The following is a 60,948-nucleotide window of genomic DNA, read 5'->3' as shown; positions in this document are numbered from 1 at the left end:
GGGGATGAGAAGCAATGAGCCGAATTTAGGCCTGGGCAACAGCCATGTGTTGACAATAAACAGTAGTGTAGCGCGTCGGTATCACAAAAACCCTGGTTCCCTTGACTCCGGTGCGGGAATAATTTTCTGCGAGGTAGCCTACTCCAGTGGCCACAGTCGTTTCACAGTGTGCGTAAAATTGGATTACATTACGTTAAAAGTACTTTCACAAACATGTTACTTTTTTCTTTTTTCAATTTATCTGCAGTAACAAAATTAGGGCGACAGCCTTCGTATTACATTCGCATGTTCTGCGCGGGGTCCTGGAAGCGCTGCCCCCTGTGAGGCCCCCGTAGCAGGCTGCAGTTGGTACCTGCCGGCCTCGCAGCCGTTGGCAGCACTGACTGCGTGCCACAGCCCTGCCGCTTCAGGCGTCTGTCGCATTTGTAGCCAGTCGTGTCCTGTGCGACGTTCTGTGTTGGGATTTCGTGCTGCTCTTACTGCACCGAGAATTTCTTCTGCTACACCCACACCCTTAATAAGGTAAGGACGACTGTTTTCATGCGTTCCCGCAGTTTTGAATTATTTTCTTTGTTTTCTTTTGGTTTGTTTTTGCAAAGCCACGGTAACTGTAAGGTCTCATTCAGGTTCACTATGGAGACTATCGCGAGTAAAGCAAACCGCTTTCGGTTATTACACTCTCAGAATATTAGCGAATTTCGTATTACAAATTCTGGTACCGACATTCCTATTAGTTCTGCAGTTTTACGGACTTTAGGCATGAGTGAAAAGCATAGTGTCTCGGACGAGATTTCTCCTCGTATGCGCGCAATTTTTTGAATTTTTTTTCTCGAAATATAGGCTTGTATTTATACACATGTGATCCGTAAAAGGATTATTCTGCGTGTTAGGAATAACACAACAGAATGATGGAACACTGCATGTGCAAGTAGATAAGATGCTATGGCAACTTCCACTATTGAGGAATTAAACAATTACTTTCTGTGACGATACTGCGTAGACCTTGGGACAGTCTGATCCTATTCCTAATGGTTTGAAATCAAACCAAGCTAGACGCATTTTGACAGTTCGATAGCGTAGCACTGAATCCGGTATTTCCCGAAGCAGTCAGCTCCACGAAAGCTGCCGAATTTAGCACAACTAATCTGTTAGCGTCTTTCCCCAAGTCCTGCATTAGCAATCGTCAGCACGTTAAGTCACGCAAATGTGTTTTAGTACAGAACGCTGTTCCATTGAATTTAGATATTTTCACTTTTCTAAAGTAATGTTTTTGGTGACAAGGTAGTCTGTCGGGTAGTCAGTAAGACAGATAATGTTATCGTCCATTTCGTCTTTGTTCTATATGTGTAAGTGCTGAAATGAATGAATTCTTACGTTGACCTAAAATTGATCCTCTTGCTAGAAAAGTTGTCAAAATTCCCGGCGTTAGGGGCTTAGTCTTCACTTCTGTTAATAATCGTGCATCTCCAGGCAGTGACTGTGCCGTACAGTTACCAAAAAAGTAGTCGGTTTTCTGCTAAGCGGGTATCTGGATGCGTGAAGCAGTGCCCCACGTAAAGGACCAGCACTGAAACACTTTGGCAGTAAAACCAGCCATCCTCAGAATCCTTTCTGACAAGTGTTTGTCATTGCTCAGAACGATATCAAAGTACAGAGTATCAGCTACAAATCTCGCTGCAGAACTCGACTATTATACATATTCTTGATGGAACAGTCCATAGCAGTACTTTCGGTTCATAGCGTGCACGTCGAACACTACGAACAGGCAGGTCACCTGTGGACTGTTCCATCAAAAAATAAGTTGGGAGAAACTGAAGGTTCACACACGTGTTCTTGTCAAACCAAACGGGTGCTGCTGAGTAATACTTTATTACGACAAATAAAGAATTATTCAACTGTTGTGGCTTTAAGAACGCATTGTTAAATCTGTAGTTGCCTACAGTATAAAGTGTGTTGCTGTTGCGTAGAGAAAGGAATACACAGTTTATATCACAGCAAGCGGATCTCTTGACATTAATACGTTGGGAGTAATTTCATCGTCTTTTGTGTAAGTAAATGAAAAATAGCAATGCAGATGGTTGTAGACAAACTTCCACAAAGAAGGGCTGATACGATAGCCACCTCCTCACCTCCCTGAAATATGGGTTGTGTTGACAAATTGGTCTGCATACATACATACATACATTGATCCTTGTTGCATAGAGGATTAATACATTTCGTAATGATGTGGGATGTGTCACTTTAACATAAGTTTTCTTTATACAAAATAGTAAAAATTTTTGTAGGTAATACTTCATGTCTAAAGATTCATCTATTCAGTAGGAGCTGTCATTCAGGAATACTTTTATTTTCTTTTAAATCTTGTTTAGATATCTGCCGGATTTTTAATGCTATTTGGCAAATGACCAAATATTTTTGTGGCAGCATAATTCACACCCTTTTGTGACAAAGTGAGATTTAATCCAGAGTAGTGAAGATCTTCGTTTCTTCTAGTGTTGTAGCTATGCACTTTGCTGTTATTTTTGAACTGGGGTGGGTCATTGACAAATGTCATAAATGAATATATGTACTGCGAAGGTACTGTGAATATCGCGAGTTCGTTAGATAAATGTTCACAAGGTGATCTTCGGTGGGCTCCAGCTGTTAGCCTGATCACACCCCTCTGTGCTATGAATACTTTTCCTCTTAGTGACGAATTGCCGCCAAATATGATACCATGTATAAGCAGCGAATGAAAATAGGCATAGTAGGCTAATTTAATAATGTTCATCACCAATATTTTGCAATAACCGCAGTAGCGTAAGTAGCTCAACCTAATCATTTCAGCAGATCATTAATGTTTCTTCAAATTCAATTTCTCATAAGTGTACACATCCACAAATTTTGAATACCCTGCCCTAGCAACAGACTTGCGTTCATAGCCTATATTTATCAGTGTTGTTATGCCATTTACTGCACAGAATTATATTCACTGTTTTTCCTCAAAATTTAATAAGTGTCCACTTGCAGAGAAGCACTTATTAATTTAGTGAACGACATTATTTACAATTTCCTTGTGTGTGATTACTGTACTTGTATCATTAGCAAAAAGAACTAGCTTTGCATCTTCATGAATATAGTGGCGAGTCATTAATGTATATTAAGACCAATAAGGAAACAGACTGAACTCTGTGGGACACCGTTCTTGATAACTCCCCAGTTAAAGGACTCCGCTGGTTTTCGCAGACTCTTTGTGTTGTTAATTTCAGCCTTCTGATATCTTCCAGTTAAATATGAATTAAACCATTTGTGCAGTGTCCCACTTATGCCACAATACTTAAGCTTGTCTAGAAGAAATTCATGATTCACACCATCAAAAGCCTTTGAGAGGTCACAAAATATTCCAATGGATTAAGTTCGGATATTCAGTGCATTTAATATTCGATCAGTGAAAGCACATATATAGCATCTTCTGTTGAAAAGTCTTTCTGAAAACCAAATTGACATTTAATTAGTACGTCATTTTTACAGATAGGAGATTCTGCTCCTGAATACATGAGTTTTCAAGAATTTTGGATAAAGATGTCAGAACTAAGACTGGGTGGTAGTTGTTAGCATCAGACCTATCCCCCTTTGTTATGCCGTTGTTGAACAACAGCGTATTTCAGTCTATGTGGAAAAATTAATATGTGGCTGAGAATCCTACTTATTTGTTGGAACAAGCTTTCAGTACTCCGTAGCACAGCAAGAGGTGTAGGTTGGTGTGCAATAAGCAGATACGGTTGAGAGACGGACAAGAGAATAAAAGTGAATGCGAAATAAAGGGTGGGGCTACGGGGTTCGTATGTAGCATGTACTTCATCATAAGAGCAAACCAGATGTAAACAAACGCAAGCGCGCTGACTGGTCAGCAGCCGTAGCTCTCTAACCATTGGTGGTGCTCCGCTCTTGGAAGGAGGTCCAACTTAAGTGTTCGATAGCTTATTACTATGTCAGTGTGGAAGAAACTTTCAGAGATTCTGACGTATTAACAGCCATCAACGTCTATCTTAATCGTACTTTACCTACGTAACTTTTATCTTAAAAATTGTGTACAGTCAGTGTCTCTGTAACCAGTACTTGTGCTCTGATTGTCTCGCTGTTCATACGTACCGCGAAAACGGACCACACTGCTTCCTGCTTCGTAGTGAAACAGGCGCGTGGAACACCGTTAATGGCGAGAAACAAGTAGTTAGTGTTCTTCAGAAGATTACAGACAAGAATCAGCTTTCGACTTTTTCGAGTAGGACTATGTATCAGAAATAAGGGAGGTGTGAACTGTATGCGTGGCGTGATAGACACGGTCGTAGACTGACCATCGTGTGTGCCGGCGGGCGGTGGTTCTACGCTCCACGTGGTGCGTGATTTTCTTTGTTCGGTTTGAATACCTAAAGCATATAAATATGAAACTCATCACATCTACATATACATCTATATGGTTACTCCGCAATTCACATTTAAGTGCCTGGCAGAGGATTCATCGACCCATTTTCATACTACTCTACCATTCCGCCCCGAATGGCGCGTGGGAAAAAGGAACATCTATATCTTTCCGTTCGGGCTCTGATTTCTCTTATTTTATTATCATGATCATTTCTTCCTACGTAGTTGGGTGTCGACAAAATATTTAAACATTTGGGAGAGAAAGTTGGAGATTGAAATTTCGTAAATAGATCTCTCCTCAATGAAGACTGCCTTTGATTCAGTGACTCTCAGCCCAACTCGCGTCTCATATCAGTTACACTCTCACCCCTATTTCGCGATAACACGAAATGAGCTGCCCTTCCTTGAACTTTTTCGATGTCCTCCGTCAATCCTACCTGGTAAGGATCCCATACCGCGCAGCAATATTCCAGCAGAGGATGGACAAGTGTGATGTAGGCTGTCTCTTTAGTGTTCTGCCAACAAAGCGCAGTCTTTGTTTCGCCTTTTCCACAATATTATCTATGAGGTCATTCCAATTTAAGTTGCTCGTAATTGTGAGTCCTATGTATTTAGTCGAGTTGACAGCCCTAAGATTTGTGCGATTTATCGTATATCCAAAATTACTCGGATTTCTTTTAGTACCCATGTGGATGACCTCGCACTTTTCTTTTGCTTAGTGCCAATTGCCACTTTTCGCACCATACAGAAATTCTCCCTAGGTCATTTTGTAGTTGGAATTGATCGTCTAATGACTTTACTAGACTGTAAATTACAGCGTCATCTGCAAACAATCTAAGGGGACTGCTCAGATATCTCCTAGATCGTGTAGGTAAATCAGGAACAGCAGAGGGCCTATGACACTACCTTGCGAACGCCTTATATCACTTCTGTTCTAGTCGATGATTTACCGTCTATCGCCACGAACTGTGACCTCTCTCGAAGAGGAAATCACGAATCCAATCGCACAACTGAGACGATACTCCATATGCACGCAATTTGATTAATACTCGCTTGTGAGGAACGGTATCAAGCCTTCTGGAAATCTAGGAATGTGGAATCGATCTGACATCCCTTGTCGACAGCACTCATTACTTCATCGGAATAAAGAGCCAGCTGTGTTGCACAAGAACGATATTTTCTGAAGCCGTGTTGGTTATGTATCAATAAGTCATTTTCTTCAAGGTGATTTATAATGTTACAGTACATTGTGTGCTCCAGAATCCTCCTGCAAATTGAGGTCAGTGATATGGGTTGGTAATTAAATGGATTACTTCTATTTCATTTCTTGAATATTGGTGTGACGTGTGCTGCTTTCCAGTCTTCAGGAACAGACCTTTCGTCAAGTGAGCAGTTGTATGTGATTGCCAAGAAAGGCGGTATTGTATCTGCATACTCTGAAAGGAACCTGATTGGTATACCATCTGGACCGGAAGAATTGCCTTTCTTAAGTGATTTGAGTTGTGTCGCAACACCTAAGATACCTACTTTTATGCCACTCATGCTAACAGCTGCTGTGGTTTTTCAGTGGCACCATCGTCGGTAACTTCTCCATCGCTATCGCGCAGTGACGGTGTTGACTGTTTTCTGCCACTGGTGTACTTTACACACGACCAGAATCTCTTTGGGTTTTCTACCATATTTTGAGACAATATTTCATTGTGGAAACTATTAAAAGCATCTCGCATAGACGTCCGCACTAAATTTCGAGCTTCCGTGAAACTTAGCCAGTTTTGGGATTTTGCGTTCTTCTGAATTTGGCATGCGTTTTTCGTTGTTTCTGCAACAGTGTCCTGATGTGTTTTGTGTACCGTGATGGATCAGTCCCTCTCTTATTAACTTGGATGGTATGAATCTATTGCTGTCGATACTGTGTTTTTGAATTTGAGCCATATCTGGTCTACACTTACATAATTAGCTTGGGAGGAATGGAGACTCTCTTAGGAAGGCATCAAGCGAATTTTATCTGCTGTTTTAAATAGATATATTTTGCGTTTATTTTTAGTGGTTTTGGTTGATATGGGTTTGAGCCATATATGGCAATTAACTTGTGCATCACCAATTTTAAGAAAAATGCACATGCCGTAGTTTACAATTACGTATCACGCGAAAATTTCTGGTGATCATTGCAAGTATACATTCTTAATTACAGATATATTATAAAAGATTGCAAAAGATGGTTGAAGATAAAACATTACGTGATTAAATTTTTTGGAGAAAAATTAAAAAGTACTGTTTGAATATGCCCATTGTTTTGTAGGACAGATGTGGTATCACATGAGCCAGAGTGATAAATGTCGCAGAAAGATGGAAGACAATTTTGATGGCGTCGAGCACGCTGTACAAATGGATTATTTTTAGAGTTGTGGTCGTAACACTGCAGTCTGAACCCGACAGAATTGATATGGAGCAGAGTTAAGGGATTTGTCGCGAGGAATAACAAGACACTACGCTGTCAAACGTACTGCAACTAATGCGCGAAGCTTTGTGACGCGCCACTGCCTAACGATGGCGAACTGCAGAACAGCACGTCACGACAGAGGAGGAGGAGGAGGAAATGTGGACATTTGCACACCACGAAACTCTGTGATACATTTTAGGGTACATAGGTATTGCGAAACGGAGACGTCCTTCGCAACTGTGCAGTCCAGGCATGCAGTAAGAGCATTGGACAGTCTCCAGTACTTGGAGCTGGAAGAACGGTTCTGCTCGCTTGGTCGGCTGTGTTCCTGTGAAGACAAAAAAGGAAATGGCGGAAGACCAGACTTCATGTGGGCCGTCAAGACTGGTTAAAAAAAAAGAAACTTATCACACTGTTACCCCGTGAGTTGACGACATTTGCCCGTGACCGTTATAATTGTTTATGCATCAAAAAAAGTAATCATTTGTCATTGCCGCTACTGGATATGAGGCCCTAAATTCCGTATTATGAAACAGCACCGTTTCAAGGCAACGGTATATGGAAGATTTGTAAAAACGTCACTTTCTTTCCGATGTTTTATAATCAGACGTCATGTAAGGAAGTATCGGCTGCTAAATCCTTCATTACATTCAGTTTAAGGTGCGGGGGCTGATCTTCCAGCGGTTGATTGTGAGGCAGCGATTGTAAGCGTTGAGTTACAGAGCAGAGGGTAGCTATGGAGGTGACTTCGCGTCCTACCATCTCACCTTCACGTTTGTAAAGGTTCTGGGACTTCTTTATTACGTTAATTGCAGTTAGTTTTTAAATATTCGATATTGTGTACATATAGTAGTTCCCTTTCTCTGGAGGTGTGCGTATCATTTCTGGGTTGTCATTGTCAATTTACAAATCTACGTATTAAGTGTGAAACTCGCAAATGGTAATAAATATTCACACGTTTATCATCTGGCAAAGCAAATTGCCATTCAAAATAAAAAGCATAGAACTGACTGACACATTTGCAACAGAATAAAAAGGTGGCGTAGTCTCAGCTATACATAAAATGTAGCCGTATGTGAAGTGTACAAAAGACAATTTACGGGCTAGTTTTTCTAGGCCACTTCTTTCCCAGACAAAAATCTCCCATTAAAGTACCTCTTCAACCACTTATATTACGCTTTTCTTCATTTTATTATACCAAATGCTGCAGATAGTGACGTGTTTTCGAGAGATGCTAGCTGTGTTGTTTCGAAACGGCTTTACTTACTGGACGCAAGGTGAGTGAGCTGATGGTTTACCTCACTTGTTAGAATGGCTGCCCCCCCCTTTTTTTTCTGACTCCAGCTCTACACGTCAGTTTTCAGATTTTTTTTAAAAAAGTAACTTTTCTTGAGAAACGTTAATAAGCGGGTTATTGGATTCTGTGCTGGCTGGCTTAAGATTCTTTTTGCTTGTAAGTCAGTAAGTGGTCTCACTTTTGATGTTAACGAAGGCGTATTAGCAAAAGCAGTTGGCACAACTTTTTCAGTATGTTTCAGAGCTAATTCTTGCCAACGTTTTAATCCCTCACTTATCCACAGCCTGGTCCACATGAATGCAAAACTTCTGGCGTCAGAATGACGTCACGTTTTCAGAAACTCCTGAGAACTGTAGGTTGCCCTTAACACAGCTGCAAGATCACACCACATCGCTATGTCTGCGGAAGACGAAATATTAATACTAACCTCATAGTTTTTTCAGATGATCCTGTTATCTATGATGTATTGTCTGAAAGAAGCTGCATATTCACTCAGATGTTGATAAGATTTCAAAGCGGTTGAAAGACTGCAACTTGATTTAAATGTTCATAAATGTAAAACTGTGCCTCCAGAAAATTAAAAATAGTACTCTAAGACTATATCATGGAGTCACTGTTGGAATCGGCAGACACATAAAAAGTATCTGGTATGAAATGGAATTTATGGGTAAAGCAGGTGACAGACTTCAGTTTACTGGTAGAATACTGGTGGAGAGCAGTCAGCCTACAAAGGACTTTGCTTACAAATCACTCGTACCATCGGTTCTAGAATATTGCTCAAGTGTGTGGGACCAGTACCAAATACGACTAACAAGGGATACTGAACATATACAGAGAAGGGCAGCACGAATTGTCATGGATTTGTTTGACGCGTAGGAGTGTAACGGAAGTACGCAAGGAACTGAACTTCCAGACTGTTTAAAGACACACCCAGACTATCCCAAGGAAGTCTATTAACAAAGTTTCAAGGACCGGCTTTAGATGGTGATGCTACGAATATACTTACAACCCTCTACGTACCGCTCACATAGGGATCGTGAGGATAAGATTACAATAAGTACTAAGCGTACAAACGCATTCAGTCATTCTTCCCGCGCTCCATACGTGAATGTAACAGGAACAAACCCTGACAACTGGTACTGTGGGACGTACTCTCTGCCACGGTCGTTTGCAGAGCATATAGACGTAGATGCAGATGCAAATGTAGAAGATGCTGTTTAGCATCGAATTATCACAGCGTCTTCCGTAGTTTCGGGCAATTCTCGTTGTCATTTTCTTTTTTCATCGCAGTGTATCTTAATTTTCGTTTCATCACAGGCACAGGAATTCTGCTGTAGATTTCTTCTGCACTTTCTCGACCTGGCCTATTCATCCACAGTTGTTCCTACGTGTACTTCGGTCGATTCCAAGTTGAGCTCCCATTTTCTCTTTCAAAATTACCTAATGTTGTTCTCATTTCAGCTCGCAAGTACTGTGGATTCCTATAAAATGTTAAAGATTCCAGTTTAAGTGGACTGCCTGTAGGTATTTGTTATGATTTGCCTAAGGCTTCTGTGCATGTACTGTATTTGCAACATCGAGCGTTTCCTTACCTGTACTTTCCAGTTCCAAAACTCCTGCTGTTTATTCGCTCCCAAGTGTCTCGATAATGTCCGTACTTGGCTTACATACAGGATGGCGCACGAAATGTGTTACCATTTTGTTTTTGAATATAAACTTTATTGTCAATACAATCGGAAAGGAACATATACTACAATGAGGAGCCGTCCATGGAGATTTGTTCTAAATGAGCACATGCTCAATATGTCTGCCATTGGGGGGCCAATTTTGTCCGTGATTGAAGCGAGCTGGAAACCTGAGTGAAATGATCCGCACGTCGAAATGCCCGTGTAAAAACTCCAATAGTCCAGACCTCAATCCATGTGACTCTTTTCTTTGGGGGTTCCTAAAGAAAAAAATTTCCCCGAAACGTCCACTTGATTTAATGGAGCTCAGAAGACTTATTCTTCAAGCTTGCAGTGAAATTACGGAAGACATGTGCCGTAGGGTAATCACTAACTTCAGTATTCGTTTGAAGGAAGGTCGGAAACGAAATGGTGGACATATTGAGTATGCGCTGAGTTAGAACAAATCTCCATGGACGACTCTTGATTATAGTATATGTTCCTTTCAGATCGTATTGACAGTAAAGTTCATATTCAAAAACAAAATGGTAACACATTTCGTGCGCCACCCTGTACGTTGCCAGTGAACATGGGCATTTGTTTTAGTAGATTAAAGAATTCCCTATGATCACAATCAGTCACATCCCCCATGCTCCTGTTCTAGCCACCTGGCAACCAGCCTTTCCCGCTCACTCTTTTCTGTTCGCCTTCTATCCCATTTAACCGGTTTCCTACCTCTCCAAGTGCCGCGAGGTTTGAGGCGCCGTGTCACGGATTGCGCGGCCCCTCCCGCCGGAGGTTCGAGTCCCCCCACGGGCTTGGGTGTGTGTGTGTGTGTGTGTGTGTGTGTGTGTGTGTGTGTGTGTGTGTGTGTGTGTGTTGTTCTTTGCATAAGTTAGTTTACATTAGTTTAAGTAGTGTGTAAGTCTAGAGACCGATGACCTAGTAGCTTCTTCAAATTGCGCAGTGTCGTCCTTCATTTTGATTGCTAAGTTCTGAACGTTTCTTCCATATCATCAATTTCTGAGCTCAGTGATTCTACTGTAGTCGTTAAGGTGCCATATTCGGTAACTAAATCTCAGTTTAGCTCCTCCTGTGACGCCAGCAAGTGTGCCTTCAACTCTTCGCTGTGTGCTTATTCTTTTTATCAGCGTGGCCAAATTGGCCAGTCATGTTCTGCTCAGAGCTACATGCTCTGCTGCCCTCTGTTCACTTATCGTTGCTTCAGCCTCGCTCGCACTCACACTTAGTAAATTGTGCACTCGACCTGAAACACTGCTAGCTGTGAGTGGAACAGGCTGTGCACATCTTTTAAATCTAAACATCTCCGCTGCACCACTGAAGTCTGGCTCACTCATTTGCCTCGCATCGGAGGAACCTACTGTTTCATTTTGCACATTTTCGTCGCTAAAAGTGGGGAGAATATGTCCCTACACTTCTCTGTACCTTCGAAGTCTCTTTTCTGGGCATTTCGTCTACTCACCACCTTTTTTCTTTTCTCCTCGTACTGTTTTTGGAGCGACTACACATAATTATTTTCGAATAACACAAATGAAAATCTTATACAGAAAAAACACTATCTGAAACAGATTCACTTAAATAACATGCTAAATTTTTACTAAGTTCATCACACTGGCTAAACAAGAGTATTCATCACAAGCAACCTAATAGAATGACCATGAGCTTCACACGCAATTCCCAGCGCAAAATTATCGTCACACGAGCATTAATTACATTTAAAAAACTCCCCAATAAAAAGGATTACGACGAAAAGCTCCCAAAGTACCGTAAACACACTTCACACAAAATTCAAAACAGACATCAAAGACGACACTTTCATAAAGCAAGCAACAACGCTGATCAACCACAATGAAGTAATTGTGAGAGATCTGTAGAAAATAAAATTTACGTGTTAGTACACCCTAACAATGTCACAGCATCAACATAAGATCCCTGGGGTGACCGAAATCCTGTGCAAAAGGGTCTCGCCATTATGAAGGCTACCTGTTCTCCGCAAAATTCAGATTTAATGGCAAAGTCGGTGTTCCGAATGAAACCTGTTCCTGACTTCAAATACCAACAGACACCAGGCAAACAGAGGTTATTTTCGTTTCATTGAGCACACACCAGACACACAAACTTAGATTTGGCTGAAATTCGTTCATGTACTGGAAAAATAGCAGAGAAAACCACCACCTGTCAGGCTGTTGTATGAGCTAAGGAATGAAATATCCTCGTACTGGATACACAAGGCAACATATTACAATTTTATTGATTAATCGCTATTAAGGGAAGATAAGAACTGAAAGATTTTAAGGAGCTTGACTAGGAAGCAGAGTGGTTCTATGACGTGGTACGTAAAGAGCCACTCGACATTTATGTCTGAATTAAAACACACGAAAATATTAAATGGTGCTTAAACTTCTACATACGGTACGTGTCTCTCGAATGCAGCCTCCAAATGCGGAACCCAATCTGCTAAATATGGGGTAGGATTTACTTGATGCAGACACTGACCATCCATACATTATATAGTTTTGAAGAATGTTTGCTTGTTCTGCTTTTAAGTACACTGGGACAGAGAGCAACTACTTTCGACAGTCAACTTCTGAGGACAAAGGCCCATTGCAAGAATTCACTATAAATCCAATAATTAGACAGTAGTTACCGAATAAGAACACCTCTACTCTGTACTTGTCAAAGAATTTTATGCTCGGTGTTGGCCTCTAATATGAGACACACTAACACCTGTGGGAATGAAGTGGTTCTGGTACTACAGATTCCACCCTCCAAAGGGAACTCACAATTGAAAATATTCTTTCCACGACAATATTTGTCTGGTATAACAGGAGCAAATCTCACAAGCGTGTCTATATTTTTACATGAAATACCTGTACTTTTAAGTGTATTGAATACATCGCATAGTCTCTCATCTGTTTCCAAATTAGCTTTTTCCAATTCAAGTTTCTGGGATACAATGCTGTTCACGCATCCTTCTCGTCTGAAATGTTGCACATGAGTCTACTACCTTAAGAATTATCAGAAAATTTAGTTCAGCCCAAGAAACAGTATTTTTTTTTTGGTATTATCCAATGAAATGATTTCAGAGGTTGAAGTGGAGAACTCTACTTTTCCAAACAAGTCACAAAAGTGTCGAAGTGTCTTAGAATTGGTAAAAGGCTCGTATTTTGACCGAGTGTAAGTACCTTCCTTTTCCAAGTTAATTAAAATGGTATTGATTATTTCTTGAAGCAAGCGGAAACCGTGGTTATTTCCAACTTTTGGATTGAATTTAAAAACATTTTCAATGGGCATTGTGTGAAATGAAGCCAAAGAAGTGACTGTTGGTTTCCGAAAATTTGTTTCAGCAACGTGGGACACCTATTCTGAGATAGAAAAAAAGATTTCAAAGGTTCAATAACTTTCGTAACTCCTGGCAACAATGACAACCATCTAGTTTTAATACTACCTAGAACTTTCCCATATCCATTATCAACGAAATCACAGAATGATTTCAGTTGGTCCACACGTTGAGGGTAAATGTGTGTCGTGCTCAGTGTAACTTGTTTTAAGTTAAAGTAGTACGTGAGCCCAGGCACCGATGACCTCAGCATTGATATCCCTGTAACCTTCTTTAACGAAAACTTGTCACACTCGTCCGTCGTTTCTGGAGAAGCTAATGAGCGATACGAATTGCGAAGCTCGCGCGTAAGTCACTGGCACTCAGCACGATGATGGAAGATGTTGTGTTGACACCTCTCCTCATCCCGTGACCAAAATGCAGCGTCTTTGTTCCATCTTTGCGTTCACCAAAAACGGTACTGGGGAATCGGTTTACGAAATCCGGTTTTTGGAGCGCCAGGCGAAGGGGGGGGGGGGGGGGTGTTGCCAGCTGTATAGCACGGTTCGAGGTAACTGACTGTGGCGTGGATGGGACGCAGGCGGTCCGGCAGTGCCGACACAGACGTAGACGCCTTGCTGCAGCCGTTCCCTCGCCTGCCGCGCGAGCTGGCAACGCCGCCCCGTGACGTCAGCGCTGGGGGGGGGGGGGGGGCAGCCGGCTGTCTGTGCGGTCCAGTTGTGACGCAGCAGCCTGGAGGGAAGCAGCGTGCGACGTTGTCCTGCCTGCCCAGACAGAGCTCGTGTATCTTGTATCTCCACGGGAATACCTCAGAAAGGTAAGGCAGGAATTTATGGGAGCGGCGGATGTTCTGCACGCTTTTGTGTGGTTTTTGTCGCGTAACTCACTTACTGGTCTTGTCTAATACTTTGTCTTACTTTGAAAAATTACGACCGCTACGAACAAAGGGGGTGGCTAACAGTGTGTTAAATTACCGTTTTAAGTGTTCAGTGATTTATTGGTCGTTACTTATGGCCTTGCTCCAGTCTATGAAAACTTGACCGAGAATAACGTGGAACGAATGGAAAATAACGCCACATTCAGTCGGCTAGTGTTTCGATGTGCCAGTGTAGATTTCCACGGAATTCACGTACAACAGGCATTTAAAATGAAAACCTCGCGTTCTTAAGTTCGCAGGACGCAATTTTACGAAAACCATCAAACGCAGAACTTTTTGGAGTAAGCGAGTTTTAGTGCGACAAGGCGTGTAGCGGTTTGCAGGCGTGGCAGAAATTTATTTTTTAATGTTTCGCGTAATGTGGCCGAATTCAGACATCTGAAATGTTGTCAAGATGTACTCATTCAGAGGTATAATCTTAAATTGCGGTCGTCACACAGTAAGAGAAGTACCGCAGTTGGAAACATTGCGCGTCGCGAGGTAACGTGACTAAGGGCGCCGAAATACGCGAACGTTAGTCAGAAAGTATTTCAGAATGAGGGCAGTTACCGACTTCCAAGAAACTGCTCGCAAGACTACGAAAACGGGAGAGATTTTTCCGCTACCCCCCCCCCCCCCCCTACCCCGGCCACGTTGTCGCTGTTCATGGAGTCAACTTAGACATCAGACGTATCGTTGTAGTTTGTCGGTACCTAGCTATTCGCGACGCAGTTTGCAGACAGTATCCCCACACCCCGTAGGGTATCTGCAAAAATTACATCGTCGTACGGCCCACACATCAGTAGACATGACGTGTCAAAAATTTAGACGCGCGATAGACGGGCTTTTCTTTAAAAAGGAGCGCAAATTAGCCAGATTGTATTCACCCAGTATTTCAGAATGAGCACTTGCTTCCGAACACACGTTAAGAACAATTTAAAACCGTTTGTAAACTTTCTCGCTTAGATGCTTGACGTCACATGTTACTCATCTGCAAAATAATCAGACGTAGGAAGCTGTCTCGTGCGCGAGCGTTGCGGATCCTGAAATCCATTCGCGAATCACAACTCGTGGCGTCACGCCGACACGCTTGTGGCGAGGAGACGCAGCACTCGCGTTCATTTCCGTATTTTCACAATGTTCTGGAATTAAGGTTATGGTCAACGAGCAATCTGTAGCTTTCCCCAACACCCTCATTACACAGAGGCGACCATTTGCGTAGTAGTTGGCGAATTCTTGAGAATTTATCGTAATGTTTGTGCTTCACGAAATAAACATTTCGTATTTTTTATCGCTCTGTCACGTCTCCTCGTTTGTGATTTGCTGATGAAACTTTTTTTAGCACTCTACAACGCTGCATCGCTTTGTTTGGCTGTTCTCCTGTTACTATTTGTCTGATGAGAGCCCGGTGTGTCGACAAAGCAACGCGTCAGCCATCTGTGAGGCGCGCCGTGTTTTGTGCGGCCTGCGCTTCAGTCGTGTATTATGTGAGGGAGGAATGAATGTCGGTGATTCTGACGCCGTCACTTACCAGCTTCTTTATTTGACGTTGAAATGACACGATTAAAGTGCAGTGTAGATTTCTATGTGCAGCCTGTAACGGCGGCAGAATCTAGATTTAATTTGTGCCATTTCCAGTGCAACAATTGCGAGAGTCGAGGTAGATTTGTTCTCAGTTTCCGTCAGAGGGCTGAATCACGTCAAAATTATAACATTTGTGGGGGCATTTGGTAATTATGTTTGACAGAAACCTACAGTAAACATTATTTCGTTTAGCCAGATACTGTTACAGAAGCCTTACCCGTTATTGATGGTAAGTCACAGTTTCGGAATCGTGGGAGGCCACTGACGTCGCATTTACCGACACTTGGGCATGACAAAGTACAGAAGACGACCCGTCTTGAAGAGTTCAAAAATGGCATGTGTCAGTTAGACTGCACATCGTCGTAAAACGCATATTTGAATACCAAAACCATAAAATTGACAATTTTATCTTCGGAAACAGGTAGATCAACACGACGACTGTTCAGTGTGCTCCCCTCATCCACTGCCAGCAAAGAACGCGTGACGTCACGGAAAAGTGACTGTCGTCACACGTGAGGGACACGATGATTTGATAAAAGTTGCGCGATTTTATGTATAATAAGTAACCCGGAATCGGTGCTGTAAATGCCCTTCACTTTCGTGACGTGGAACTATGTGTGGTGTTTTTCGTATTTATACTCGCCTATCACAAAATGTACAACGCAATTCATGCACGCCGTATTAAAGACCTGTTTGAAACGTGTCGTGTGTAGCGAGATAAGATTTGCTGAATTGTAGAAAAGTGTGGCGTTCACGGATGAACAGTAGCGGCAGCCAAAAGTTTCCTAAAAAGGCCTCCATTTAATCGCGATTGTGTGGAATCAGCTCTTTAGGTCACACATAGATATCCAATAATAAGGGAGTAAGGTCACTCGTGGCTTAGGAATGTGTACAGTGTTTCCGGGTGATTTTAATTCATTAGGTGTTCCGTCCACCAGTAAAATATGTGATAGTTGCATAAAATTTCACACTGTGGTGTCTCACATGATACTTGGACCGGCAGTAAACGTGACTCAACGTGGAGACGGTGGCGACGTGTCGCCCTGACACCTGGCTGAGGGTAGCCTGCGTGCAGGAGGAACCGTGCTGTGCCGGTGTGCGGACATTCGCCACGATTTTAGCTGCTCCGAAGGGTTGGGTCCCTTGTCTCCCCCTCCCCCTCCCCCCCCTCACCCGCCGCGTAGTAAAGCTACTTACTGAGCCTTTCCGCTGGTTTACTTAACATAGGACCAGAATCTCTTTGGATTTTCCGCCACATGTATGGGGTATCAGTTCCGTCTCTTATTAATTTATTTGGTACGAATCTCTCGAGTGCTGTTGATAACATTTCTTTGACCTTTAAGCCTCATATGGCCTTCACTTACATGGTTTGGAAGGATTGGGGAGTGTCTCTTAGAAAGAAGTCTACCGAATTTTTAGCAGCTTTTATAAATAGATATATTTCGCCTTTAGTTTTGGTGAATTTCTTTTTTACGGAATTGATCCTCGCTATGACTGTGTGTTCAGTAACCCTCTATCCGTCGTGATGCTCGTGATTATTTGTGGCGAAGAGGTCAAGTGTGTTTCCGTAACCATTTACAATTTGCACGGCCTCGTGCACTAATTCTTAAAAATTTTTTTAAAAAAGCATTTAGAACAATTACGCAAGTTGTTTTCTATCTACAATAGGGTGTGAAAATGTATTTTTCTCAACATACGGAAGGTAGATTGAAGTCACTGCCAACTATAACTGTATGAGTAGGGTACCTGTTTGTAATGAGGCTCAAGTTTTCTTTCAACTGTCCAGCAACTGTTTCGTCTGATACCGGGGGTCGGCAAAAGGAGCCAGTTATTAATTTATTCAGCTTGTCGAATATAACCTCTGCCCACACTGTCACAGGAACTATCTGCTTCAATGTCACTTATGAGTTGGAACACACATTACATTATTTTTCCTTACGTTGTGCTTCTTGTTTCTGTTCTAGTGTAGATCATTACAATTACGGTTTTTCCCTCCAAAACCTAGCATGTTTTCTCTGTGACTCTGTAAATACCAGAGCTAAACAATGTAGAACAACGTACGTTACAAGCATAGCATTCTGTATTACCACAGTTCCTTATCTCTAACATTTTAAAATTGTACGTAGACTTTAGATGACACGTCAATCATAGAAGTTCTTATCTCTATTTAGTAGCGTATTTTCAGTCATGTTTTGAACATTGTCCCGCTACACTTTATTAACTAATGTTTCGCCGCAAGAGATACCGGATTTTAGAGAGTAAATTAATATGGAGTATGTCGTTCTTCTTTTCAAACGTTCACTTACCCAATTCTTCTTCCCTTATTGTCTTTTGGGCATGCAGTTGTAGTAATTAAAGTAGGCACATTGCAGTGATCAAAACGAAATGATTAGCGTACATTCGCACTCTTTTACATCTTTCCGTTCTTGTTGTTCCCATGGCAATACTGTTTCTATCTCAATAAGTAAGCGTGAAAAGAAGCTACCGTACAGACAAAAAAAATGGTTCAAATGGCTCTGAGCACTATGGGACTTAACATTTGTGGTCATCAGTCCACTAGAACTTAGAACTAATTAAACCTAACTAACCTAAGGACATCCATAGCCGAGGCAGGATTCGAACCTGCGACCGTAGCAGTCACGCGGTTCCAGACTGGAGCGCCTTTAACGGATAACAAGGCCGCCCAGCAGTGTTAGTGACGTCACACTAAGCGGCCCACAGCCGACGCAGCAGTCCACGGACTCCTCCGTACAGACGCGCCTGATGCTAACGATCTTCTGTCCGTCATACAGAAAGGAGCGAACTATAACTCGAACCAAAGACCGAATTATATATATTCTTGTAAACAGCATAAAGGTTCATAACGAAATACCGATTACATGTACGGGCAGGAATAAGTTTAATCGATTGAGGAACTTTGCCACTATTTTATAATTGTCAGAACACTATTTAGCTTTAAAACTCGCATACAGGTGGTGACAAATGCCAACTGACAGCAGGACATAACATTTTCAAGCTATTACATTGAAAGTAAATTATCTTAAACACTGTCATACATAGCAAAACCCTCACAACTTTCGTTTACAATAAGGTAACAAGAGTTCGCTTTATCTCATAAAACACATGACTATTGTGAATTTACTCATATGTTCATGGTGACAGCTCTTTTCAAGAATTTTTACAAGTGTATCCCCAGTAATAAAGAATGGAAACAAAAGATAGATATCAAATATTCTCCTTTTAACATAGACATCACAGAATCTTGTGTTCAGTCTTGCACTGTGATACTAAGGGACTGCTCTTTCCTTTAAGAAAAGCCTGACAATTTGAAGTTCGCTCTGCTATTGAAGATACAATTCTTGAAACAATATTAAAAATGTTATGAAAGGTAAGGAAATGAAAAACAACCAAGTGCATTACATGTAAGAATGTGAGCAAAAGGCTGAGGCTCTCTTTACTTACCATTTTCAATCTCTCTACAGCTTTTCTACGTAGAAATCACCAACTGCAAGTCTCATTATTGCTGTCTGTTACTAACAAAATGCTTTTCTATTTAGAAAACCTGACAATTTGATGTTCATTCTGGTCCTGAAAATAAACACTTTTCAGAGGAGTTCTAGAACCTATTCCTGCCCGTACATGTAATCGGTATTTCGTTATGAACCTTTATGCTGTTTACAAGAATATATATAATTTGGTCTTTGGTTCGAATTACAGTTCGCTCCTTTCTGTATGACGGACAGAAGATGGTTAGCATCAGGCGCGTCTGTACGGAGGTGTCCGTGGATTGCTGCGTCGGCTGTGGGCCGCTTAGTGTGACGTCACTAACACTGCTGGATGGCCTTGTAATCCCGGGGGTGTCGCTTTAACCGCACGGCCACACCGGCCGGCCCGTACAGATAGAGGGATCTGTATTTATACTTGGCACAACTAATCACATACTGACTTAGTCGTCGGTATTGCTTTCGTTTCCCAAATGTTATAAATGTTTCGATTTCGGAGAAGCAGGTCTGTATTTCCCCCTTACGTACTGGTTGCATCGAGTAAGACGTGAAGACGCCGGTTTGAAAGCGGACAGAAGTAGTATGAGGAAGGGCGCCCCTAACCTGAGGGATCGCTAGTCAAGCTGCCTGGCGAAGGGGCAAGTGTGGCAAATGTCCGGCGTGGCAAATGTCCGTCATTCGCTGTACCACTGTGTGCTTGTAGTCTGAAGTTGAGCCACTCACAGAGGTCCATCGTGGGCTGTAACTGGTGTATGGCGGCGAAACCTGGTATGCTAATGCGCCCTTGCGGAACCGATTTACACTGGAAAGAAATGTTCCCATATCTAATGCATTGGGAACGGAATGTGGACAGGAAGGGACAAACAAGTGAGAAAGGCAGAATGTCGATATTGTTAACCGCCACTTGCAGAACTTGTTCAGTATGAGCACCGGAGACTTCCGCGAGGTGTTGCACAGTGACAGATTCGCACCTGCTAACCAACATTGGAATTGATTTCCTCCGGCGCAAACTGGTTTCTCGTTAACGCAATAGCATGTCTACAGTGTTTCGCTGCCTTACCATACTCACAGACCACAGTGGACTTGGGTCAGTAGCTGCATTTTACTTATGAGCAGCCGGTACTTCAGTGTGTCAGATGAAGAAATAAAAACGGTTCGCGAAAATTTCGCTGTCGCCTTGGTGGTCCATTTGGTGATACACCATTCAGTAGTTAATCAGTTAAAAAAATCTGCAGTTTTCTCAGACTTCCGTCGTGTGTTTAACTTTTCTCAAAGCATCAAGGCTCTGCAAGTACCCGTATTTCCAGTACAGGCGGCTGCCTAAACTGGAGCAGCTCGCAGCTGCTGATAGCGGCCGTCGGGATTGACCTGTGGCGTAATGGTGTGCTGCGTGACGTCACACACACTCACGGATACAGCAGAACGCGTGGCTGCTATATTATTTTCTGTAAAGTGTTGTTGTGGAATAGTGATCCGTTGCATAGCCAGAGTTGTGGTACAGGTTGTCAGGTTACAGTATGGTTGTCAGTCAGCGGAGCCAAAGAAATGGAATGTTACAGTAACAATTTTTGTGTGGCACGTATTTCACGCATGTTAGCTTTCGAAGAGTGTTGTATGTCCGTTTTGGTGACGCACAGTTGGAATCGGCAGGTTCAGTGCTGGGCGCCGCTTGCCCCGTGGTGTGGGGGCAGGTCAGGTCCACAGCTGTGCAGCCGGCCGGCCAGCCGACACGTGAGCACGGCGCCCCGCGGCAGCCAACACTCTCCGGACGGGCGCAGACCGCGCTCTCTCCCGTCCACGGTGTTTTTTGTCTGTCTTTTGTACTGCGTCTCACTGTTACGTTCCTGTGTCTCGCGCCCTTTCAAATTTTCGCAAGCCCATTGGCCGAGTGGTCTAAACAGAAACAAAATGGCTTTGAAGATCATCGTGCATACATACCTGTGGCGCGAGTTCTCGGTAACATCCATTATGGCCTCTACTTTGTGTAGTCAGTGATGGAGTGGCCTTCTGCTAATATTTCAAGTTCATTTGAGTCAGCCACAGTGCAATGAAACCCTATTTTAATCGCTAGATTTTCGAAAATAAACATTAAGAGAAACAGGGCTGTAGTAGAATTATAAACATTATAACTTCAATATAGGAGCCAACCGCAATTACGACACACACACACAGTTTAATTACACAAACCCGTGACCAGTTTCAGATTTTCAAGCATCCACTAAGTGCTTTTGCAAGCTGATCAGTACTTGCGTTAACCGCCTACGGCCAATGCAGCGATGCGAAATTTCGTCGTTTAGGTAGCAACAAACATCGATGCTCCCTGAAGGAATGAGTAGTCGAAACAACCACAGCTGCAACATATCAAGATAAGATGTACCCGCCACAGTTGTCTCACAGTATTAAAACGGCCCATTCAGCTTCGCCTGTCACACGGCACAGGATACATTAACCCTCGGCGAATCTCCTTCATGCGCCGAAATTACCTGAGGTTTTTCAGTACGGCACACTCTCACATTGCGGGGATAAACTTTTTCAGAAAAGTGTTAGTTGCTTTGTCGCTGAATATCAGCGTGGGGGCGAAATGTCCATCCTCAATTGATCCCTGCAATGTGGCGCAAATCTGAAGGCGCCGGCCGTAACTGTCCGCTTTTAATCGTTGTAAGGGATCCAGACGGTACGGTTTGAAGTGTAACCGCCGACGCATTGTCTTCCACACACTTTGCTGCGGTGTTCAGAGTTCGTGGCTTCTGCGTGCTGTTGACTTGTGTGGACTGCGTACAAAAATCTCGTTCAGCCCCCCCACCCCTTACACGGTTTTTTGCAGCTGCCACATTTGGTCAAATACCTCGCATGTTACAACACACGAAAAGTCTTCCCTTGCCTTGTCGGCATTTTGGCAAGGAGCTGAATTCGTAATGGCATGCAATCAAATTCGTACATCTAATACTGCGGAAAAATTCGAATTCTGGAAACGAGTGAATAGTTCATGGTAGCCCTCTGTCTCGCCTTTTACCCGTCGTCCTTAGTTTCTACACCAGTACGATGCTGAGCAGCCCAACTCATGATCTCGATCCCCTTGCTCATTTTACACAAGGCCAAGAAGTCTTTAAATTCTTAGTCAGTCTGGTTGACAACATTGCATTTACGAATTACTTCAATAACGTACGTAATATCTGTACACGTAAATGTGCCTCCAAGAACACGTGCGAAATGTTAACCATCAAAGTACTTCTGTGCCCTTACAATTAATCACTGCTGCGCCTAATTTTAATTCACAGAATCTGGTACTTTCTGAACACGCTTGGTTACACTTCATGTGCTGACTTCAATCCCAGTACATACACTGTGTACGTTAGTGTCGGGAATCTTTCCGTAAGCAATGAAAGATAATGTACGTAAATGAGTATATACCTACTTCTATTGAACCCATATTACTCCTCTGTGGTACACAATTTAATTATGTACGTACATGTAACCGATGCAGTTCCGCGTGTAACTGACGTATACAAAGACGCGGTATCGTTAATACGTCGAGTGTAAGTGTTTGAATTCTAAAATTGGATGTAGAAGTTCGTTATGTGGAGATCCAAGTACGGAAAACAACTGCACAATGGCTTTATTCTCCTTTCAAAATAATGCTGAGAAATTTATACACAAGTGCTAACGCGTAAATACCTAGTGTATGGTGAGCTATCAGTGTTGCTGTTCATTAACTTGTAATTCACGCCCTACCTACCCTTAGTTCATTTATAGTATCACTGAAGCGTCGTTCCTTTCCCTACGTAAAACTGCGATTACAAGTTACAGTAGGTGAAGTAACGCCCTCTCTAAAGCACTGCAGGACTTTCGCTTGTCTCTGAGCTGATACAATGAATTTTCGTTACCACTCACGAATAATTCCGTCTCTCGTTTATTTACGATTAAAATGCTTAATACTTGGGCAAATCTGCTGATAGCAAATATCGCTCTCCTTACTGTTTATCAAAATATGTCCCCGACCTTCCACGCCTTCTTTCTTTCGTCGTGTAAATTTTGCCAACTCCAAGGAAACAAGACGACCGGCAAGTCAGGGATTTTTGTCTCCTTATCTGTCAGTTTCAAACAGCTGTTTCTCTTCTTTTTCTCTTACAGAAATTAGTATTGCGTATTTCTTTATACTTCCCGCGTGTACAAATTATTTCCTCTTTTTTACTTATTTACATAAAATATGCAAATAATCGTTACCACATAGATGGACGTAAAACATGAAAATTATATCTATGGACGGTTAGTCTCTAAATTGGCTAAAAGAGAATTACTACCGTCTTTGTAGCCTCTTTTATGTAGGTGCTTTAAAAATATATTCATTACATGATGAACGGTGCAGTTTTTTATAAACTCACGCAAAGATTTATTAACGTGACTTTACTTGACCGAAATATTTCAGACAGGACTAAAGAAAACGATGGCGTCAACTCTTGACAGTTTTTGTGTAGTGATCCACAGTGAATATCCGCTGACAAACTTTGGGGTCACGTTATTCTGTTTACACTTGTTAATAAATGAAATGGCCATGCTAGTACTCGCAATTATGTAGGAAAATTATATTACAAATCGCCTACTTCCAAAAAGAAATTCATAGCTCAGATCCTCAATAACAGAATTGTGGATGTGGAATTGCATACAAAGAAAGATTACTGAAACCAGAAAGCTTGTTTGTTGTATCTTGAAATATTGATGCACTATTCGAAGTCTTCCTATTATCAAATAGATGATTTTTGGGCACAGGCCACTGATGTCATTGCCAAACAGAGGGCGAAATCGCTGCAAGGCATGCGAAAAAACTGTCAAATTTGTCCAAGGGTGTTATCAGAGGTAACCAACAAGGATGTTCCAATAATACAGGTTTCACACCCACGTTCTGTTGAACGTGTTATTAATAAAACTTCTATAATGTTTTCAACAGCTAAGACCCAGTTACTGTCCAAAGCGCTGAAATTCAATATCGCACCTGCGATTAAAGAACCACACGTGGTAGACAATTTCATAGTAGGCCTTAAATTAGGTTTGGAGTGTACCAAAACGCCAAAGAATGTTCAAACGCGGTTTGGCTAATCGTGTAAAATCTTAGAAAATGAATGATCTGTCGCTCAAAGCATTACGTTATAGAACCGTGAAAAGTATTAATCGTAAACTGGAGAACAATAGCGCCCTAATTACGAAAGCCGATAACGGAAACTCGTTAATTATAGCTTCCAAAGCGGAATACATAGATAAAACAGCCATTTTTCAATCAAAATGGCATTACTTCCATCGAATCAGTCTACTCAAGCGTTACATAAAGAGATAAGAACAGGTTTGCAGAACACTAATAAATTAATAGGAGTGTTTCTAAAGAAATGGCTCCTGAATATGAAACCGAAGCCTCCCAGACTAACGAGTCAATTCAAAGTTCACAAAAACTTCCATCCGATACGTCCTATCGTGGTCAGTGCAAATAGTACGTACCACAAGCTGGCTATCTGTTTACATTACAAAATTAAGAACTTCGCTTTCCAGAAAAATTACTTTCAGAAACTCTGTCGAATGGTAAATAAACTGAATAATGTAATCTGCCATGCCACATCCGAGCTGGCCCGCTTTGAGGTTTCCAGCCTCCGTACCATCGTACCTGTAGATCGGACTTACACTTCCATAAGAAATTATCAGATATTGAAATTGATGAGCTCATGAATCTCCCGCGCCTTGTTTTGAAATACAATTACTTTTCTTTTAAAGACAAAATATACTCACAACCGTACGGGTTAGCATTGGGTAGCCCTCTAGCAGGGATTCTTTCCGATATATTCATGGATACGATAGAATCTCAATTTTTTGTTAGTAATATATAGATGGCGGAGAAAATAAAGTTGTATGCCGAGATACATGGATGATATTCTCTTGGTAATTGACTCATCCCAAGAAGACATAGCTCAGATACTTGTACTGTTCAACGATCTCCACGAGAAAATTTTTGCTCTTGAAAACGAGTCACCCAGTATGACGTTGTAGATCTTAAGTTATCTATAGTCGATGATCACATAGAATGTGACATCTTCATCTCCAGGAAGCATAAGTTTTCTGAGAATGTCATACCTGCCGATTCTGCACACCCGCTGGCGCATAAAATGGCACTTTTTCGTTCTAGTACACATAGAGCGATATCCATTCCCCTATCCGCAGAAGCCTTGGAACACGAACTGGCAACCCTGGAAACAACAGCCCGAAATAATGGTTACGAGCTTGAAATGAAGAGACGGCTCTAAGACAGGAAAGTAGATAATAATGGGACTAAAAGTTCTACGTTAGGTTATCGTGCTGGAAGTCAGTCCCTTCATAGGTAAAGTTTCATATTAAATAGGGCGTCTTCTAAAGAACCAGGGGTTCCAGACAATTTTGCCTACTAACAGTAGGCTGCAGAAGAACCTGATTCACACTTTAAAAAAGCCTAAATTGTCATTATCCGGAGTTTACAAGATTGCATGTGACAATTGTCCGAAATTTTACATCGGCCAAACAGGAAGAGCCTTACTAACGAGATACAAGGAGCCTATACCTCCTAAAGTTGCGGATGGCAATCGTGGTTCGACATTCGCTGAACACGTGGTGCAAACGGCTCACGCACCCAACCCTCCGAATAATACTAAGCTCTTGCATTGCGAAGTTCACGTACTACATGACAAAAAATAACCTTCTTAATGACCAGCTGCAGCTGCGAAACAAAAACTTTTTTGAAGGTGTTCACCCGTTATTCCATCCGCCATAATCGTAGGGAGTAATAAACATGTTTTAGCACTCCCGTTTTGCTGAATAGCTGGGATTATCCGGTATTTCAAACCCGTAGTTATCCCCATGCGGTCAAGTTCGATGTTTAGCTCAAATATGCTAGGTTGGCTTAAAATAGTAAACGCATTGGTCCCTTCAAAATGGTTCAAATGGCTCTGAGCACTATGGGACTTAACTACTGAGGTCATCAGTCCCCTAGAACTTAGAACTACTTAAACCTAACTAACCTAAGGACATCACACACATCCATGCCCGAGGCAGGATTCGAACCTGCGACCGTAGCGGTCACGCGGTTCCAAACTGACGCGCTTAGAACCGCACGGCCACACCGGCCTGGTCCCTTCACTTTTGACGTCCAACAAACTATTACAAATGTTCAGACAGTCGCTATATCTGTGCTCCTTACTGGACAACGTGTACGTCAATTTCGTTAGCCGCACGCGGTTATTCATAAAACTTTAAGTTCAGGAGTACTCGTTGGTACGAGTGTCAACACACACTGTCGCGCATGCGCTCTCGAGGCTGTGGACAGTACCAGTACAACGTCCGTTGCTGCCGTACTGCGGTCGCGGAGTGGGGCCGTGGCTGTTTCCCGGATAAGTTATTACAACGTGGCGACGTGTTTCTCTATTATAGTTTTTAGTTTCTGACGTTTCCCAGTATGGACAAATCGTAGTTCCTTTTATTCTGAAGATGGTTGGGTTGTCCCAACTGAAACCTAGGTAAATCTAGGTAAACATTGCAACTGAGGCTGTTGTTAATTTCAAATTAATATTTATACAGCTGCTGACAGGACCGCGAAATGTTGAAAATGTTATAATAACCTCATCTCCTCTTCATTACTGCTCACACATAAGCAGCTTATTTTCTGGAGTTGGGCTTTATAAGCGTCGTTGGTGGCTGCTCCACGCGCCGTGCAGGGCGGCGTGAGGCGCGCACAGGTTGTCCCTACAGCTGAAAGCAGCGTCGTGCCGTATTCGCGGTGCGCACTAAAGGCTGCCGAAGCTGCCGACACAGACTGCCGCATATCGGCGGCCATATTTGTCTGCACGACATGCAGCCCGTCTTGTTCTCTGGAGTGCGTTAGCTTTTTCACAAAAAAGTGATACCTGGTTTTGGTAGTTATATGCGGACATCAGTTTGAAGACGTACGGACACAGACAAATTTCGAAATTACCGATGCCGGCTGTGTTTTACACATAAGGACGACGTCGTTTTGAGATCTCGTGATACCAGAAGACAGGAATGTGCTGCAGGAAACTCTCGTGCCGACGTCTCTCGCTACTGCAGTTCGCTGCTGAGCTCGGAATAGAAATGAAAGAAAACTACAGGTTTCATTAGAAACGTCCTTTCGTGCAAGAAATACAACTGCGTCTTTGCAAAACAAAACGGAAGCTAATCCTACCGCTGATGAAGAAGGGAGCATACTTTTAAAGTGGGCCAAGCCATAGATCCAGTCTCATGTGTACGCCGTGACAACAGTATTGTGGGAAATCGTAACCCATTAGTCTCCGTCAATGCACGATAATTCCAATTGCATATTCCAGTGTACCCAACGAGATTCTAAATCCAAATACAGTGATACGTAGTTCTGAAATAAATTCAACTCCATGTTTGCAATGTACGTGTTAATTCCATCTCCGGATCACACTTCAGCGCCCTTGAGAGGTGCAGACACTCTCTTCTCACGATTACAGCTGTGGTAAACATTACCAAATGGATTCGCATTCTACGAACCCGGATTGACGTGAGCTGTGGAAGTTTGTGCGGCATTCGGGTTAGTTCAGATCCGGCCCAAATTTTCGTGTTTCGCAAACAGCGGCGGTCAGTCCGGATTCGCGAAATTCGAATACAGTACCCAATAAATGTAAAACTGTTTCCCATCTACACGAACCTACCGTTATATGTAGGGATATGTTTGTCAAGCCCTAACAACTTGTGTATCGGAAAAAAAATCAGAATAAATGGCGATTTCGTAAGTTTCTCATTACTGTGTCAGATGTTACGCTTGCACATGTTCTGTATAAAGGAGATAACTTAAAGTGAATCGTTACCACTGCCTGGTTGCTTATACTATTGTAAAACTTGCTGACACTTCAGTTTTGTGAAGCACGATGGATGCAAAGCACATGAATCGGCAGACACGCTACAGTTCCATACTCAAGAGACCAGACCTCTACAGTCATGTTGTATAGAGGTGACCGGTTTTTGAGCACTGACTGTAATAAGTGTACCGGTACTTGTGTCCGCCATCTTGCGTATTGATACACCCTCGTTCTGTGCAACGCAAACTTGGCAATCTGACGCCAACAAAAGAATTGGTAGACAGTTCCAGTATCCCTACCTTGCGCCAATTACTTTTAGCAACCTTTTTCCATGCAAAACCCAACTTCTGTAAAAATGAGGGTTGCAACCTTGTCTGGGCGACTATTCTATGTGCTCAGTTTAATCTCAGAATGAACGAGTTTTCTCGTTGTTTCGGTGATACCACAAGGCAACTTTGACCTTTATACAGGTCATGTAGGTAGGATAGATTCAGCTTGCTATTAAGTGGCAGAACAGAAACGAGAGAGAATTACGGGTTCCCTCAGAAATGCTTTTTTTAGGAAACAGATGTTATTGTACGTTAAGAAGTCGAACTATGGCAGTGTTGACGATGAAATAGGTAACATAGTTTGGAGTACGTGCTGACTGAGTAAAATACCCTCGTATTTCTGGTCCTGGCCTAGAATGCAGCCGATGTAATACTGCAATAATTACCAACGGAGAGGGGACCCTGTCGGTTTCGGATAGTATCACAGCGGGCATTAGTGCCAACTAAAATACTGTTCTCGTCAAGATTTCTCTTGATATTATCTTTTCACTCCTGGGGAGGAGGGGGGGGGGGGGGGAAGCAGCGAGACTGACGTCAGGGCGCAGCGAAGAACGGCTTCGGTGAACAAAGTACCCACCACCACATTCCGCAAAGTCGTCTCAGGTTTGGATCTGTAGGTGGCTACTTAGTTTCACTTATGCCCCATCACGATATTAATTTTGTGGTGCTTTATGTTTACATTTGATTGATACGCGAGAAGTGTGTTGGAAAAGAGCACTATAACGTATTACGGTTATGCACGTGAGGGTAAACAGGTACAGTCATGACAGTGCATTTCCTGTGCTTCATATCGTTTGAAAGCGATGTTTCACGCTGAATCGGAAAATACTGGGGTGTAAAAAATGTGTACACCACAGGAAGTTTTCAGGCAGAAGGAGGTTTCCTTCAGCTTGTATAAATCATACAGAAGTGTACATTTGACAACAGTAATTGTATAAATTTTTCGTTCTGGCATAGATATAGTGAAAGTTGTCTGTGGACTGGCGTGGACACCCGCGCGCACACATTAGAGTGGGCCTACAAGGGTTTAGTTTTTACCGGCTGAGCTGCGGAACCATGGAAACGGACTGAGGTGGCGGTGTTGGCCGGGAGATTTGCACCGGGGGTTGCTCGGCCGGTAGGAGAAAGCCGTCCCGTTTCACGCGACTTGGCCGATCAGCTCGACGGTGGAGATGACCTGAAGTTACGGGGGCGGCGCAAACTCCCAGACCCCGAGAGAAGGAAATTAGCGACTCGGTCGGGAATCGAACCCGGGACGCTAACCACAGACTGCGGACACTGCTGCACAGACCGTGAACACGAGTCGCTGTAAGATGTGTTGTGTCGCATTGTGTGTGGCGCTGTCCTCGCCTCCTCCCTGCTAGACGGGGTCAGGTCAGATGAGGTGAACAACTCGGAATCTGCAGGAGGTGCGGACCTTACACTGTACGCGTCGTCTGGGAAGGTATTGCCCGAAATTTCAACCCTAAAGGGGGTGAAACGAGGATGAAGAATGTTTAGAAAAATGTCGCTATTAAGGCAGTGTTGAGGGTAGAAATGCGAAAACTGGAATCTAGTTTCTCTGTCAGAAAGTAATAAAATATGTTTCGTGTTGCTGAAAATGCAGCCCCGAAGAGTCCAATAGCGCATGAAAATCTTTCATAAAATATTTCGGTACATTAAACAGTTGTAAAGCTAAATTTATGAAAACTGCTATTTTGCTCCCCTGTTAGATGTAAAGAAATATTTGTTAGAGGTTGAAAGTTGGTGTGGAAATATCTACACAACGCAAAACGTGTGATTTAGAAAAACTCGGCACTCCAGCTTCCAGAATAGCTTTTTGGTCAGAAATACATTGTGAAAAGACCGTGCTTACATGTGTAAGTAGGCTGTTTAGGTTTTCTTATTGGTAACGCCACATAGCGCTCTGTATGAAAATCACTGGCTGTGCTGTGTGCTAGAGTTGTGGCGATTCGTGAATGAGTCATTCATTTGAACGACTCTAAATAAAGAATCGTAAGAATCGAATCGTGATACGGACGAATCGTCGTTCAAAAGAATCGTAAGAACGATTGTGTGTTTTCGAGTCGTGACGATTCCAAGTTCCAACGATTCATCGATTCTTAGTACGCTATGCTTCGAAGGCAACTTCCCGAATCATGCCGAGTCGTGCCGAATGATTACGACCGCTAGATGGCAGTCAAGTGGAGGATGCGTGTGAACAAAGGAAGCTCAGAACGAACAAACGAAGTTCGTGGGCCGTAATATTACTCGTGAAAACCAAGCTGACACTTGGCGGTGGCTGACGGGAACGAGCGTAAAGGCATTTCCCATTTACTATCCCTATATAGTGCACATGCGCGGATTCGTATCATCCTACGTTTTTCTGTGCTCTTTCCAATTCCACAGCGCCTTATATTTCACTTTAAAGCAACTGTCAGCCCTCACACACTGCAAATTTATCTTAACTTTTGTTTCGTCGAAATACAAAGCATAGGTATTTTGCTTTTAATTTGTCTGAGAACTTGTTTCTGCCACTACTATTTATGTGAGAAGACGATATACTTCTAAAGTGTAGGATACAATCGTATACAGCGACATTACTACACTGCTAATTTGCTAATTCTGTTAGTTCCACCAGTCCCGCCACTAAATGGCTGTCGCACTAGACCAATATTACAGAGCTCTATATAGAGAGAATGTAGGCACTTTAACCAATACCTTTCTAGGCGGATCGCTGTGTAATACCGTCTTTAAACAAAAGCTTTTTAATTAATAATTTCCAGTTCGAGTTTTCGAATGTTATCCTGTTCAGATTCATATTAAATTTAAGTGAAGTAATGTCGACGTATACGACTGAATCCTATTGTTTAGAAGTATGTCGTCTTCTCACGTAAATAGTAGTCACAGCGGCAAGTTCTCAGACAAATTAAAAACCAAATACCTATGCTTTGTATTTAGAAGAAATGAAAGTTAAGCTAAATTTGCTGTGTGGGAGGGCTTTCAGCTGCGTTATGATTTACAAGGGTGATGTGGACTTGGAAAGACATCTTAGCACAGAAAAACTTTGAATGATATGAGCCAAACCACGCCTGCCTCACTGCTAGATTTTGTTATTATAAAACAGACTTCTGTAGTTAGGTGTACTGAAATAAAACAACAGATGCAATCAAATCAAACGTGACCTTTCAACAATTAAGGCATTACACGTACAAATCGAGAATCACACTTGTAACGTCATTGCATGTTCACTCATAAATAAACTATCTTATCAGTTCGATTCTAACCCCATTGACAATTTTAGACCTGTCCTGCCATCTGTGAGTAAGATGTAGAACTTTTTGCATTCCGTAAGAATCGTGCCATCGCAGACTAGAATGAATCGTGAAAGAATCGTGAACGAATCGTAGGAATCGATTCGCAATGTGAGATTGAATCGTAGGAATCGAATCGGGAAAAAGAATCGTGTTGCCCACCTCTACTGTGTGCAGTCTGTGGCTAGTTTACATTGTTGTCTGCCATTGTAGTGTTGGGCAGTTCGATGTGAACAGCGCGTAGCGTTGCGCAGTTGGAGGTGAGCCGCCAGCAGTGTTGGATGTGGGGAGAGAGATGGCGGAGTTTCGAAATTTGTAAGACTGGATGGCATTGTTTGTTCTCTATTAAAATCTTTCATTTGCTAACTATGCCTATCAGTAGTTAGTGCCTTCCGTAGTTTGAATCTTTTATTTAGCTGGCAGTAGTGGCGCTCGCTGTATTGCAGTAGTTCGAGTAATGAAGATTTTTGGTGAGGTAAGTGATTTGTGAAAGGTATAGGTTAATGTTAGTCAGGGCAATTCTTTTGTAGGGATTTTTGAAAGTCAGATTGCGTTGCGCTAAAAATATTGTCAGTTTAAGCTCAGTCCTGTACAATTTTTCTAAGGGGACGTGAAAAGCTAAGACGGTGTTTCAGTTGGTGAAGAACATGAAAATTCTATTAAATAAGAGCAAACAAGTTTCTCCAGGCCACACAGTCCGCGCGATCGAAGCGGCGGTCGCTCGGCCAGTTGTTTCTGGACTGCAGCCGCGGACCGATCATCGGACTGTAGTCGGGCGAGAACGGAGCCAGAAGCACCGATTCTGCCTCAGATATCAGAACATGATTACTGCCGCGATATGAAGTCAGTCAGAAATCCAGGGGAACAGCTCGTACTGAACACAGGCGTGTAAAAGTCAACCTTTTACAAAACGGTTGGCGCAATGAACAACTTGGCGTTACTCGCTGTAATAAGTGCTACTGATTTTAGAAATGCAAGTGTTCAGAAAGACTCGTTTTCTGTTACAGTAAGGGATCAGAAATTTAGCATTGGAGGGCAGCGTGGAGGGTAAAAATCGTAGAGGGAGACCAAGAGATGACTCAACTGAATTACGATCTGGTTGATTGTATTGACAGCGGCATTCGACTGTTTGCCGGTGATTCTGTAGTGTACAGGAAAGTGGTATCACACGAAAGTTGTGAACAAGTCAATGAGGATTTGCAGAAAATAAACGTGTGGTGTAATCAACGGCAGTTATCTCTCAATATCAGTAAGTGTAACTTACTGCGTATAACAAAGCGAAAATCCCCATTAATATAACAGTGCAAGATAAATGACCAATCTTTGGATGCTGTAACATCCTTCAAGCACCTGGGTGTGACTACTCGAAATGATCTCAAATGGATCAGATTACACAAGTAACAGGTAAGGCGAACTCTAGATTGCGGTTTATTGGTAGACTCCTAAAGCGATGCAGTCCTTCAACAAAGGAAATCGCTTACAATACTTTAGTTCGTCCAGAGTAGTATTGTTGGTCTGTATGGGAGCCTTACCAGTTGGGTCTTACTGAAAAGACAGAGAAGGTCCAAAGAAGAGTGGCAAGATTCGTGACTGGTACGTTTAGCCATCCCGAGAGCGTTACAAACCCCTAGAAAGTTTGAAGTGCAACACACTTGCAGATAGACGACGCGCTAAACGGAAGGGGCTGCTCACTAAATTCCAAAATTAGATGTTCGCCGAGGATGTAGAGCATATATTATTACCCCCAACTTTCAAACCGAGCAATGATCACGACTCGAAGATACGGGAAATTAGAGCTCGCACTGAGGCGTTCAGACAGTCGTTTGGTGTGCGGACATTGCCACGCCGGCCATTTGCCGCCATTTTACGTGTTCCACAGGGTTGGCTCCCTTGTCTCCCCCTCCCCCTCCTCACCCGCCGCCGACCCGCAGTAAAGGTACTTACTGACCCTTCCGCTGGTTTTCTTAAGCCAGCCGTTGTGGCCGAGCGGTTCTAGGCGCTTCAGTCTGGAACTGCGCGATCGCTACGGTCGCAGGTTCGACTCCTGCCTGGGGCATGGATGTATGTGATGTCCTTAGGTTAGTTAGGTTTAAGTAGTTCTAAGCTCTAGGGGACTGATGACCTCAGATGTTAAGTCCCATAGTGCTCAGAGCCATTTGAACCACTTTTTTCTTAACATAGGACCAGAATCTCTATGGATTTTTCGCCACATTTCTAGAGTGTTTTGTTGTGGAAACTATTAAATGCATCTCGCATTTATATCCGCACCAAATTTCGAGCCACAGTAAAAATTCGCCCATCTTGGAGATTTTGCGCTCGTCTGAATTATGGGTTCCTTTTCGGTGATCGTGCAGCAGCTTTGTCGTGTTTTGTGTACCTTGGGGAATCAGTTCCGTCTGTTATTAATTTGTTATGAATCTCTTGAGTGCTGTTGATACTATTTCTTTGAACTCAAGCCACATATGGTCTTCACTTACTTAGTTTGGAAGGATTGGAGACTGTCTCTTAGAAAGACGTCAACCGAATTAGTAGTTGCTTTTTTTTTAATTTACACATTTCATGTTTAGTTTTGGTGAATTTCTTTGTTACGGAATTTAGCCTTGCTACGACTGTGTGTTCACTAATTCCTGTATCCGTCGTGATGCTCAGGATTATTTGTGGCTAAGAGGTCAAGTGTGTTTTCGTAACCATTTACAATTTGAATGGCCTCGTGAACTAATTGTTCAAAATAATTTTATAAAAAGCCATTAGAACAATTACGGAAGTTGATTTCTTTCTACAGTAGTGTCTGAAAATATATTTTTGTCAACATACGGAAAGTAGATTGAAGTCACTGCCAACTATAATTGTATGAGTAGGGAACCTATTTGCGATGATACTAGAGTTTTCTTTGAAATGTTCAGCAACTGTTTCATCTGAGACCGGGGGACGGTGAAAGGAGCCAGTTATTAATCTATTCCGGTTGTCGAATATAACCTTTGTCCATACTAAGTCACAGGAACTATCTGCTTCAATGTCGCTTGTGAGCTGGAACACACATTACATTTTTCCTTAAGTTGTGCTTCTTGTTTCTGTTGTTGTGGAGATCATTACAATTACTGCTTCTCCCTCCAAAACCTAGGATGCTTTCTCTTTGACCCTGTAAATACCAGAGCTAAACAATGTAGGACAACATACGTTACAAGCATACCATTCTGTAATTACTAAATTTCCTTATTTCTAACATTTTAAAACTGTACGTCAACTTTAGATGACGTGTCAATCACAGACGCTCTTATTTCTGCTTATGAACGTACTTCGTCATGTTTTGAACATTGTCCCACTACACTTCATTAACTAATATTTCGCCGAAAGGGATATCGGATTTTAGAGTGTAAATTAATATCTAGTATGTCGTTCTTCTTATCAAACATTCACATATCCATTTCTTCTTTCCTTATTGTCTCTTGGGCATCCAGCTGTAGTTATTAAAGTAGGCACAAATGCAGCGATCAAAAAGATATCATTAGCGTACATTCGCATTCTTTTTACAGCATCCTTTCTTGTTGCTCCCATGGCGATGGACTGTTTCTATCTCAATAAGTAAGCGTGAAAGGAAGCTACCGTACAGACATAGTATCTGTATTTATACTTGGCAGAACTAATTACATACTGGCATAATCGCCGGAATTGCTTTCGTTCCCCAAAAGTTATAAATATTTAGATTTCGGAAAAGAAGCTCTGTATTTTGCCAAGATGTCGAAGTAGTAGTTCCCTTAAGTACTGGTTGTATCCAGTAAGATGTGGAGACGGCGGTTTGAAAGCGGACAGAAGTAGTATGAGGAAGCGCGTCCCTTACCTGATGGATCGCTAGTCAAGCTACCTGGCGAAGGGGCAAGTGTGGCAAATGCCCGGCATTCCAGTCCCACGTTTTTCCCACGTGCTATCCGCGAGTGGAACAGAGCTCGTGGGGGGGGGGGGGGGGCGAAGGAATATGACTGGTGATGCGAATAGTGCCCTCCGCTATGCACGGCGATAAAACCCACATCCAGGCAGTGCCTGTGAAATACCATCCCTACATCGTGTAAGGATCATCAGTTCGAATGCCACTGTGGCCTCATCTGGTCTAGTTATTGCTTAACTCGCTCCCTCCGTTTATTCCTATATACAGGGTGGCCCATTTTAATCCATAATGTGGAATAAGTCGGGATGTTGTTGTTGATGTTGTTGTAGTCTTCAGTCCTGAGACTGGTTTGATGCAGCTCTCCATGCTACTCTATCCTGTGCAAGCTTCATCATCTCCCAGTACCTACTGCAGCCTACATCCTTCTGAATCTGCTTAGTGTATTCATCTCTTGGTCTCCCTCTACGATTTTTACCCTCCACGCTGCCCTCCAATACTAAACCGGTGATCCCTTGATGCCTCAGAACATGTCCTACCAACCGATCCCTTCTTCTAGTCAAGTTGTGCCACAAACTCCTCCCGAATTCGATTCAACACCTCCTCATTAGTTATGTGATCTACCCATCTAATCTTCAGCATTCTTCTGTAGCACCACATTTCGAAAGCTTCTATTCTCTTCTTGTCTAAATTATTTATCGTCTATATTTCACTTCCATACATGGCCACACTCCATACAAATACTTTCGGAAACGAATTCCTGACACTTAAATCTATACTCGATGTTAACGTATTTCTCTTCTTCAGAAACGCTTTCCTTGCCATTGCTAGTCCACATTTTATATCCTCTATACTTCGAACATCATCAGTTATTTTGCTACCCAAATAGCAAAACTCCTTTACTACTTTAAGTGTCTCATTTCCTAATCTGATTCCCTCAGCATCACCCGACTTAATTCGACTGCATTCCATTATACTTGTTTCGCTTTTGTTGATGTTCATCTTATACCCTCCTTTCAAGACACTGTGCATTCCGTTCAACTGCTCTTCCAAGTCCTTTGCTGTCTCTGACAGAATTACAATGTCATCGACAAACCTTAATGTTTTTAGTTTTTCTCCATGGATTTCAATGCCTACTCCGAATTTTCCTTTTGTTTCCTTAAAGTAAAAATTTGCAACTTGGAGTGGTTTTTTATGCTACTGCTGAATAGTAGTTGTTGCCCTAAGGCACTGCAGTATGCTGGAAGTTGGCAAAAGAAAATGTGTTTGTGAGATGCAGTAGCTGCTGTTAATTTTTTCCAGAGGAAATCTGTTTCTCACATGTAGAACACTCAAGCTTGCCATACTTCAGACATTTGGTGGGTGATTTGATAAATGTAATAGATACCTCTTGACTAGCTTTTTCCACTCAAGTGATTACTCATTTGACGGCTCTTCACTCACAAAGCATCTGACTTTGAGGCACGAGCAGTTTTTAAGCAGTTTAAGGACTGCATGGTTTTCGGAGGTTGGTGGTTAAGTGGGGAACCAAGTCACTTTGCCCGAGGACAGGAGAATCTCGCGTGTGTCTTTTTCAGCAGGAAGGGCGTCCTGCTTTTTAGTCGGGCGAAGTCTCTCATATGTTACTTACAATGCAATAGTGTTGCACAATCGCAGTTCCCGGACTAAGTGCATAATGAAACTCATCGTATGTGTCAGTATGGGCACTGACTCCGTTGTAATTCTGCCCATTGATCACTTCACGATGTCTGCATACAGGGAAAAAAAAACCAATAGACAGCTGACCATTTATGTAGCCTCACAGTTGCATTTGTGCGCGCTGATTACGTGATGACGTTCAGACAGAGCACATGGTCGTAATAGGACTCACAAAGCCACTCATTGTAGGTTTCTTCCAGTATTTAACGACCGTTAAGTTCTGAATTTTCCTTCCAGCTCTGGAGGAAGTTTAAATACAGTAATGCAATAATTATAGATAACGCAGATGGATGATGTATTGTTCATTATTACGGACTCGTTATGTATCACCCGAGTTGTTTACGTGTGAGAGCAGCAAGGCCCTTGTATTTACTGGAGAAACCAATCAGTTACAGTCCCTTAAGAGATCAAGTGTGATTCTTCCTCCTCCCAAACTGAGTTTCACTTATCTACACCCTTGAAACGACTGTGAAGTGCATGGCAGTGGGTACATCCATCGTATCACTTACTAGGACTTTCTCATGGTCCGTTCACGTTCAGGGGTGTGTGAAGAATCATTAAAGTGCCTCTGTGTGGGCAGTAATCAGTCTAAACTTGTCTTCGTGATCTGTGCGAGAGCCATACGAATGGAGTTACGATGTATTCGCAGAGTCAGGATTTGACGTTGGTTCTACAGACTTTCTAAATGTGGTTTTATGGAATGTTGTCTCCTCCAGAAATCACCTGCACTCAGTGCAGTCCTTAGCTCTTCGAAAAGCACGCAGAATGGCAAAATTCTGGGCTGATTTAACAATTGAGGCATTCCAATAAACCTTGAAAACAAAACTCAGTGAAATCACTCACCCAGACTCAGTATAGAAACATTCCTATAATGCATATAATGTCTCGTAATCTGCTCGAAACACGCCGCGCAGTGTTTGTGTACAAAATAAAATGTTCACATGCAAATATCTCCTAAAATAAATCACTCACAAATCTCAAGCTCTCACAAAATATTCAGTACTGTAGTCGCTCTTTGTCAACGGCAAGAGAAGCAATAAAACGCGCAAATTTCTTTACTTTGGAATAAACATAGGCGTTTACCAGAAGATGGTTCCCGAACGACTTAATAGACTCCTAGATCGGAGGCACAAAGCCGTACTCGTGCGCATGGGATATGCTTAATTCCTATTGGCTAATATGTTAAACAGCCAATCAGATCATTTCGAACACTTGCATACTTCAGGTATTTTTAGTGACAGCCAATCAGATTACTGCATGTAATTTAGACTAGAAATCACGTAATTCCAAAACTAAATAAAATTTAATGAAGACAAAATTAGATTCCGTTCCGCAACATAAATTACTTACAGATTTAATACTCGGCGCCCCTTCTGGCTGCCTTTTACAAAACCAAAGTAAGTCGGGCATACGTTACAAATTCCACTATTGTACAAGAAACGTTCTCATACATAGATTTACTTAATTTCCATAAAATTTCAACGTATCTCCTCAGATCCTGCAAAACACTTCCGTAACCAAAACACTTACGTAACCAAAACACTTACGTAACCAAAACACTTACGTAACCAAAACACTTACGTAACCGGAACACTTACGTAACCAAAACACTTACGTAACCGGAACACTTACGTAACCGGAACACTTACGTAACCGGAACACTTACGTAACCGGAACACTTACGTAACCGGAACACTTACGTAACCGGAACACTTACGTAACCGGAACACTTACGTAACCGGAACACTTACGTAACCGGAACACTTACGTAACCGGAACACTTACGTAACCGGAACACTTACGTAACCGGAACACTTACGTAACCGGAACACTTACGTAACCGGAACACTTACGTAACCGGAACACTTACGTAACCGGAACACTTACGTAACCGGAACACTTACGTAACCGGAACACTTACGTAACCGGAACACTTACGTAACCGGAACACTTACGTAACCGGAACACTTACGTAACCGGAACACTTACGTAACCGGAACACTTACGTAACCGGAACACTTACGTAACCGGAACACTTACGTAACCGGAACACTTACGTAACCGGAACACTTACGTAACCGGAACACTTACGTAACCGGAACACTTACGTAACCGGAACACTTACGTAACCGGAACACTTACGTAACCGGAACACTTACGTAACCGGAACACTTACGTAACCGGAACACTTACGTAACCGGAACACTTACGTAACCGGAACACTTACGTAACCGGAACACTTACGTAACCGGAACACTTACGTAACCGGAACACTTACGTAACCGGAACACTTACGTAACCGGAACACTTACGTAACCGGAACACTTACGTAACCGGAACACTTACGTAACCGGAACACTTACGTAACCGGAACACTTACGTAACCGGAACACTTACGTAACCGGAACACTTACGTAACCGGAACACTTACGTAACCGGAACACTTACGTAACCGGAACACTTACGTAACCGGAACACTTACGTAACCGGAACACTTACGTAACCGGAACACTTACGTAACCGGAACACTTACGTAACCGGAACACTTACGTAACCGGAACACTTACGTAACCGGAACACTTACGTAACCGGAACACTTACGTAACCGGAACACTTACGTAACCGGAACACTTACGTAACCGGAACACTTACGTAACCGGAACACTTACGTAACCGGAACACTTACGTAACCGGAACACTTACGTAACCGGAACACTTACGTAACCGGAACACTTACGTAACCGGAACACTTACGTAACCGGAACACTTACGTAACCGGAACACTTACGTAACCGGAACACTTACGTAACCGGAACACTTACGTAACCGGAACACTTACGTAACCGGAACACTTACGTAACCGGAACACTTACGTAACCGGAACACTTACGTAACCGGAACACTTACGTAACCGGAACACTTACGTAACCGGAACACTTACGTAACCGGAACACTTACGTAACCGGAACACTTACGTAACCGGAACACTTACGTAACCGGAACACTTACGTAACCAAAACACTTACGTAACCAAAACACTTACGTAACCAAAACACTTACGTAACCAAAACACTTACGTAACCAAAACACTTACGTAACCAAAACACTTACGTAACCAAAACACTTACGTAACCAAAACACTTACGTAACCAAAACACTTACGTAACCAAAACACTTACGTAACCAAAACACTTACGTAACCAAAACACTTACGTAACCAAAACACTTACGTAACCAAAACACTTACGTAACCAAAACACTTACGTAACCAAAACACTTACGTAACCAAAACACTTACGTAACCAAAACACTTACGTAACCAAAACACTTACGTAACCAAAACACTTACGTAACCAAAACACTTACGTAACCAAAACACTTACGTAACCAAAACACTTACGTAACCAAAACACTTACGTAACCAAAACACTTACGTAACCAAAACACTTACGTAACCAAAACACTTACGTAACCAAAACACTTACGTAACCAAAACACTTACGTAACCAAAACACTTACGTAACCAAAACACTTACGTAACCAAAACACTTACGTAACCAAAACACTTACGTAACCAAAACACTTACGTAACCAAAACACTTACGTAACCAAAACACTTACGTAACCAAAACACTTACGTAACCAAAACACTTACGTAACCAAAACACTTACGTAACCAAAACACTTACGTAACCAAAACACTTACGTAACCAAAACACTTACGTAACCAAAACACTTACGTAACCAAAACACTTACGTAACCAAAACACTTACGTAACCAAAACACTTACGTAACCAAAACACTTACGTAACCAAAACACTTACGTAACCAAAACACTTACGTAACCAAAACACTTACGTAACCAAAACACTTACGTAACCAAAACACTTACGTAACCAAAACACTTACGTAACCAAAACACTTACGTAACCAAAACACTTACGTAACCAAAACACTTACGTAACCAAAACACTTACGTAACCAAAACACTTACGTAACCAAAACACTTACGTAACCAAAACACTTACGTAACCAAAACACTTACGTAACCAAAACACTTACGTAACCAAAACACTTACGTAACCAAAACACTTACGTAACCAAAACACTTACGTAACCAAAACACTTACGTAACCAAAACACTTACGTAACCAAAACACTTACGTAACCAAAACACTTACGTAACCAAAACACTTACGTAACCAAAACACTTACGTAACCAAAACACTTACGTAACCAAAACACTTACGTAACCAAAACACTTACGTAACCAAAACACTTACGTAACCAAAACACTTACGTAACCAAAACACTTACGTAACCAAAACACTTACGTAACCAAAACACTTACGTAACCAAAACACTTACGTAACCAAAACACTTACGTAACCAAAACACTTACGTAACCAAAACACTTACGTAACCAAAACACTTACGTAACCAAAACACTTACGTAACCAAAACACTTACGTAACCAAAACACTTACGTAACCAAAACACTTACGTAACCAAAACACTTACGTAACCAAAACACTTACGTAACCAAAACACTTACGTAACCAAAACACTTACGTAACCAAAACACTTACGTAACCAAAACACTTACGTAACCAAAACACTTACGTAACCAAAACACTTACGTAACCAAAACACTTACGTAACCAAAACACTTACGTAACCAAAACACTTACGTAACCAAAACACTTACGTAACCAAAACACTTACGTAACCAAAACACTTACGTAACCAAAACACTTACGTAACCAAAACACTTACGTAACCAAAACACTTACGTAACCAAAACACTTACGTAACCAAAACACTTACGTAACCAAAACACTTACGTAACCAAAACACTTACGTAACCAAAACACTTACGTAACCAAAACACTTACGTAACCAAAACACAATGCAATAATAATTTTCCAAAGTACTTTTTATTTAGTCAGAAATCTGTGGTAATGAAATGAAAGAAAATTCCGAAAATTAGATTTTATGGACCTGTACTTCTGGTTGTAGTTTAAATTGATACTATAGATGAATCCCTCACAGTCGTCCCTTAGGTAAAAATTTATATCTCCGAAAGTAGTGAAGTTATTCACTTGAAATCAGCTGTGCCAGCGTGAGAACCAAAATTCTGCTCTCCTCCCAGCTCTGTGGTAAGCTACGCTTTCGATGTAAGATGACAATTCGTAATAATTAGCTACATTACAAACCCAGAGAGTGCTTGAAAAAGTTTTCATATTTTCATATAGCTGACATGGGCAGTTTCATCTGGTTGTTTCATTTAACTGATAAAACTGACCGAGTGAGTAAACAGTTGATCAGCCACTCACGTCTTGCTGCATCAGTGACTGGCCGTCATCCGTGTACTGCTTGCCATGGAGTGAATCCTTCGTTGGACCAAACAGACGGAAGTCAGAAGGTGCGAGATGCGGGTTGTTCAGCTCTGAGTGATCCACCGGTCACCTTGAATGAGAGCACGTTCCCACATCGCAGGAGTCACAGCCGTCTGCAGCTGGCCGACACGCAGGAGGTCAACCAGATATGCACAACCTTGCTGCAACGATGGCGCTGCTAGGCCAGGCGTTGATCACCAGTAAGCCCTTCTGACGCTGACAGACACCTCGCACTACGACTCGCGGTGCTTCTGTTCACTGCCAAATCTCCTCAGACATTCTGCAAGCGGGTATGAAGATCTCTGATGCTCTGGTTTTCATCCGAGAGACACTCAGTGACAGCTCTCTGCTTGGGTCGCACCCCCTTTATGGACGCCATTTTGGAGGCTACATACGGTGCTGTCAGCTGTTGGAATTTCATGAAGCTGTAGGGGCTGAAGTGGGAATATTCCACGATGTCTCATAAATTTCACTTTTTCCAACAGAAATTGGCCAAGAAAAAAGTGTAGCGTTGCAGTTCGAATGCCCCCGTAATTTTGTAAGTAGCTCAGTTGGACGATGATTGTGCTTATGTATTTTAGTCTGGGTCCTTGATCTTGATGTGGCTAGATTCTTCACAATCCCTGTCTTCGTCTCAGCATCTGGTAGCAAGAAATGCGTGTGTTTGAGAGTAGCTCCTCCTTAGATTTCTCCGTGAGGTCACTGCAAATTTGTTTAATATCGTTCTCGGCCGAAAACACTAAAATCTTATTGTTATCTGAGCTGCACAGTGAAGTCGCTACCACAGCCAGGACAGACACACAGCCAAACCAGTTACAGAAGTACTGGCCTGCACGTCAACTTGTTCCGAAAATGACGAAGAGATTAAGGAAATGCTTTTTGAGAGAAAAGAAATTGGTCAGATCGTTAAACAAGATGAAAACTTGAGATGGGGCACTCGAAATCGATAGTCGGAATACGAAGCGGAAGAAAAGTTGGAGGAGAAAAGAACTGAAGTAAGGGAATGAAAGGGGAAGCTGTCCGGCAGAATTTTGCACTGAGCATAATTTAACCACTAACAGTTTGTTTGAATCATGAAAGACAATTGCGTACATGACAGGAGTCAGAATGCACCTCACTATTTGAGACATACTATATAGTCCTAATATTTACTATTACTTAACAAATGAGATTAATGTGCTCGGATCGAACCTTCTCTCATGACTCTGGAAGTTGCGAATGTCCATTCCAATCAGCTGGAAATTTGTTTCCTGAACCAGAGATTACGAGTTGCAATTTTCATGTTAATCAACGACGTGGAAGAAAAACGAAGAAAGACATTGTCATCTAACAATGTATCCAGAGTACGATATATTATCTTACAAATATTGGATAATGGTTGGCTGTCTATTCAGAAAATACTGTCTGAAAAACTAGAGTTTCGTCGATTATTTGACTTTCTGGACCAGTTGGTTGATAAAAAGACCAGATGCCATCAGACATGTGGAATTACAGTGGAAGGCCCCATCACATCGGAAACGCCTCTGAGGGGTGGAAGAAAGTTATCTACTAATATCAAAAGCTCAGCCAAATGTTTACTCATTAATAAAAACCTTCAAGAAGGTTGATTAATTTCGAATTTGGATGGAAAAAGAATAAAGAAGACTGCAATTCATACTGATGAGGCGACTGTAAAGATTCCAAATTGATGGCACCGTGAAATCGTTTCTAAGTTGTGTGACCCACACACGGAAATTACACTGTAGAAGGAAACATCACCACCATTGGAAATTATATAAATATTGAAAAGTAGTTTAATGCACGTCGTACTCATTGGAAAGCTTGTAAACAACTTTAATGATGGACGAAATGAGACCACTTCCTCATGGTTTTCCTGGGAAACGACACACCGACAGCTAAATACCTGTTGCAATTTGTGGAACATTCGGTAATGAAGACCGGTAGGGCTACCTTAAAGGTCATGCCTCTTCTAGGGCACCAGCACGGCACTCCTATTGAGAGAGACTCTATGAAGAAAAACCTGTGTGGGTGGACAGCAAACGGAAAACCGGTGCAGAAGACACAAATGACAAGCAGCCACATCCACTCATTCGCCCTCTGTCTGCAGACCACTGCACGCTGTGTGGTCGAACCACTGTCCTCCCGAATGAGAGCCCAGAGTGTATCACCGCCGCTTCCTGCATACCCAGTCCACTACTTGCATTTCACGCACGTTTCTCTGCCGGTTACTTGGCGCAAACACGTACGAAGATTGTGTCTCCAAAATATGCTGAAGGTGATCGGGACCATGGCTATCTGTCTACTAATAATTCAGACACGATCCCGCTCAGTATCTTGGCAAATTTGTGATTATCTAGAAAACCGTTTGAGTGAAAGGCTCTGCGGAAGCTCAGTGTAAACTACTGTCGCATTGCGAGTGTCACAATAAAGTAGAATACTACACCACTGATCTCAGGATACATTAAAGATTTATAAGACAATGACGTCTGTTTCTTAGATGAGGAACATGTCGATGCTCGAAGACCGTATGGAAATGTAAACGGCTTTACAGTTTTTACCACTTCGTTTGACATGCAGCAGCACTTGGATGTAGGAAAATGCGGTAACAATACCTGTAAACAACAGTAAAAAGTCGTTCATTATGCGATTACAACGCCAGTGTCCAAAGTTTTGAGCCTATAACACTGAGTGCATACTTGGAATGGGGAGGGGAAAAAAACAAAAAACCACAAAGCGATATAAAACGGAAACAAATGTACAACTAAGGAGGGATGGGGAAGGAAGACTTGGGTTGGTCGGGTGGCTTCCAGAAGCCTGCAGTGTACGTGTTGGCCTGCGACCCTGCGCTGACCTCCGGCGCTATGCTCTGTACAGCACTGCCTCGGCGTCTCCATCCACGTCGGGCTGCCGTGACAGAAGCCTTGGGACGAATTCTTAGGCGCTCTCCTGGCACCGTAACGGTCCGGAAGACGTCTTTCGCTGGTGGAATGGAGATGCTCATTCGGCACGACGCCGTTCTCGCGAAACCCACTTGTCTGAATTTACGAAACCAGTTTACACTGTAGGGTGTGGAACTATTTCACTGACTCCGTCGTTTGCCCCTCATACGACCAGGAGAGTCAAGAGTGATGTCGGAGCTGTGATAGAGCTTACTTTGGTTTAACCATGACGTATCTGTCACCTAATAACTATACGAACGTTCTGTGGGGCAAAGATGCTATATAAACACGTCCACGCCAAAAGGAGATACAAATATATATTTGTGGGAAAGTTCCACAACACACGTTCTGGAAATGGAGGTAACGAGTTTAATTCCTAAACTGCTCAACCTGGAAATACCTGGGTACACCATAGCTTGCAACATTCGGATAAAATGGCGACGTGATTTATGATTGTATTATGCAGCATTCTTTACAATGTAGGTGGCCGCTGCATCTTTTTCTGAAGAAAGAAGATGCAGATATCGATCTGTTCAAAGGAGAGTTAAAGATACCAATGAATTTAGACTCTTACAGTGGTTCAAAACTGTTCAAATGGCTCTGAGGACCATGGGACTTAACATCAGAGGTCATCAGTCCAATAGAACCTAGAACTACTTAAACCTAACTAAGCTAAGGACATCACACACATCGATGCCCGAGGCGGGATTCTAACCTGCGACCGTAGCATGCGCGCGGTTCCGGATGGAAGCGACTAGAACCGCTCGGCCACCATGGCCGGTCAAGTTTAATCGTGCCTACCCTGAGAAATTCACCGAGGAAACTGATTTCTGCATTACATGTACATTGCTTCTGATCAGGTGTCACGGATCTGAGGAACCTGAGATAAGGAGGAAGAAAATTTTTCTCAGAGGTGCCACGAGCTTGGATTTAAATATAAGTCCTGTAACTTTAGTGCTGAAAGAAGTTTGTTGTTTTGCCATTTTTTTGCTATGACATAAATAAACCATCTTTTGACTGAGAGCGATAACATTTTTAGAAGGTGAAAGCAGTCTATCGTAGCACCGCGCTGGTAGTTAAAAACCTTAGGTGATCACGAAGCAGTACGGACCCTTGTCATTTGAAGGAAACTGGTGACGTTGCAATTGATTTAGGGTGTACAACACTTTAACAGCTGTTGTTTCATACAGGTATGCATGCGCCTCGTACAAGTGTTGAGGGTGCAGTGTGAGGGCTGCTCAGTGGTACTGTGTTTCAGGACCACCCACCATGTCGGCAGTTACGGAGGTTCAGAACACCACAACCGAGGCCCTGGCCGCCCTGGTAGACGGGGGTGAAGACGCCCTGGTGACATTAGTGGCGGGCGAGACGAGGGTGGCGGCTCACAGGGCCGTTTTGGCAGCCGCGAGCCCCGTGTTCGCAGCGATGTTCGCGCACGACATGCTGGAGGCCAGCTGCGGCCAGGTGAGCATCAACGACGTGGAGGGGCCGGTGCTGAAGCTCCTGGTCGCCTACGCGTATACCCTGCAGGCCCCCCAGCTGCCCGACACGGCCCCCCAGCTGCTGGCGGCGGCCGGGAAGTACGGCTTGTCGGCCCTGAAGGCTGCCTGCGAGCGGCAGCTGATGTCGCAGTTGGCCGTCGAGACCGCAGCGGCGACGGCCGTCACGGCAGTGAGGCACTCGTGCCCGGACGCCACCAGGGCTGCCGTCGCCTTCATAAAGGACCACCTGCAGGTGATGGCCACGCGGGGCTGGGCGGACGCTGTGCTCGAGTACCCGCAAGAAGTCATTAAAGTCAGCAGAATGCTCGGTGAGCCACCAGCAGAAGCCAGGTAAGCACGATTCCCTTTTTGGCAGTGCTACTGTGAATTTGACGTCGTCCTTGCTTTGTTCGTCGTGGGTTTCTTTGCTGCCTACATTGCATAGCACCTTAACGTCATCTACTTACTGGTCGTCGGTCACGATGCTAAGTCTCTCATTGTTTACACTTCTTCTGCTTCTTACCAATTTCGCCTTTCTCTGATTTACTCTGATTCCATATTCTGTACTCATTCGACTGTCCATTCCATTCAGCAAACCCTGTAATTCTTCTTCATTGTCACTGAGGGAGTCAGTCATCAGCAAATCTTATATCATTTCACCCTGAATTTTAATTCCACTCTTCAATCTTTCCATTAAATTTTGCAAAGCACTTTTAAAATCTGATTCTGATCACCATTATTTTCCATACCGACTCCTGCTTGTTCTTCTGTCACGCCATCGGACAAGTTGTTCCAATCAGCGAGGCCTTCAGTGTACTCTTTCCAACTATCCGATCTCGCCTCTGTATTTAACACTCGAATTCCCATTGTGCTCTTAATGTTACCACGCTTGCCTCTAATTTTGTGGAAGATTGCTTTGACTTTTCTATATGCTGCGTCAGTTGTCCCAAGAATCATTTCTTCTTTGATTTTTTCACATTTTTTGTGCAGCCAATTCACCTTAGCTTCTCTGCACTTCTATTCATTTCATCCTTAAGTGACATATTTCTCTATTACTGAATTTTCCTGAATATTTTTGAACTTCTTTCTTTGATTGATCAACTGAAGGATTTCTTATGTTTTCCATAGTTTCTTCGCAGTTAGCTTCTTTGTACCGACGTTTTTCCTTCCAACTTCTGTTACTGTTGTTGTTGAAGATATCTATTCCTCTTCGACTGAACTACCTATTGAGCTGCTTATTATTGCAGTATCTGTAGCCTCAGAGAACATAAATCTCATCTCTTCTTTCCTTAGTACTACTGTATTCTACTTCTTTGTCCATCGATGGCTCCTGACGAGTCTCATAAAATTCAGCCTACTCTTCATCACTGCTAAATTGTTATGACTCTATATCTACTCCTGGGTATGCTTTACAGTCCAATATCTGATTTCAAAATGTTAGACTGACAATAATATAGTGTGACTTTAAACCTCCCATATTTCGGTCCTTTTCCAAGTATACCCCCTTGTCTCAAGATTCTTGAATAGACTATACCAGCTATTACTAGAATAAATTTACTGTAGAGCTTAACTAGCCTTTCTTCTCTCCTATTCCTATTATCAAGTACATATTCTCGTGTAACCCTTTCTTCTACTCCTTCCCCTACCATTACGTTTCAATCCCTCCATGACTATTACATACCTACCAAATTACCTGTTCAGTATCCTCATACTTTTTCTCTCTCTTCACCTTCAACTTGTGACGTCATCATGTATAGCTGAACTATGCATGTTGTTGGTTTGCTTTGATTCTCACGAGAAAATATTTATACTCGCTTTCTGCCCTGCCTTTCTATTGATACTGAATCCTACTGCTATTGCTACTACCCTATTCTCATGTGACCAGAAATCCTTTCCTTCCCTTTTCTTTCCTTTCCGCGTCACTGACACCCACTACAGCTAGATACGTCCTCAGCATTTCCCTTTTCTTATTTTCTAGCTTCCCAACCACATACAAATTCCTTACTTTCCACATCACGACTCGTAGAACGTTGTCCTTTTGTTGATTACTCAACTTTTTTCCCATGGTCACCTCCCCCTTGTGCCTCCTCGCCTGGAGGTTTGAATGGGGGACTAGTCTTGCCAATGGAGAGTCTGTACAGCACAGACTTATTGAATCACATGCCTCATTAACGGACGTTATGTAACTTTATGCAATGGTTTACATTGGCTTCTGTATCCTCACGTTGTTGATCATTGCCAATTCTTCCTCATTAAGGACCAGTTTCCGACTTCAAGAGAAAGAGAGTGCCCTGAACCTCTGTCGGCCCCTCCGCCCTCTTTGGAAAGGCTGTTGGCTGAAAGAGGGTGACACCTGATGCTGGAAGTCTTCAGACACCAATGCTGATGATTCTTATTCAAAATTTAAGCGACTGTGAGGTTCAAACCCGGGACTGAGGATTTTCCTGATTACTAAAAAAGACGCTACCCCTAAGTGACTGGCCCCAAAGAGCAGGGTATGACTCCCTGAGATATCCAGTAAAGCAGGAGCTATGAGCGCTGGGGCTAGTCATGCACACTGGGGGCAAACAAGAAGAGAATAATGCAGCCAGCACAGTAACATTGTCACACTCAATGCTGTGCCTTACAATCACATTTCCTTCTCGTCTCTGTTCAGCTATCGCCCTGAATATTTTCCGTGCATTCCCTTTTACAAAACAGACAGGAAATCTCTGCCCCCCTGTCGTGTTTGAAGTTCCCTGTGGCGTTACCAGAGGTCGTCCACGGAATCCTATGAGTTTTCCTGCTACTGGGATACAGCAGATTATATTCGCTGTCCACCTACAGGTGTACGACATATCTCCCACAACGTCAGTATTGATGTGACGTTTTCATCCAGCTATCATTTGTTGCCTCTGTCTCTTAGATACATTTACTCGATACAAGTCTATTTATTTCCTTTTCAACTGTTTTTAAATCCATATTCAATAGACTACAGGTTACTTCACAAGTTGGAACCATTGTCCATCAGATAAAATTGCATACACGGCCTAATCCATTTTTTCTTTTAATGGTTGTCTCTACTGCAAACTGCTTAACACGAAAATTGTTGTTCAAGAAGCACATCACCACTGCTGCCTTTTCAATAAATCGAATTGTGGAGACATTACATGCATATATACAGTTCTATTTGCTTTTCTCAAATGCAGATTTTGAATATACTCTTGATAACTTTTATAGCATAGCTCTTGTAATTCTTGTCCATCTTCGTCATTCCCTTGGGCTTCACATCAAACAGCGGCTGCATATCCATGACCGTATAGTTTCAACAGTAAGTTGATAGCCCAACTTATCAGTTTGTTTCTCTCTCTCTCTCTCTCTCTCTCTCTCTCTCTCTCTCTCTCCCCTTCCAGTGATATAATTCAGCATCCATATCAGTTTTCAAATTACCTCACAACCAAAAGTAGCGGCCAGTTGACTTTAACTGCTTCTAAATTCTGTCTGATAGTTGTTCTGTCAGGGCAGCAAAATTCTTGGCCCTTATGTTTGGGATTTGGTTTGTGCTTCATTTTGAACAATTTGTTGTTTTGCATCTTAAGCTACGCCAGTGGGGAATATAGCAGAAGTAGTGCAGAAAAAGACCAGTTAATTGGTGGCACAGTCACGTTAAGTGACAGGCTGGTGTTGTTGGCACTGTGTGTTCTGTTGCCCCGGTGGACAGTCCCTCAGCTGTACCGCCTGCAATGAGCCCCTGTGTGAACGCACCCACCCACACAGTGTTTCTCTGTGCAGCTCGCCGACCGCCACAGGGGGCGGGTCCACCCCCAACTCTGACAGTCAACCCCACAGCGGCCACAGCCGGACTCCTGCTGCAGCTGCGCCTCCCACATCTGCCCGACACACCCCTCCACCCGATGACGCAGCCGTCTCTCGCTTCCGGTGAGTTGTGTTGCCACACGTGCCCAAGTCTTACCCTCACAGTACTGCTTATTTTGGCATTAACCAGCCGATATAGTAAATAAAATAAAATACAGATTCCTTCAGTTTTCGGATAGAGGTTACAGTTGCCATTAAACATTACTCCTTTCTCACTTTTTTGGCTATGATATTTTGAAGATTGAGCACATATGCAGAAGATTTCTCGTTCTCTGTATTTGCAGTGAGAATTACGTTCAGTTCAGAGTCACTCAACTGTAGTTACGTAGGAAGTGTCCCATACAAATCATACCCATTCTCAAAGATTCTTTATATATTGATGTGTTGAATCTAGATTTTGTTTTGAGTGATGTTTGTGTGTCTTACAAATTGATTCTGAATTAATTGGGTGTGGAAACGGGATTTTTCACACAATTCCAAACAAAACTTATGTGAATGGTTGTAGATATAAGTTATTGAAGACACTCAGGAAGAAATGGCGAAAATAAGTTAAACAGAAATAGAAGTAATGACAAAAAAGTCATTTAGTACTGGAATGAGGATACAGCTTGTTTTGGGTATGTCTTAAAATGTAATTCGAATATTCCTTAAATGGTTCCCTGGTCAGTTACATCTGTAGTGACTATTGGAAATCTGTGCCGCACTGTAACAGGAACCCAGATTTGCTGCTTATTGCAGGCAGTCTCCTTGACCAGTAGGCTGCCTGAGCACACCTCCACTTCTGACTCAGTGTCTCATCGACACTTCCACTAGAGTTTATCCCGGGGGACTTGTGGGAAGAGTAGCAAAAGGAAATCGAATCGGTGGATGTTACCCTACTGCAGAGGATGTGCATGAGAACCTCTGGTGGTAGTGTTAGCAAATCATGGGTAAAAAACATCGTCGACAATGGTAATTCCATCTACGCTAGCAAACGCACTCAGCTGGTCTAATGGTTGAGGTATCTGCTCTCGAGAAGTGAGAAATGCAGTGGGTGTGGCTGAGTGGAGATGCGTACAGCACTGTATGGCTCGTGACTCTTAAACAAACTCCTGCAACTGATGGATGATGGTCACCAGGTGTGATGAGTAGTGGATTTGATTCACCGAGGAGAAGTTTTGCCTAATTCCATGGTATAGTTAACTTTTATTTTTAGAAAAGAGCAACCGACGTGGGCAAAGATAGTTGGTCCTACTGAAAATATATATATACATAACCAACAGCAGAGTTTCCACAATGATGGTGCCACTACAGCGGAGTTACTAAATACAGTTTTCCTAAATTCCTTCACGAAAAAAGGCAAAGTAAATATTCAAGAATTCGAAACCAGAACAGCTGTTACCATGAGTGACATAAAAGTACATATGTTAGGTGTTGTGAAGCAACTCAAATCACTTAAGAAAGGCAAGTCTTCTGGTCCAGATGGAATACGAATTAGGTTCCTTTCAGAGTATGCAGACACAATAGTGCCTTTCTTAGCAATCATATACAACCGTTCACTTGACAGAAGGTCTGTTCCTAAAGACTGGAAAGTAGCACAGGTCACACTAATACTCAAGAAAGGAAATAGGAGTAACCTATTTAATTACAGACACATATTACTGACCTCAATTTGCAGTAGGATTTTGGAGAATATACTGTACTCGAACATTATGACTCTTCTTGAAGAAAGTGACTTATTGATACATAACCAACACGGCTTCAGAAAATATCGTTATTGTGCAACACAGCTCGCTATTTATTCCCATGAAGTAATGAGTGCTCTCGACAAGGGATCTAAGATCGATTCCATATTCCTAGATTTCCAGAAGGGTTTTGATACCATTCCTAACAAGAGACTATTACATGGTGTATACGGCCGGAAGATCCGGGATAGCCCCAGGAATTTTTTCATCCGCAAGAAAACCGGGAAAAACGGGAATTTTCTAGAATCCCTGGAGTTTTTCATTGATTTAGTTTTCAGTTAATTTTTTGTCATTTTGACTGGTAATAACAGATACTCTAACAAAGGACATTACTGTATCCCGCTACTGCTGACTGCAGCAACAAAATATGAACGAGGGAATGAAATTTAAATTCCAAAGGAAATGCTTCATATGTAAACAAAAAACACACGGTGCTCATACAAGCGTCTGCTAACAGCAAAATGTGTGAAAGGCTGTAGGAAGACAATGCAGTGCTTCGTAACAACAAATTACCTCCGATCAGCGTGACGTCACAACTGTTTACATCAGATTCATTTAAGCAGTTACGAGCGGAATCACGGGCATGCGCAGTTGAGTCGCGTCTGAGTAGTACCTTCTCCTGCTTCTGGAAACAGGAATGTCGCTGTTGGTTCTGTACGCAGCAAACCGGACTATCTGAACCAGGCGGCAATTTCGGCGGCGAGGGGGGGGGGGGGCGCAAATTTGTAGTGTTGAGGAAAAATAACCTTGTTTCACAAAGCACCTAGCATCTAGAGCACATTGGTCTATCGATTATTCAAAAGAGTTTGAAGCTCATCCCTGTCGCTTTTTGAACATTTTTGATCACATTCTAAGTTGATTTCTGAATGAATCATAAGTTGATTTTTGAATGCGTGCATAGTGTACGTGATGTACCTGCCAGGGGACTCCTCGTCGCATCAGGAAATAAACTTTCCTGCAGACAAAAGGGGACGGGGCTACACGAGCTGAGCGGAATAAAGCCTCACGGGTGATTTTCTTTATGATGCGGGAAGTGGCAATTGGCACCAAACAAAGAAAAGTGGGGGGGTCATCGACATGGGTCCTAAGAGAAATGCGCTAAATTTTGGGTACACGATAAATCGCACAAATTTAAGGGCTGTCAATTCGACTAAATACCTAGGGATTACAATTACGAGCAACTTAAATTGTAATGACCACATAGATAATATTGTGGGAAAGGCGAAACAAAGACTGCGCTTTGTTGGCAGAAACTTAGAAGATGCGACAAACCTACCAAAGAGAGCCTACATTACACTTGTATGTCCTCTGGTGGAATATTGCTGCGCGGTGTGGGATCCTTACCAGGTACGATTGGCGGAGGACAGCTAAAAAGTGCAAAGAAGGGCAGTTCGTTCAGTGTTATCGCGCAATATGGGTGAGTGTGTCACTGATGTGATACGCGAGTTGGTGTGGCAGTCACTAAAACAAAGGCGGTTTTCTTTGCGGCGAGATCTGTTTACGAAATTTAAATTGCCAGTTTTCTCTTCCGATGGAAAAGATTTTGTTGACATCCACCTATGTAGGGCGAAATAATCAACATAATAAAACAAGAGAAATCAGAGCTCCAATGGAAAGATTGAGGTGTTCTTTTTCCCACACGGCATATGACAGTGGAATGGTTGAGCAGTAGTATGAAAATGGTTCATTGAACCCTCTGCCAGGCACTTCAGTGTGGATTGCAGAGTAACCATGTAGATGTTGATTCCCTCCTGTATAGAGATTAAAGTACTTCCTGCTTTGATTGACCAAGATAATCAGCTGCAGATATCGACTTTGGAATCCATTGAACATTTAAAACCCTCCTGCACCTCAGGCAGGCAACAGAAGCACACCCATTTCGACTGGCAGTCATGGAAGACACAGAGATTTAGTGTTGAAATTATATCAGGAGCAGGCAACAAACAGAAATTTTTCAATTTTCGTGCATACAAGTCATGCGGGTAATAACGCGTAATTCGGCGCAGGAAGTACATACTTACAAGTAAAGAAAATTTTAAAAACGCTCAATATAAGATGACACACACCTACATGTGGTACATGCACACTGAAAACATCGATAGTGTCGAATTGTATACTTGGTATCGAGGATAATAGTATTAATTATGCAGCACATGCTGATATCAAAAGCAGTATGCTCCATAGAGAACGTGAAACAAAGGAGAAAACAATAGAACGCCAGGATGAGATGCAAGACTTGGAAAGGTAAGAAGTGGGGAAATGTTTATGATGCAAACACAACAGGTTATGTTACAACGAAAAAAGTGAAAAAGGAAGCAATGGACTTACAGCACACACAATAACAAACTAGGACAATGACAAGCAAAGAATAAAGTTTTGGGGGACGAATCGGTAGCTTTCAGAGAAAGTAGGAAAAGATCAAATAGGTAAAAACAGGGCCAAATAGAAATCCTTGGTTAATGCAGGAGATACTGAGTTCAACTGTTAAAAGAAGAAACTATAAAAATTCAGCAAATAAAGCAGGCAAAAGGAAATATGAATGTTTAACAAATTATTGACAAGAAGTGGAAAATGCCAAAGGAGGACTGTGTAGGTGTGTGTGTGTGTGTGTGTGTGTGTGTGTGTGTGTGTGTGTGTGTGTGTGTGTCAGGGAGAGTCGACCTGGTGCCCTTGTTGTATTTTAAAGATGTCGACCAACTTATTGTGTACGAAGCAGTGACTTTTATATTTTTTGTCGGTATTTCAGAAAATTTCCGTGTTACTGGTCTGAATGACTTGGCTGTCTGGTGAGGAAATTGTATTTCAGTACTTACAGATAGATGCGTTCAGTTTCTAGTGTTTTCTTCGTAAGTGAAAGAAGGAATTGGTACGCAGAGAAGGTAGTTTTAGGGGTGTGTTTGAATGTAGATGATGGATTGGGTAGCAACTGCATGCCGAGGTGAAAGGAGGCGGATCTGTGGAGTGAATTATGAGGAAAACCAAATGAATTTGTTAGGAGATGGAGTGCACCTATTTTTAATGGGAGATGGCTGAAGTTTTTGATTATGGGCTAGTGCTGTGGATCTGTCTGTAATACGCTGGTTAACCCGTATCGCAGAAGCGAGATTTCTAGATTTGTGACTTGTCGCTCGGAAGAAGTGTATTCCGAATTGTTTCGACAGTTTTGTGGCTGTTACAGTTTCTTTCATTTGGTGTGTGTGTCTCGATAGTAGAGAGTAAGTGTGTCGATGTTTTGTGCAGGAGCCTTTCTGGGGCAGAACGAAGCAGGAAACTGAGAGAGGCGGCTAAGAAAGTGGCGGTGGAGGAGGTGCGGCTATTACTGGCGGCTGGGGCGGACGTGGGGGCAAGGGACGTGGACGGAGAGACCGCCCTGCACTGGGCTGCACTGAGAGGCCACGCGGCTGTGGTGCGGCTGCTGCTCTCTGCGGCGTCCGACCCCGACGCCAGGGATCAGTGGTGGCGGACGCCGCTGCACTGGGCGGCACGGAATGGCCACGCAGAAGCGGCGGCTGCGTTGCTGCAGGCCGGAGCCGACAGGGGGAAGACGGATGAAGATGCGGACACCCCCCTGGACTACGCCAGGCAGCAAAACCAACACCATCTCGTAGAGATGCTAACACAGCGTTAATACGTACCACTAGAGGAAATGTCATCATGTACTTCATTGTACATGATATTAAAATAAAAAATTGAAAAAAGATCGCTTTCTCTATTCATTTGTACCTTTTGCAGTCCACACAATTTCACCAGTAACACCACAACTACTGCAACAACAGGAGATATCTGTAAACAAACGTGACAAACCTTCCTTTTGAGAATTCACTCTGTAAAACATTTCACAAGCAATTTCTGCAAAAGCTCAGCAACAATTGACAAATACTCCATCATTCATAAACTTCACTTCTCTCTCCCTCTCTGTCTTGCGTTTCTCGTCCCACATACAATATTCAAACAGCTTACAAGCATACGGCCGACGTCTCTCACAAAACGTAAACACCCAATCTCTTCCGAGAAACAAATCCGAGAATAGCGGTTGTTGTGTAACACGTCGCCCAGCCGCAATAACGTGACTTCTTCCCACCAGTCCGCTACATTACCTAATTACTGCAAACTATTTGCTAGCAGTGTCTATGTTGCTACATTACATCACTGCGAACTGCGCCATACTCAAATTACTGCCATATAAGCTGTTCACTTAGAATGTATCTTCACTTCCCACTTCACACTGAATTCAGTTCTTTGCGTGCACCGCACAAGTACTTTTCGTGTTTAACTGTAATGTCACACTGGTAGCAGTACTCACACCACATCATGCTCACACCATCTGCAGCCGTCTTGCCAGCTCACCTTCAAATAAAGACAATTGAAGATCCACCTAAAGTCATTTCTCTCCCACACACCTCACTTGCTGCTCTTACAGAACAAACTACCATCTCTCAGGGAATTATACTCAATCGCGTGAGACATGCATCCAGTAGTGGAAATATACAGGGCGTTTCAAAAAGAAAGAGCAGATTTCAAACATTTATTTCTCAAAAACTACAAATGATAGAAACACAATTCCAACGGTCCTTCACTCAATATGAGTACCAAATGTTACACAACAAATATCAAAACTGTACCTCAATATGAGCACCATTTGTTACACGACAAATATCAAACCGGTATCTCATTTCTTGCCACACACGACGCAACTGGTCTTTAGTTACCGAATTCACGGCCGCAACAATTCGATGTCGTACCTCTTGAAGAGTAGCGGGCATAGGTGGGACATAAACACAGTCCTTTATGTACCCCCACAAATAAAAATCGCAGGGAGTAAGGTCTGGTGACCTGGGAGGCCACAGACGATGACATTGATCTTGTGCTCCTGCTCTTCCAATCCACCGTCCTGGAATGGTGTTATTTAGGTACCGTCGTACAGGTTCAGAGAAGTGTGGTGGGGCGCCATCTTGCATGAAGATGAAGTGATTTGAATCTTCCTGAAGTTGAGGAAATAGCCAGTTTTCTAACATGTCCAGGTAAATGGTTCCTGTGATAGTTTTCTCCATGAAAAAGAAAGGTCCATAAACTTTGTTTACCGAAATTGCACAAAAGACGTTAACCTTTGGTGAGTCTCTTTCATGTTGAATAACGTCCCTCGGAGTTTCACTCGCCCAAATTCGTACGTTATGCCGATTAACTTTACCAGAAATGTGAAACGTTGATTCATCTGAAAAAATTAATCGTTCGGCAAAATTGTCCTCTTCCATGTCCTGTAGAATTGCAGTTGAAAATTCGAACCTTTTGTTGTGGTCGTCAGGACGCAATGCTTGCAATAACTGCAGTTTGTACGGCTTCATGTGCAGACGGTTACTCAGAACGCGCCATACCGTTGTTTTAGACATGTTTAGTTCGTGACTTGCCCGTGCCGTGGATTTTCTAGGGCTCCTTTCGTAAGCTGCACGGACACGCTCGACATTTTCATCCGATGTGCGTGGACGACCCGTGCTTTTTCGCTTGCAGATGCAACCATCTTCTACGAATCTGTGATGCCACTCATAAATTTGCTTATGACGAGGCGGCTGTTTGTTGAATTGACGGCGGAATGCACGTTGCACACCAACAATGGACTCTAACTTTGCAAATTGCAGCACACAAAATGATCGTTCCTGTGGTGTCGTCGCCATTTTCCTACAAACAAACGCCAGCGCCACTGCGGATTTGCATGGAACTTCTGCGCGGACCATTGAAAAACTTTGAACCTTTCTCTGACAAGAAACGTTTGAATTGTGTTTCTATCATTTGTAGTTTTTGAGAAATAAATGTTTGAAATCTGCTCTTTCTTTTTGAAACGCCCTGTACATCACTTTCAAAAAGTACACTTTTGCGTCTCTGTAGACGCTTTCGAAGCAAGACCACATTTGGAACATTCATTCCCCTGTCTGCTGTGATACAATTAGACTTGGCATACCCGTGCGTGCATGTGTGACCAAAGTGGCAGACTGCATTCTGAACAAGAGCTTCTGTGGCCCTCATGTAGCGGCGTTACAGACGGAAGCTCCTTAACGTCAACAGAACTTACTCAGCTCGATGTTACGCTACAGAGCACACTTCAAAAAACGGTGAATGTTCTCGGTTCTGATTCGGTCCTCTACTTTTATTCATACGAAATCGGAGGATGTTGTTTGCTTTTACCGACTCCCCCGACTCATTTACTCAAGCTCAGAAATTTCCGTCTCGCTTTATTCGTGCGAACCTGAGAATGTTCTCCACAATTTCGAGTATAAAGTACATTCTCCGCTTTATTCATACGATCGAAGGTCGCCTTTCTGTAAGTTGCACCAAACCATGTTGACACACACTTAGAGAGGTAATTCGGCTCAGAAAGTTTTCGCTCTGGTCGGCGGTAAGTACTGGGTGTCCAGCAGGTTGTTTCAGAAACTGTTACATTATTCACTCTGATGCTGCAAATAGAAATGTACAAGTGTATCCCAAACACAGCAGCACTACTTGTGACGAACGTTTACCCCCACAGGAGGCAATGTACTGTTTTTCTACGACGTTAATACCATATACCTGTCAATTTCTGCGGGCTTTCGGCAGAATCGGGTGGGGCCAAGAGTTATTTCGGTCCTTTTCGATTAACAGGGTCCAACACTGGGTTGCCACTCGCCAGAAACGTTCTATTAGATAGTGTTTCCGTGTTTATTCCTGTTTCCTTTCTCTTTAATCTTCACTCCTTCCACTTTGGGATTCCGAAATCAACCCCTTTTCCTCTTAAGTTTTCCTCATCAGCGACGTCCCTGCAACAGTGCCGCTCTCACTCCAGCCTGGAGAGCTGAAGTCGGCGTCTGAACGAGATCTCTGTCAGGCTGGAGTTTAGCGTGGAATACGACTGAGTAAGTGCTGCCAAGCTTAGCCCGAATTATGCACAACTTTTCTCCTGTTTTTTAATTTACGATTTCCGAAGACCATTTGAAATTTAATTTTCAAAGTTACTGCGAACCCATGTGGTGATTAAAGTACTTTAAACACAGAGCGTGTAATCCATTTGGAGTTCTGGATGATAACAGATCGAACACAACATTGCATTCCAGCATTGCTGATGGGGGGCGCCACGAACTTGTAAGTCATCTTCAGTCAGGTGTCCGAATACTTTTCATCACATAGTGTATGTGAAGGCATCGTCAAGATCTAAAATAGATGTTCCAGCATCAAGAAAGTGCTGAATGGTCTAAGTCAACGACAGACAGGTAGCAAATATGGTTTCCAGTCATTAAACAATCGAGCCACAGAATGAACAATAGTACAGTAGTTACATGTGTAATGAATCTGATCTGAAAATATACTATGGAAGAAACTGGTTGACATGGCCAAAGATGAATAACATGTCTATGTTGGACAATCCAAGTCCACAGGAAGATCATAGGTACACAAAATCAAACATCTTTGGAAGAACTATGTTATCTGTGGATACATTTATAAATACATCTGTGGAAGGGCAGTGTTATCTGTGAGCACAAGGTGTAAAAAGTATGTTTGTACAGGGTGTATACGAACCGGGAGATCCGGGAATTTTTTCATCCGGGAGAAAACCGGAAAAAACCCGGGAATTTTTTAGAATTCCGGGAATTTTTCATTGTTTTTGTTTTCAGTTAAATTTTTGTAATTTTGACTGGTAAGAACTGATACTCTAACAAAGGATATTACTGTATCCCGCTACTACATACAATACTGCAGCAATAAGACATGAACGAGAGAAAAAACGAAAATAAAACATAAATTGCAAAGGAAATGCGCCATATACAGCAACAAAACAGTGCTCATACAAGCGTCTACCAACAGCAAAATGAGTCAAAGGCTTTAGGAAGACGATGCGATGCTTTGTAACAACAAATTGCCTCCGATGAGCGTGACGTCACAACTGTTTACATTAGATTCGTTTTAGCAGTTACGAGCGGGATCAAGCGCATGCGCAGTTGAGTAGTACCTTGTCCCGCTGCTGGCTACTGAAATGTGGCTGTTGGCTGTGTAAGCAGTCGCAGCAAGCAGCTAGATGCTACCGGGAAAAATTTTACTGGAGCGCCCAAGTTGCCAGATTCATGCATGCGCAGCAGGTCCAGATCTAGGAAGGGGAGGGGTGTGGGCAAATTCATATTCTTGAGGGGGGAAAAAACGTTGTTTCACAAAGTGACTAGCATCCAGCGCACTTACGTCTATCGATTATTCATATGACTTTGAAACGCATCCCTGTCGGTTTTTCAACACTTTATAAGTTGATTTCTGAATGAATCATAAGTTGATTTGTGAATGCGTGCATAGTGTACGTGATGTACCTGCCAGGGGAATCCT

At 42.7% G+C, this 60,948-nt stretch overlaps 1 protein-coding gene across 2 annotated transcripts; it reads left to right on the top strand.

The window, feature by feature from the left end:
* Positions 1-274: 274 nt before the first annotated feature.
* On the top strand, positions 275-56,261 carry LOC124554036 (TD and POZ domain-containing protein 1-like). 2 transcript variants are annotated; one of them, XM_047128071.1, is made up of 4 exons: positions 275-522; positions 46,813-47,386; positions 50,807-50,953; positions 55,855-56,261. In XM_047128071.1, exons 2-4 carry the CDS (start codon positions 46,824-46,826, stop codon positions 56,240-56,242), a joined length of 1,098 nt encoding a protein of 365 aa, XP_046984027.1. In that variant the 5' UTR covers positions 275-522; positions 46,813-46,823; the 3' UTR covers positions 56,243-56,261. The 2 variants fall into 2 exon arrangements, with proteins under 2 accessions (XP_046984027.1, XP_046984028.1); XM_047128072.1 differs by lacking the exon at positions 275-522 and adding an exon at positions 13,862-13,980.
* Positions 56,262-60,948: the final 4,687 nt, after the last annotated feature.

The sequence above is a fragment of the Schistocerca americana genome, chromosome 11 (genome assembly GCF_021461395.2).
Source record: "Schistocerca americana isolate TAMUIC-IGC-003095 chromosome 11, iqSchAmer2.1, whole genome shotgun sequence".
In the NCBI taxonomy this organism is placed as follows: domain Eukaryota; kingdom Metazoa; phylum Arthropoda; class Insecta; order Orthoptera; family Acrididae; genus Schistocerca; species Schistocerca americana.
This window is presented reverse-complemented; position numbering and strand designations above follow the sequence as displayed.

Coding starts and splice junctions, on each gene's coding strand:
- LOC124554036 (XM_047128071.1), top strand. CDS start 46,824: ATGTCGGCAGTTACGGAGGTTCAGAACACCACAACCGAGGCCCTGGCC. Junction 47,387..50,806: donor GAGCCACCAGCAGAAGCCAG/GTAAGCACGATT, acceptor TTCTCTGTGCAG/CTCGCCGACCGCCACAGGGG. Junction 50,954..55,854: donor GCAGCCGTCTCTCGCTTCCG/GTGAGTTGTGTT, acceptor TGTTTTGTGCAG/GAGCCTTTCTGGGGCAGAAC.